General features: G+C 43.2%; 2 protein-coding genes and 2 pseudogenes across 4 annotated transcripts; 1 reads left to right on the forward strand and 3 right to left on the reverse strand.

Annotated features, from left to right (window-relative positions):
* Nucleotides 1-8223: 8223 nt before the first annotated feature.
* On the reverse strand, nucleotides 8224-10350 carry LOC307133514 (annotated as a pseudogene). Its single transcript has one exon. The product of its transcript is annotated as an uncharacterized misc_RNA (transcript).
* Nucleotides 10351-13879: 3529 nt separating this feature from the next.
* Nucleotides 13880-24168, reverse strand: LOC307133515 (zinc-alpha-2-glycoprotein-like; the record flags this gene model as incomplete). The annotated part of the gene is made up of 7 exons (XM_079828596.1): nucleotides 13880-15750; nucleotides 15926-15995; nucleotides 16240-16380; nucleotides 16569-16847; nucleotides 17297-17563; nucleotides 17647-17880; nucleotides 24138-24168. 7 exons carry the CDS (start codon nucleotides 24166-24168, stop codon nucleotides 15678-15680), a joined length of 1095 nt encoding a protein of 364 aa, XP_079684722.1. The 3' UTR covers nucleotides 13880-15677.
* Nucleotides 24169-42144: 17976 nt separating this feature from the next.
* LOC307133516 (H-2 class I histocompatibility antigen, L-D alpha chain-like) lies at nucleotides 42145-47469 on the forward strand (the record flags this gene model as incomplete). Its single annotated transcript, XM_079828597.1, has 4 exons — nucleotides 42145-42187; nucleotides 44908-45141; nucleotides 45225-45491; nucleotides 47108-47469. 4 exons carry the CDS (start codon nucleotides 42145-42147, stop codon nucleotides 47467-47469), a joined length of 906 nt encoding a protein of 301 aa, XP_079684723.1.
* Nucleotides 47470-68147: 20678 nt separating this feature from the next.
* LOC307133517 lies at nucleotides 68148-68997 on the reverse strand (annotated as a pseudogene). Its single transcript has one exon. The product of its transcript is annotated as an uncharacterized misc_RNA (transcript).
* Nucleotides 68998-72089: the final 3092 nt, after the last annotated feature.

Genomic DNA, 72089 nt, shown 5'->3' on the forward strand with positions numbered 1-72089 from the left:
GTTTTATTATAAATATATAAGATAATCAATGTAGGCCTAGCTACGTGTTGCCTGAACCACATTCGTGTGGCTATTATTATTATTATGTTTAATTTTAATTTTTTTATGAAATGAGGCAGTGGTGTTTTATGACATATTTCGTACGCGAACTTCTGACTTGCGTCCGTGACTTACCAAGTTTGACTCCGGAGAATGAACTCCCGAGGACGGGAGGAAACTAGTCCGCCTACTATGCTCTTGACAGTATCACTCAGTATATATTTGTATATGTAGTGCAGGCAATGCATGTTATCTTCAATGCATGTTTATAACAAAACGAAATATAAAAAACCCAGCCTCTTTTCGTTTACATTTAAAAAAAACACACACACATAATATAGGCTATGATTATCACTGTAATAAATTAAATATGACACAAAACACAACCCAGTCTCTTTTTGTTAAATGTCAGTTTATGTGTGATCATCAATAGCAAATATAAAAGTATAAGTAAAAGGTGTAAGAAGCTATACAATAAATAAAGCAATTCAGTCAAAGTCAGCGCTAGGAGACTACAACGGTAAGGTTTAATATCTTAAAAATATAAAGTTATGAAACTTCACTTTCCCCTCAGACAAAACGATCTGTCTAGGAACAAATTATAGATTAATGAGAGCAAAGATCAGCCGTTAGATCTACACAAGACGAGACGGTTTAACCACTACAGAGACATCAGAGCCAGCAGCAGACGGCAGAAGGACTGGCCGAGGAAAGGCGCCTCTCTGCGGGCTCAATGATCGATTGAGCGCCGCTGAACCACTGGAACTCACAACTCCGAAAACGGCAGATCAAATTAAAAAAAAAAGCGCTCTCTTTATAAATAAACCACAGATTTTAGCTTTAAACAACTTCATTCACTCCTGAAAAGGACTTAAAACTATATTTTGTAAAACATTAACACTACCAGAGGACTCTCGCTAAGGACCCATTCGTTTAGCCACCAAAGGGCCAAGCTGGTATCAGACTTTTGCCGAATCCAGTCGGTAAGACAGCGATAACATCTTTTTTAGATATAAAGGCTTCGAGTGTTGTTCTTTGCTCTGGTTTTAACGAAAAGGAAAAGTTTAAATCGCTTAAAACAGACGCGATAGCTGATTCGAACGAGTGATGCTCCACAGCAGCGGAAAATCTGCTTCAACGTGGCTGCGCTGTCGTCATCGTGTAAAGCCCGCCCCAACGTTTCTCATTGGTGCCGCGATTTCTAGGGTTTAGAAATGGGTTTGAATGGGGTCTTTGCCAGACTACTTGCAGAGCAAATCTAAATTTGCCGGAAGTTGTCTGGGTTTTCCCAGGCTAAGTCACACATGTTTACTCATAACAAAACGTGTAATTTTAGTGTCACGGAAACTGCAACTTATAATAACAGTGACAGTCAGAAATCAGGTTCCCTTTCAGTCGGTCACTACGACGTACGTCGGTAATTACCGACGAATTGGGATCACTTCAGAGAGCCCCTATCAGCTTCGAGAACTTAAGAACAGGCCAATGAACAATTGGCGTGCGAGATTTGCATCTCGCGCTCCGCCCCGCGCCGCGGGTATAAACAGGAAGCGAGAGCAACGCACTGACGTCATTCACTTCGGAGCCGAACGGCGTTTGAAGTAGCAGACTGCTTCCTGATTCATTCAGCGATTCAAGAGAATTCTAGAAGAGGAACGTTGTGTTGGTGTGACGGCATTCTCCAGCGGGACCGCAAACTCAGCTGCAAGTGAAACAACTGCTGTTATCACAGCAAACCTGTTGGTTTCGGTGGGCGTTTCCCGAATTGAGTGCAAACACAGGCTGCACTATTCCCTGTGTGTTGCCGCGGTTTCCCTGGGTGCTTCAGCACTCTCTTAAAAGAGCGTTTCCTCACAAAAAGAGCAACACGGGTGTGACACTGCGTCTTTTTCAAGATGTCATTCCACCCGTGCGTTTCTGGATGCGGTCGTTCCCTCTCGCCCGCTGACGGCCACACTCACTGCATCACGTGCCTGGGCTTACAGCACGCTGAGGCAGCGTTTGTGAATAGCTCGTGTTCTCACTGCGGGAACATGACTATTGCGGTGCTTAGGTCAAGACTCACCTACCTCCGGGAAGGCGGAGTCCCCCTCCCCATACCTCGATCTAGAGCTATCCCTAACCAGGATAGACCTACTTCGACGGATGACCGGGGTGACCTGAGGATTACGTTCAGGACAAACCCGCCTAGTGTCCCTACGCAGGTCCCTGAACCCTCACAAGCACCGCTGCCGGTGGCGCCACCGGAAGAGATCGCTGGTCCCGCCCACGGGCGCCCAGTCATCTCTTTCGGAGCGCCCGCGGACGAGCAGATGTCTATCGCAGCATCGGAGGGGGAGTTCCAGTCCTCAGAGGATGAGGATTCAGCTGTACTGCCTCCCTCTGGGAGAGTGGCAACGGCTGAGTCGGACCCTGAGTTGACGGCTATGCTTTCCCGGGCCGCCGAAAAGGTCGGGCTTGTGTGGAACCCTCCACCACGTCCCGAACCTTCTAGGTTGGATGATTGGTTCCTGGGGGGGGGGGGTCGCGCTGGTTCTCAGCGTCCCGCCCCAGTGCCATTCTTCCCGGAGGTGCATGAGGAGCTTTCCAGGTCGTGGACGACACCCTTCAGTGCCAGAAACAGACCTGGAGGCTCCTCCCTCCTCACTACCCTTGACGGTGGACAGGCCAAGGGTTACGAGAGGATCCCGCCAGTCGAACGCGCCGTTGCGATGCAGCTGCGTCCGGCGACCGCCTCCGAGTGGCGTGGTGATCCTCGTCTCCCGTCCAAAGCCTGTAGGTTTTCGTCCAGTCTGACTGCGAAGGCCTACAGGTCCTGCGGACAGGCCGCGTCTGCCTTGCATGCCATGGCGTTGCTCCAGGTGCACCAAGCCCAGGCACTCATGGACATGCACGAGGGTAGGTCTGACCCAGAGCTCCTCCGGGAGCTCCGGGCGGCGACGGACCTCGCCCTCCGGGCGACGAAAGTTACCGCCCGTTCCGTGGGTCAGGCGATGTCCACCTTAGTGGTCCAGGAACGGCATCTCTGGCTCAACCTGGCCGACATGAGGGAGACTGACAAGAACCGGTTCCTGGACTCCCCCATATCGTCGGCCGGGTTGTTCGGCGACGCGGTCGAGAATTTCGCCCAGCAATTCTCGGCCGCCCAGAAGCAGATGGAGGCCATCAAACATATCCTGCACCGGCGGCCCGCTGCTGCCTCCACCCAGCCGCCGGCTGCAGCACCTCCGCCTGCCCGTCGCCGAGGACGTCCCCCTGCGTTCCGCTGCGCTGCCCCGCTCCGGGTACGTCCGTGGTGCCGATGATCCCGCTTGCTCGGTCTCTGGGGGCCTGGCTAGCGCTCCCCAGCCCGTCTCGCTGGATCATCCACACCATCAGACTCGGCTATGCGATTCAGTTCGCCCGGCGTCCCCCGAAGTTCAGGGGTGTCCACTTCACATCTATACCGAAGGAGGGCGCCCCCGTGCTTCAGGCGGAGATCGCTGTCCTATTGGCGAAGGACGCGATAGAGCCGGTCCCTCCAGCCGATATGAAGTCCGGGTTCTACAGCCCGTACTTCATTGTACCCAAGAAAGGTGGCGGGTTACGACCGATCCTGGACCTGCGTTACCTGAACCGCTCCCTCCACAGGATGCCGTTCCGAATGTTAACCCAGAAACGCATCTTCAGATGCATCCGTCCCCAGGATTGGTTTGCAGCGATCGACCTGAAGGACGCGTACTTTCACGTCTCGATTCTCCCTCGACACAGACCGTTTCTACGCTTTGCTTTCGACGGACGGGCATACCAGTACAAAGTCCTGCCCTTCGGGCTGTCCCTGTCACCCCGTGTCTTCACGAAAGTCGCGGAGGCGGCCATTGCTCCCATGAGAGAGCGTGGTGTTCGCATCCTCAACTATCTCGACGACTGGCTGATTCTTGCCCAGTCGCGGGAGCAGTTGTGCGAACACAGGGACATGGTGCTCCGGCACCTCAGCCAGTTGGGTCTTCGGGTCAACTGGGAGAAGAGCAAACTCTGTCCCGTACAGAGGATCTCTTTTCTCGGGATGGAGATCGACTCGGTCGCCATGACTGCGCGCCTCACAGAGGAGCGCGTCCAGTCGGTGCTGAGCTGCTTGAGTACGCTCAAACGCAGTACAGCGGTTCCACTGAAACATTTTCAGAGGCTCCTGGGGCATATGGCAGCAGCAGCCGCAGTAACGCCGCTAGGGCTGCTCCATATGAGACCGCTTCAGCACTGGCTACACGACCGAGTCCCGAGATGGGCGTGGCACAGCGGGTCCCTCTGTGTCCAAGTGACGCCGAGATGCCGCCAAACCCTCACCCCGTGGTCGGACCCTTCGTTTCTACGGGCAGGAGTGACTCTAGAACAAGTGTCCAGGCATCATGTTGTCTCCACGGATGCCTCACCCACGGGTTGGGGTGCCACGTACAACGGGCTTGCAGTATCGGGTCTGTGGACGGGGCCCCAACTGCAATGGCATATCAATTGCCTAGAGTTGCTGGCGGTTCGTCTTGCTCTCAGCCGCCTCAAAGGGTCGCTCAAAGACAAGCACGTTCTGGTCCGGACGGACAGCAGGACGGCCGTTGCGTACATCAACAAACAAGGTGGTCTACGCTCCCGCCGTTTGTCCCAACTTGCCCGCCATCTCCTCCTGTGGAGTCAGAAGCATCTGAGGTCCCTTCGTGCTATTCACATTCCGGGCCTGCTCAACCGTGCGGCCGACGAGCTGTCGCGGTTGCCAGTGCTTCCCGGAGAGTGGCGACTCCACCCCCAGGTGGTCCAGCTGATTTGGAGTCGCTTTGGGGCCGCACAGATCGATCTGTTTGCCGCCCACGACACGACCCACTGCCAGTTGCTTATTCCCTGTCCGAGGGGACCCTCGGCACGGATGCACTGGCACACAGCTGGCCCCGGGCTCTGCGCAAATATGCGTTTCCCCCAGTGAGCCTTCTTGCACAGACACTGTGCAAGGTCAGGGAGGACGAGGAGCATCTCCTCTTGGTAGCTCCGTACTGGCCCAACAGGACGTGGTTCCCGGAACTAGTGCTCCTCGCGACAGCACCTCCTTGGCCCATTCCTCTGAGGCAGGACCTTCTGTCTCAGAGACGGGGCACCCTATGGCACCCGCGTCCAGACCTCTGGAAACTCCTTGTCTGGTCCCTGAACGGGACGCGGAGGTTCTAGGTGACCTACCGCAAGCGGTAGTCGACACCATCGCTTCCGCCAGAGCCCCCTCTACGAGACGGCTATATGCGTTGAAGTGGAACCTTTTCGTCGACTGGTGCTCTTCTCGCCGAGAAGACCCCCGGAAATGTTCGATCGGATCTGTGCTATCTTTTCTTCAAGACGGGTTGGAGCGAAGGCTGTCTCCCTCCACCCTCAAGGTATATGTTGCCGCTATCGCCGCAAGCCATGACCTCGTTAATGGTGAGTCCTTAGGCAAGCATGATCTGATCGTCAGGTTCCTGAGGGGAGCGAGGAGACTAAATCCTCCTCGCCCTTCCTCTATACCCTCTTGGGACTTGACTCTGGTGCTGACCGCACTGCAGAGGGCGCCCTTCGAGCCTTTACAGTCAGTAGAGCTTAAGATCTTGTCTCTAAAGACAATACTCCTGATTGCATTGGCCTCAGTTAAGAGGGTAGGGGACCTGCAGGCATTTTCGGTCGACGAATCGTGCCTGGAATTCGGGCCGGGTGATTCTCAGGTGACCCTGAGACCCCGGCCTGGATATGTGCCCAAGGTTCCCACTACTCCCTTCCGGGACCAAGTGGTGAGCCTGCAAGCGCTGCCTTCGGAGGAGGCAGACCCAGCCCTAGCTTTGCTCTGTCCCGTCCGTGCTCTCCGGACTTACGTGGACAGAACGCAAAGCTTCAGGACCTCAGAGCAGCTCTTCGTCTGTTACGGAGGACAGCAGAAGGGAAAGGCTGTCTCCAAGCAGAGGATGGCCCACTGGATAGTGGATGCCATCGTCTTGGCGTATGAATCCCAAGACGTGCCCTGCCCGCTCGGGGTTGGAGCTCACTCCACCAGGGGTGTAGCTTCTTCCTGGGCGCTGGCTCGTGGCGCCTCGCTGACAGACATTTGTAGAGCTGCGGGCTGGGCGACCCCCAACACGTTCGCTAGGTTTTATAGCCTGCGTGTAGAGCCGGTGGCTTCTTGTGTGCTCGCTTCCCATAGTCAGCTTCACTGAAGTGCCCGTTCTAGTGTCGGCTTGCTGCGCCATTCCCTTCCCCTGGAACGGATACGTGCGCTTATTTTCTCCAGTCGAGTTCCCCAGGATTGGCGAACCCTGTTGAGTCCTCCGCACCCCTCGGCAGTCGGATGTTGCGGAGCGTCCGACGCCAGGTCTGGCACTCGTATGCATTGGTGGAACTTGTGTCAGGCTGGGTTCCGTATGTCGTGACTCGGCGGTCCCATACGTGTATTCTCCACGGTACAGCTCCCTACGGCGAGCTTGTGTCTTTCCCTTGGCAGAATTCCTCTGCCGTCTCAGTACGGTGTCGTCCCCCGCCTGCATTAGGCCGGGGCCTCCCCTGGGACTTCGTATGTCGAGCTGCCCACGGCCAGCCCATACGTATTCTTTCCACATGGTAACTCCCTCTGGGCATGATGTGGCTCCCGCAGCGTCCTTCGGGCACGCTTTCCCAGCGTTATCCAATCAAGTCTGCTGAATGGGTCTTGCGGAACAGCAGTATGACTCTCCTGGCGTGAATCTCCCCGCCCGCTTCAGAACGGGGTCTGAGGGGCTCTCGCTGGGCGCTGGTAGTGGTAGTAACTGTGGCGCTTTCCATAGGGATCCCAATTCGTCGGTAATTACCGACGTACGTCGTAGTGACCGACTGAAAGGGAACGTCTCGGTTACGTATGGTAACCCTCGTTCCCTGAAGGAGGGAACGGAGACGTACGTCCCGTCGCCACAGTTCCTTCCATCACTGCAGGCCGAGTCACTGGTTCGGCTCCTCAGTGAAAAACGTCAGTGCGTTGCTCTCGCTTCCTGTTTATACCCGCTGCGCGGGGCGGAGCGCGAGATGCAAATCTCGCCCGCCAATTGTTCATTGGCCTGTTCTTAAGTTCTCGAAGCTGATAGGGGCTCTCTGAAGTGATCCCAATTCGTCGGTAATTACCGACGTACGTCTCCGTTCCCTCCTTCAGGGAACGAGGGTTACCATACGTAACCGAGACGTTTTCTCTCATGCATGGCTCAATGCTCCCGCTATGGAGTTCCCAGTATGGCCTGCCCTGGCAGAGAGATCTGCGGTAACTCCTACTTACTCCTCACGGACACTACTAAAATAATGATTTCAGAAAGATACAGAATAAATCAAGATTAACATTTATTTTGGCCAGACCGGAAAAGTAAATAAGTAAACCAGAATCCATGGTACACAACTGATCAGCGTAAAAACATAAAACACATTTGCAAAGCAATATGAAAATAATTTTAAAGAGTCATCATGTCTGGCACATCTACATGCAGTTTGGGTCAGTGTCTCAAAGACACAGACACAGCACCACACGGGGGGTTCTGACTACAGAATGTTCCCCCTGAGAGTTTGGTTACCCTCGCTTAAATACTCCAACTAGAACAAAAGGTTTGTAAATATTTGCAACACAAACACCTGGTTTTGGGGGAATGGATCAGATATCTTTGAAGAGACTCCTGAATTTAGTTTTCAATCTTTCTAATACTACTAGTGACTGCAGTGAAACTGAGACCATTTTACCATTCGCACTGAGACCTTTAAAAAGACATCAAACATGAAAGGGATAAAACAATAGATTTACAAGATACATCATCACTGGTATATCTGCATTTGGTGACTTGAAAACAGGGTGTAAAACCCCGCCCACTGGTCCAATTCTCGGCGTCCAATGGCAGGGAGAAGGTGCTTCTGCGTATCGCTGTCTTTCCTTTTACACAATAAAACAGTTCAATTTAAACACATTCTTTTGTATGTATTTACCTTGTTGTTTCATCTGACTCCATTAAATGAAAAGGTGTTAAATGATTTTGTTAACCATTAACTTTAGATTTATACTTTGTCTTTCAATTTAAATCGTTTATCTTATGTTATACTCAGCATTCAAGATTCCAGTAACGGTTTAGAGTTTCGCACCGGCCGGGTTTACGATCTCTGATACGGACTAGTCAGTCTTGGTCATCTAGGCAGAGGCGACACACTGATATTCTGGACGCCCGTGCAATACGTTGATCATTCCAGAATATTTTTATTCAGTTCCCTTAGATCTGAATTCACTTAATTAATGCAAAACTGTTTCTAATCAGAGGCCATGACCATTATCACAGAATCAAGCGACCAACTTGCTAATTCTGATGATAACTTTCTATAATCATGCCGTGGTTTCCCACGTATACGTTAATTAGAACAATATTGCAATAATCAGGAATTGAGGTTGCCCTATTTAGATTGGTCTAACAATTTACTATTGTTCTAAACGGAAAGACTTGTTTAGCCTATCAACCTCTACAGTCCAAGTATACGTTACCTAGTGCCAATGTGTTAGTCGGAGCTCTAAAGCATCGATCCGGTGTGCTCTTTAAGCTTCACCAAAACCGTGTCTTAGTCCGTGTTAAACTAACCTGAGCAGATATCCGTACTGTTATGGTTATAACATGAAATACTGAGTTAATAACACAAAATGCGTTGCAGTAAGTTTAAAGCATAACGATTTATTAACCAGGTAAGAAACATCAATCAAAAGTCAACTCAAAGAGTAAAAAAGCATCAATCAATCATATACAGAAACAATAATTCAAGAATCAAGGATTCTAGAAATCTTTACCTGGTCATGAAAAACTACACACAAGCAGTGTGGGAAATCTCAATACAGATTTCACGATTCTTGTATCACCTTCCCTTAAATACCCAGATAATTCAATAAGACCACAAATGGTGGTGTTTGAGGTTATAATTAGATTTTGGTCCCTCATCCAGGGGGGTCACAAATGGGCAATCAGGATCTGTGTTTGAATGGGTTCTAGACATCTGCAAAGGAGGGCATTTATTTACATACAGGAGGCACTTGAGTAGATCATCTGTGGGGGGTCACCTTTTGGTGAGACATAGTATTTTTATCAACTTACATAACTTCTTGGAGGTTTGCATTATGATTAGGAGAATGAGACCATTTTACCAGACGCACTGATACGTTTCAAATGATACTAAACATGCATAGTTACACATTGTATACATTTAACGTTGCATAGATTTTGAATGAGTTTTCAGTGTGGGTGAGAGTGAGTTATACAGAGGGTGCTGTGCAGGGTGTGAATGTGTGGTGTGTGTGTCTCAGTGTGATGTGTCTCGGGTGGGGCTGTTGTGTATTTGGGGAAGTGTTCGAATGGTAATTTTTGGGAAAGTCCTTTGTTTCCGGGAAATCATGGTTTCTCTGTTCAGACTGAATGGCATCTCTCGGCCCAGACCGATCGGCACCACCTTACAGTTTGTCCCTCTTGGCACCGTGAGCCATTCACAAGGTTTCGACGGTGTCATTTCAGTCTTTGCAAGGTGGGTAGCTGCAGTGGGCTGAGGGCTAAGATCGTGTTGGTGGATGTTTTCACAGATTTGATGAGGTGTCTGAAGTAGCAGCATTGGAATACCGTGAAGATGAAGATGAGTGTGCTTCCAACAGCACATCCTCGAAGTATCCAGACCCACCAGGAATACGCACTCTGTGCCGATCTGGTGGATGCGCTAGACAGAATCTGTGCAGTCTTTCGCGCCAAGTTTGTTTCCACTTGCGCTTGAGAGAGGTGATACTCGGTTTGAAGAATAACTTTCTGTACCAAGTCCATCGTTTCGATCAATGCCTTTGTTCCATGTTCATAAAAGGTGTCATCCCACCACAGGGCGACCTCTGCGTCCTGTGGCATCCTGGATGTTGATCTGACCCATAGAAAAGTCCTCTGTCACTTCCAAGCAAAAGGAATGATTGGCAGGGCAGGTTAGTCCCCCATATGTGAAGGAGTTCATCTCGCTGATGATGCACCACTGAGTATGGGACACTTGAACAGCATTCGAATGACCATGTAACGACTGAACATTTACAAGCTTGTTATCATTGGGAGAGAAAGGTTGTAATGTGTTACATGTACAGACAACATAATTGTGAGTTTCTTGACAACAAGTGTGGCTGGTAAATAAGGTCTCGGTACCCTTCAAAGTCATATAACCAGTGAGGTGGTCCCATTTAATTACCCGATCTTTAACGACCATACCGATGGAGCGAATGGTAGTGGAATTTGGATAAACTTGGTCTGGGTGGATCAAAGGAAAGGTAGCAAAATTCAGTGCAATTGATACATAAAAAAAATGGTACGCATCAATAAATCATAAAAGAAAAACAACAAATCAATCACATTTATGAAGGCATATATATAATAACCACTGTGTTTGTTCAGGAATCTTCCAATGTAATTAATGTAGATCTAAATATGTGTAGTCATACAATAATTGGTTTTCCTGGTAACAGTGTGTGTGTGTGTGTGTGTGTGTGTGTGTGTGTGTGTGTGTGTGTGTGTGTGTGTGTGTGTGTGTGTGTGTGTGTGTGTGTGTGTGTGTGTGTTTGTGTGTGAGTGTGTATGTGTGTGTGCGTGTGTGTGTGCGTGTGTGTGTGTGTGTGAGTGCGTGTGTGTACATGTTTTTCTAGCCTGGTGGGGACTTCAACCTGACTGTAGACAGACTCATGGGGACTCGTGTCACCTAAATTGAGGTCCCCATGGGCACAAAAGCTTATAAATCATTCAGAATGAGTTTTTATGAAAATGTAAAAATGCAGAATGTCTCCTGTGAGGGTTAGGTTTAGGGGCAGGGGCAGTGTAAGGGGATAGAAAATACGGTTTGTACAGTATAAAAACCATTACGCCTATGGTGAGTCCCCAGAAGGATAGCGCACCAGACTGTGTGTGCGTGTGTGTGTGTGTGTGAGTGTGATTGTGTGTGAGTGTGTGTGTGTGTGAGTGTGTGTGTGTGTGTGAGTGTGTGTGTGTGTGTGTGTGTAGCTATCTGGATCTGTTAGTGTGAAAAGATGAGCAATAGATCTTTAGTGAAGTAACACTTTTAGACTCTGTCATCTTTGTCGTTTATGATGTGTAGTGTTCAGCCTGAATAGATTTAGTCTATTCCAGGTGATGTTGTCGTGAGTGTAGGGTGTGTTCTGTGTTAATGTTTTGGAGATGGGTGGAATCTAATCAATATTAATCTGTGTTGCATAATTTAATTCCAGTTTTTTCACTGGGAGGTCATGTAGACATATTGTGAGGTGTGATTGACCCCATCAAATATATATAAAGATATTCGCACCCATCTCTCACATCTCAAGTTTTGAGATGCAGGGGGGAGGAGGGCCTTTTGGCCGTCCGTCCTCCAAGGAATTGCAATTGTCATCCTGAGATAGAAACAAATTACAAATTTAAAGAGAAACAAATTTAGAGAGAAACACAGTTAATTGCTGCTGTAGTTTCTGTGTATTAACAATTAAGACTGTTCTGCCAGTCGAGCCTTCACAATCTGAGACTTCATTACAGTCATTTTGAGTGAAGGATGAATTGGTTATGAATTGGTTTTCTATTATCTGTGCCACATTTAACTATGAATTGGTTTTCTATTATCTGTGCCACATTTAACAGCACAATTCCCCTCCTTTTTGGCACTGGGAATTGAACCAATGAAGAGTATTAGAACTTGCTCAAATTAGAAATAGCAAAGGTCAGAGTTATTGAGTCCTGTTGTGATGAAGACATTTTCATGGTTAATGCAATTGTAATTCACACTGTAGCCACATGGCAATTCTATGTTCCTGTTTATGGTTTACTACAGCTATATTGTAAATAGCAGAGCTTCCACTATAGGAGACAAACAAATTCAGCATCGACACATGCAACTTGAAATTGCTGTACAATTCCAGTATTAAAGTTATTCCAATTTACACAAGATACATGGCCTAGAATGCGCTGCATCTACAGCCTTTATCCTAAGTGTTTCATCACTTACAGTAAAGCAATCATGTGTTTTAAAGAATAAACTTGACTAGTCTATGTGTATCTTGTAGCACAAACAACCATAATGTGTAATCAATGCGCACAATGTGTTATACAATTACAAATTTGAAAATACAAACAGGATCATTGCAATCTGGATGTTTTACTATTAAACTCCTTGCTGAGAGGCTGCTAGCCAGCTCGCAAGTGAAGTTAATAGCTGAAGCCCTTGCATGAACACTGCAGTTAGCTCAAAAGTTTCATCCAGTGCTGCTTGTTTTACTGCGGCCACTGGAAATCCTGCATTATCACAACAATCTTCGAGAGCAGATATGTGATTACTGCCGGTTTGAAGTTTTCTTTGTAACTGATCGATTTTTGTCGCCATTTCGTCACGCTGTCTAGCCCAGTCTAGTTGCTCATATGAGACCGCTTCGACTTTTGATCTTAACTTTTGTAATTCGTCAGATCGCAATCTTTCAATTTCTTTGATATTTGCTATCGTTCGTTCGTTCTCGACCATTGTCTTGAGATCGTTACGACGAAGCAAATAAACAATTGCAGCGGGGATTTTCTTGTATTTTGATTCAGATTTTAGTTGTGCGCCTTTAGCAGAATACCAGGATATCATTTCGTTGTTACTCCATTTCAGGTTCAATCCTTTATCGCTTAATCGAATGAGGAGTAATTGTACGCCTAAGATTGCCATTATTTCCTCATCTGCACTGCTGCTGTTATTTCCCTGAAAAGTCATGTTTCACGTCTAATTCTTACACAATATCGGATTTCCGTTCTAGAAATGTGTCTATATGTGTGAGTTGTAAATAACTTTCCCTCAACAATTCTAAAAGGCAAATAAAGTTTACTTACCACAGCATTTGAAGAGAGAGGAGAAGTTCAAACCTCATGGTCCGTATAGGCTACATGTAAACTGAATTTCGCGCTGGAAAGACGTTCCTTGTCTCAATGTTGACAAGATCACGTCGGGGTCACCACCTGTAAAACCCCGCCCACTGGTCCAATTCTCGGCGTCCAATGGCAGGGAGAAGGTGTTTCTGCGTATCGCTGTCTTTCCTTTTACACAATAAAACAGTTCAATTTAAACACATTCTTTTGTATGTATTTACCTTGTTGTTTCATCTGACTCCATTAAATGAAAAGGTGTTAAATGATTTTGTTAACCATTAACTTTAGATTTATACTTTGTCTTTCAATTTAAATCGTTTATCTTATGTTATACTCAGCATTCAAGATTCCAGTAACGGTTTAGAGTTTCGCACCGGCCGGGTTTACGATCTCTGATACGGACTAGTCAGTCTTGGTCATCAAGGCAGAGGCGACACACTGATATTCTGGACGCCCGTGCAATACGTTGATCATTCCAGAATATTTTTATTCAGTTCCCTTAGATCTGAATTCACTTAATTAATGCAAAACTGTTTCTAATCAGAGGCCATGACCATTATCACAGAATCAAGCGACCAACTTGCTAATTCTGATGATAACTTTCTATAATCATGCCGTGGTTTCCCACGTATACGTTAATTAGAACAATATTGCAATAATCAGGAATTGAGGTTGCCCTATTTAGATTGGTCTAACAATTTACTATTGTTCTAAACGGAAAGACTTGTTTAGCCTATCAACCTCTACAGTCCAAGTATACGTTACCTAGTGCCAATGTGTTAGTCGGAGCTCTAAAGCATCGATCCGGTGTGCTCTTTAAGCTTCACCAAAACCGTGTCTTAGTCCGTGTTAAACTAACCTGAGCAGATATCCGTACTGTTATGGTTATAACATGAAATACTGAGTTAATAACACAAAATGCGTTGCAGTAAGTTTAAAGCATAACGATTTATTAACCAGGTAAGAAACATCAATCAAAAGTCAACTCAAAGAGTAAAAAAGCATCAATCAATCATATACAGAAACAATAATTCAAGAATCAAGGATTCTAGAAATCTTTACCTGGTCATGAAAAACTACACACAAGCAGTGTGGGAAATCTCAATACAGATTTCACGATTCTTGTATCACCTTCCCTTAAATACCCAGATAATTCAATAAGACCACAAATGGTGGTGTTTGAGGTTATAATTAGATTTTGGTCCCTCATCCAGGGGGGTCACAAATGGGCAATCAGGATCTGTGTTTGAATGGGTTCTAGACATCTGCAAAGGAGGGCATTTATTTACATACAGGAGGCACTTGAGTAGATCATCTGTGGGGGGTCACCTTTTGGTGAGACATAGTATTTTTATCAACTTACATAACTTCTTGGAGGTTTGCATTATGATTAGGAGAATGAGACCATTTTACCAGACGCACTGATACGTTTCAAATGATACTAAACATGCATAGTTACACATTGTATACATTTAACGTTGCATAGATTTTGAATGAGTTTTCAGTGTGGGTGAGAGTGAGTTATACAGAGGGTGCTGTGCAGGGTGTGAATGTGTGGTGTGTGTGTCTCAGTGTGATGTGTCTCGGGTGGGGCTGTTGTGTATTTGGGGAAGTGTTCGAATGGTAATCTTTGGGAAAGTCCTTTGTTTCCGGGAAATCACGGTTTCTCTGTTCAGACTGAACGGCATCTCTCGGCCCAGACCGATCGGCACCACCTTACAAGGGCAAGGAAAGGGCAAAATGGGGAGGGGGGAGAAGTGTTTGTCAGGGTGTTGTCACACAGTTTCTGTGAGATCTTCTCTCAAGATTAGTGACTTTTATTGTTCAATTGCTGGGGTGTGTATCTCAGCTTTTGTCTTAGCACCAAAACCGATCCTTACACTGCTTTGAAACAATCTGCATTGTTAAAAGCGCTATATAAATAAAGTTGACTTGACTTGACTTAAGTAGACAAGTGGTCAAGTGCAAACACCAAAATAGTGTGTATTTGGACAGGGCATTGGAATTGAACTTCTTCCTGATAAATTAAACCAGTTAAATTGCATTTGTAGCCATCACCTATAAACCACTTAAACCAAACTGTTCCCATGTCAGTCCAGTGTGTAACTCCATCATCACTGAGCTCTTGATCAAAACACTGACTATAGAGGTGGGTCATGTGACTGATGTGGAGATATCTGTGTGAGGAGATGATGGTTTATTCTCCTACAGTCTGTAACAATTGTGGCGGGAGGAGCAAACAACAGTTTGCCACAGTGACGCCACAGTGGGTGTGGCTTCAGGCCTCGAGGAGGGGTTTATAATTAATATTAATATTCAAAAAGGGGAATAAAGTGCCCAACAAAACAGGGGATCTGGTGTCCTCGGTGTGCCAGGGAATCGTGAAGGAAGGGCCGTGATCAGATAGGATGGGTCCAGGTAAGGACTGGGGTCTGACGGCCACACACACTTCTCTCTTCGGTCTGAGGCGTGAGGGGCGGCGGCTTCAACACGGCGGCTCGTCCTCTTTAGACCACGGTAACTGAGGGGAATAACGGCACGGCATCCTAGCCTGTCAACCCCTCATGGGACTGCCGCAAAAAAACCCATAACAACATTAATGTCCCAGGCCTGTTCCTCTCCCATCCTTCACAGTCGTCGCTCCTCCGTGAGAAACTCGAGGCATTAGCACTCACTCCACCGCCCTCGCTCCGTTCCCCGCGGCTCTCGCCCTCGTCCTGCTCAGTCTCACACAGTCATAACTGCATATGTTTCCTCTCTCAGAGAAAGGTCTGATCGTCTGCATTTCTGCTCATCTGACCTAGACAAAAATACAGCAGATAATATAAAACTTAACATCAGAAAGCAATATCATGTTCTTGAAATAATGCTTAAGCTGTAAAAAACAAATAACATCAAAATTCAGATCAAAACACACCACTAAACACTAGACGGCTGTCTGTACCTGCAGTTTGGACTGAACTATGATTTGATACCTGCAAGGATGATGCTCGGTTCTCGTCATCAGCTTCTTTCTATTTTTTACGGCATTACTGCTCCTCTTACCTAGAGGAGAGATTATATAAAAACTTTGAGTACCAACAGATTTCACGTCGCAATTCTCATTTATTGTAGATCTTGTTGTTTATGTCCTTCAATCTCATCATCATCAAACTCTTTACTAGTTTATATTTTTACTGTCATACAGTATATACACTGTCAAAACATCATACATTTTGAACTGTCTTTAAAGCTATGATGTTCAAAATCAAGACATTTAAAGCAACAGTGTTCAATATTTAGAACTCACCTCTTGAACTTATCAATAGGCAAAGACACACAATGAGAACTGGAGGTAGAGCTAGAACCAGAGGTAGCGCTAGAATTAAACCTACGACTGATATTAAAGAGACATTCTGAGATTCTGTTTCACAGTCGATGCAATTTCCAACTGCAAAAAATAAAACATATCAATTAATAAATAAAATAAAAACACAAATATTGTAAATGAGTGTTATCATGATCTATTTCTGCATACTGAGTGACTTGTATGAAGTTTCATATGTTAATAATGCAGAAGCAGTGTTACTGTATAAAGTCAGATCTTCACATATTCACTCAATATATGATCATATTTACCCCATTTAGCTAAAGCTGGTTTTCTCAGACTGCTGTGAATGACCCGACAGTCAAAAGATCCTCTATGGTTTCTGTTGATCTTCACACTAGTTCTCATCTGAAAGGATCCGTCAGCATTTGGTCTGATTCCAGAAGATGTTTGATCCTTTAGTTTAGTTCTGCTCCTTCTAATGTACATCTGAACATCTCTGGGGTAGAAACCAGTGGCCAGACACGTCAGAACCAGCTTATTCTGATCACCAGGAGCTTTACTCGCAAACATGTGAACATCTGGAGAACCTGGAGATGAAAATAATAATGCAATTAACAAACATTTACAAATAATTTGGTTCTTTGTGTAAAAAAAAATTCATCATATTTATTAAAAATGTGCATACATGAACACAACCTTCAAATATACACTCTATTGCCAAAAGTATTGTGCCGCCCCTCCAAATCACTGAGTTCAGGTGTTCAATCACTTCATGGCCACAGGTGTATAAATCAAGCTCTCGGCCTGCAGACGCTTCAACACACATTAGTGAGAGAATGGGCCGCTCTCAGGAGTGTGTGTGTGTGTGTGTTCGCTTCTACACACATTAGTGAGAGAATGGGCCGCTCTCAGGAGCTCAGAGAACTCAAGCGTGGGGCCGTGATTTTTCAGTGAATGATGACCTGCTGAACTTATGTCACACACACACACACACAGAGAGACTGGAGATAATTAAAGTCATCTGATCACAACTTACTCTTTTTTGTGTTGATAAACGTTGAGATCCAGTTCCTGCAGGTCTTGAGGAAATATTTGATGACGTGGTTTCGTCCAGTTTGACGATCCCATTTCTCTTTGGTTCTTTTGGCTTTGGGGCTTTTCTCAATCCACTGCATAGTGTCAGAATTAAAGGATATAAGATCCTCTCCATCAAATCCATATTCATCAAAGACAGTCAGATCCACTGATCCATCAGGAAGTTTCTCAAGTTCACAGCCAATTATTCTCTGAAGAACATGAAGCTCTACAATCACAGAACAACACTCATGAGAAACTTACAGTAAATATAATGTGTGATCATTAATAAGAGTAAAGCATGAATCTCACCAGAACACTGTGAGTCTGTGCAGTTTGACAGAGTCCTGATCTGACGAGTGAACCACTTTCTAGGATCAGGAGGATCTGCAGGAGCTTCAGTCCAGTCTTCAGTCCCAATCCAGACTCTTTCTTCATCACTGAAGTGTGAGATCCGTCTGTCATCATAAACAACCTCAGCACTGAACTCTGGGAATGTGTCTGCTTTAGTCTGGACTGTAAACTTGTAGTGCAGAAAGTGTTTCTCTGAGGAACATATGAAACACAAACCACAATGAAAACACTTCATGTTATTCGGTCAAGGAATCCATTACACCAGTGATCAGATGTTTTAAAGCCACCATGAAATCAACAAGGACACACAACTATTTTAAATGTTCATTATTGACCTTACAATGGTATCATGAGTTTGACAAGGGCCAACAAAACTCACTACATTGCAAAGCATAATATCAGACTTTCCCCTGCAATTAAAGGAAAAAATGTGGTTCCTCTTTATTTTAAAATGAAGAAATGGAGATCTTGTCAGAGACCCGACAGTGACGTTCAGATTGTATCTGAAAATCTCAGAGTCCCCGAGATCAAATCTTGTGATTCACTTTATGAAGCAGGCTATATTAAATCTCTGTGTGTGAAATCACCCCCTATACCCTTAAATTACTTTACTTGAGGGGACAGCCATTTGTAGTGGTGTCTGAAACCATAGTGGGCGTTATTGAGTGCACACTGTAAAACCCAACAAGTTCAGCTAACTCATTTCATTTGAGGACACCGATTACCTCAAACCATTTAGGTTTATAAAAAACAATAGTTATGAGTACTCTGCACTTATTTTAATCAAGTCCACTAAAAAAGGATATTTCTTTATATACAATTAAACTTTACACTGCATTCAAATACTTGATATAGCTGAACCTTCCCTATATTGAGTAAAACAACTGAAATTACAAACTTTAAATGAACTCAGAGTGCTTGCAGTTACTGCTAGCTCACAATAGCACACACAAAGACAAATCTAGTAAGTTAAGCTAACTCATTAACTTTGAGGACACTGATTACCCTAATTCTTTTATTTTTTAGAAAACAATAGTTATGAGTACTTTGAACTTATTTCAATTGAGTTCACTAACATAAGACACTCATTGCAATCCAGAAATAAAGTGATTAATTAAGTGATGATTGGGCATTAGTGATGAACACCTGATGGTAATGAGCAGAATCACAGAAGGAAAGAGAAACACAAGAACTACAACTGACTTAAGCCACAGCTTTAGATGAAATAACAGAAGATAAAATAAGACATTACATCTCTGAAGATCTCAGCAGAGGGGGATTAAACAACTCCACTAACAACACTACCAGATTCACACATTACTAACCAGATTGACTTTATTTCTGTCATGTATGTTTTAATGAAAATAATAGTTTAATTGAAGTCACCATGATGGTGATGAGTGTTTGCTTTAGTTGGGCTCTTGACCCTTAAATCTTTAATATTAGATTTTTCTCTGGCTGCTTTAACTGTGTGTTTAGAAAGTACATTCGTTATGGTAAGGAATGCCAAAAGGAATGCCAAGAGAAAATGTGATTAGGTGATGTTGGCTACAATGATGGTTGGTATAATCATCATGTAGTGGCTTAAGTCACTGATTTCACTTTTGCTTGGTTATAGCAGTATTGTGTTGTTAATTTTTGTATTGTTCATAATGGTGGCTACATGAGTCAATAGCACGAGATCCAGCACTGTTGTGGTAATTGAATAATATGCAAGATTTTAAAATCATGTAGTGTTCAAAATGTTTTAATCTATGGTTTTACTTAAAAACACACAGACATCAAGAATCTGCATATGAATCTCAACAATGGTGACAATCAATGAAAAGCTTCATGCTGCAGTGCATGCTGGGTACCACCGATCAAAACTCCCTCATGGGTCCCAGCATGCATTGCGGCATGAATAAATTATGCATCTGAATTGTGACAAATAGATTCTTACTATTTGCTTTTACTTTTGCTGTTTGTTGTGATGTTTTTGTAGCTTGTTTTATGTTCAGGGGGACCCCGAGAGCAAAACCTACCTAGTGCTGCTTTAAAGCAGCACTAGGTAACTTTTGCTCTCGGGCTCCCCCTACAGTTGTGAAACAGTATTGTCCTCTACTACTGTCGTAAACTGTCATTCTACATCAGTGGATGCATCGCACGTGCATTTGTTGACATGACAACCATGACAGTCCTGAACACTGCAGGAGTTCACATGCAGGTGTTCTGCTTGCGTCGCGTGTGAAATGTCTTCATCCCAGGTACAGTGGCATATGTTTCAGCATGTCATATGAATATAATTTCATGGGTTTTATTTTTTTCAAACGCCAAATGATCGCGATGCTCACGTTTACAAGCCAGCGTCATTATAGTAGCCTAGTCTATTGGTTCCCGTTTTACAGAATCTATATGATACTTCAAATATGAAATAAATATTAGGCTATTTTCAGTAAATTCAATAATTTATATCATTATTTGTTGTCGTATTTTATTTATTTACTCAAATGTAAGGCCCAAAACCCAGAAAAACACGTACTGTGGATTATCTGTTTTCATAAGCAAAAAAAAAAGTGTTTAAAGTCGTTGTCAAAATTATTAGGGGCCAAGCACCGAAGGTGCGAAGGCACCTATTGAAACCGTTCCCGTTCTTATTATTATTATTCATCTTCTTCTTCTTCTTCTTCTTCTTCCGCCACGAAGTCTATGGCAGCCCATAGAACCGTATGGTAAAAAGTTGTGAAATTTGGCACACTAATAGAGGACAGTCTGAAAAGTCACCATAGCAAATTTGGAGTCTCTAACTCAATCTCTCTAGCGCCACCATCAGTTCAAAAAGGCTAGAAACAATATTCTTTTTTCCTCTGATTCCTTGGCTCAAGACGATTCGATTGCACCCTATGACGTCATTTTCCGTCATAAAAATTTCCCGCCATTTTGAATTTACCGAAAAACCTACTTTTGCAAACTCGTCCTAGACGGTTCATCCAATTTGCACAAAAATTGAACCAGATCATCTTCAGACCATGTTGACAAAAAATCTTGCAAATCAAGTTGATTCGTCAAATCGTTTTCGATAAACGCGCAAACAAATTTGACGTAGCGGTTGCAAAAACACACTTAAGGCAATATCTCCGCAACGCTTTATCGTATTCAAACCAAACTTGGTACATGTCATCACAAGCATGACTTGAGGCAACATGCAGCGTTTCGGCGCAGCGCCACCTACTGGTCCGGAGATACAAAAAAAAACTATTTTTGCTTATAACTTCTGAACTGTTTGTCCAAAAATCATAAGTTGTCTTGTTAGATTCAGGACGTCATGCCGAGTCGTCTGATATCCAATTTTACCATATCGGCCATTTTGGCTGTCGGCCATTTGGAATTATGTGCTAAAATGCTGTATTTTATCAACGCATGAACGGATTGTTACAAAACTCGGTACACTCTAAAAAATGCTGGGTTAAAAATAACCCAAGTTGGGTTGAAAATGGACTAACCCAACAATTGGGTTGTTTTAAGCAAACATTTAACCCAACCGCTGGGTTAAAACAACTCATCATCATTATGTTTTGAACTGTGCGGTTTAGCTGTGTGTAGCAATGTGTTCAAAAATCAGTAGATTTTTAATGATTAAAAAATGCCATTCTTTTATTTTAAAAAGTTAATAATCGTATTTTATTGACAGAATATTTTAGTTTGTCTTGGATATTTATTTGATTATATCAGGAAACATTTTAAGCTGTCATGTGGTCATGTTATTCCACCACATTTCACTTCCATTCTTTCAGGGTAAATCAAGAGAAAAGTAAACTCTGTATGAATGAAACAAAACCACATAATTATACTAGACGTGTGGGGAATTAATGTGGGAAAAATAAATAAAAAAAAAGCAGTGTGTAGCGAATCACGCTCCCCCTCGTGAAGACTGGGGGCCGGCTCGTCACCCTCAGCAACCTTCCAGGGCGGACCTCAGGACATCAATAAAAATAAGAAGTCCTTTTACATAGCGGAAGTGGACCTCTTTGCCTCTTCTCAGACAGCGCAATGTCCCCTATGCTTCTCTCTCAGTCACCCAGCCCCACTGGGTCTGGATGCGATGGTTCATACATGGCCCAAAATGCGTCTGTATGCCTTCCTTCAGTCGCTCTGCTCCCGGGAGTTCTAGCCAGAATTCGCCAACAAGGGTCTTGCCTCTTATCGATAGCGCTGCGTTGGTCGAACAGGGTTTGGTTCTGGGAGATAGTGTCTCTCCTCAATGGCTCGCAGTGGGTGATTCCGGCAAGGACGGACCTTCGGTCTCAGGCAAAGGGCACGATATGCCATCCTAGGCCCGACCTGTGGAACCTTCATGTTTGGTCCCTGATGGGCACCAACTGAGGGACACTGGGCTTTCACTGTGCTAGGGCTTCATCCACTTGGAAAGTTTATGCCAATAAATGGGGCGTCTTTAAGATGGTGTACGACACATAATGCAGACTCAGTCAACTGCCAGGTTGCTTCAGTTCTGGACTTTCTGCAAGAGAAATTGTCATCAGGCATTTGCCCCTCCACTCTCAGGGTTTATGTGGCCGCTTTTTCGGCTTGCCACACCCTGGTGGATGGGCTGCCGCTCGGGAGGCATCCTCTGCTCGCTCGCTTCATTCGTTGTGCCAGGTGGTTGAGGCCTCCCGTAAGAACCAAGTTCCCTTCATGGGACTTAGCTATTGTCCTCGAGGGTCTGGTTGAGACCCCCTTTGAACCTCGAGTCAGTGTCTGACAAACTTCTGACCCTAAAGATGGGTTTTCTTATGGCTATAACTTCTCTGAAAATAATTTGGGACATGCAGGCTCTGTCAATATCGCCATTCTGCTTAGACTTTGCCCCAGGAATGGTGAAAGTGATTTTGCATCCTCATCCTGACTACCTGCCTAAGGTTCCTTTCTCGACTGTACATCTTGTCACTCTTATAACCTTCTGCCCTCCACCATTGACAATGCCGGATCAGGAGAAACTTCATAGACTGTGTCCAGTCCATGCTCTTCAGCCCTACATCCACCGCACTAGCCAGTGGTGTAAGTCAAAGCAACTGTTTGTTTGTCATGGGGGCCGTAACAGAGGTTCTGCTGCCACCAAACAAACAATGTCACATTGGGTCAGGGATGCTATTGCTCTTGACGCGCGGTCAAGCTTCGCCTATAGGGTTAAGGGCTCACTCCACCAGGGGAGTCGCCTCTTCTACTGCGTTAACAAGGGGTTCTCCCTTACAAAGTGTTTGTGATGCGGCAGGTTGGTCCTCTCCACACACATTCATAAGATTTTATAGCTTGAATGCTCATGCCACTCCGGGCTCTCATGTCCTTGAGTCGACATCACAAGCTAATGCCTGAGGCTTCTTGCGTTCTTAAGCAGACCTACACAACCGTAAGGGGTCCAGACACCATCAAGCACCGCGGCGTGGGTATTCTCGTTCCCAAAGCACTAAAAGATGGTGCAACATTGAGTGAAGCTTTTGAAAGGGAACAGTTTGGGTTACTTGACTGTAACCCTGTTCCCTGATAAAGCGGAACAAGATGCTGTGCTTTGCTGCCGTGCTGATGATGTCCCAGGACTGCTCTTCAAATAAAAAGACCTGAAGGCTTGCAGCTGGGGCTCATCTATTTATAGCCTTGTGCAGCAGGTGCACGGGTGACGCCACCGCCTGAGGCTATTATACCTCGGGTAAATTTCATTGACGTGTTATACATACTATTTCACAGCTGGTCGTTCTAAAGACACTTCCCAAAGCGCTAAAAGCTAGAACACAGCACTGAGTGAAGCGTTATCAAGGAACAGGGTTACAGTCAAGTAACCCGAACCATTTCACAGTATATGCTGTGTGACAAGAAATTTGGGAACTAGCAGAGATTTTAAGTATTTGGATTTTATTTGATGGGCACAGACTACAAGGCAAGATTAGCTATAATGAACGAATGAGAAGTGTGACATCAGTGCAGCTTGACAAACATATTTACAAGAATTTAACTATCTGTATGTACTCAAGATGAAGTTCTTACTTTATTTTTAATGTAAGAGTGGATTGGTCATTTGTAACTTGAATGTGCGAGGCTTCCGGTGTCAGTCGCTTCCAGTTATTGAAGCTGGATAAAAACAGTCCCTTCTGCTGCTTGAAATGGCAAAAGTTACTTTCATTATAATAATCATAAACTCACTGGTTTGTAGTGCAAATAGTTTTACCGTTTACAGCATTTTGTTATTCTTCCAGTTATTTACATATAGATGCTAATGAATGGACGTCTCGCACATTCACAGAAAATGGCTTACATCCACATTGTGAAATAAAATGGATACTGTATAATCTGCTGTAACTTTTTTTTAGGTCCGATGACAAGTCGGTACTCTTATGGCACAGTGACAGTGGCTCCGCAGTGATGGACTGATGTGAAGCGGTACGGATGACAGATTATTACATATGGGTCATTCTAACCAGACACAGGATTCTTACATTCTGGCGCCATTCTTGGAAAATATGTAGATTTTGTTCTTTTAGCTGTTTCTAATCTGTATCATCTCTACTTAATCATAGCAGCTTTCTGACGACACTGACCACTGTACGACTGAATTCATAAAGATGATCTTTCCAAAACAAATGATGAAGAGAATCACACTCAACCCCTTCTGGCAGCTGTTGTTAGTTCTTTAAGCTGTTCTTAAAGGGGAAGTGTACATGTAAACCACATTAAGACATTGAGTCATTACTCATTTCATATAAAAACTGATGCCGACTCAGTCTCCTGAAATGACTGTTCAATCTTAACTAAAATTACTGAAACTGACGAAACTTGTTGTCTTTTACTCTGTTGTCAATTTTAACTGACGTAGACGAGTCTGTAACATTTATTGTATGACACATTTCTGTATTTCTGCTGCTACTGACAAGAAGTTTGAGGAGGAAAATTATGCAGATACTCACACATGGATGTTAAAATAAATAAAAACACCTTTCAGGTCATCACTGATGAATAGACATTGAAAAATAAGCGTGTTCCAGCCAGGTTTGACACGTGTTTGGTCCCCATGTGTTATCACATCTATAACTGATGAAGATGTTTTCTTCAGTTGCAGCACATTGAGCACGTCATCACGTCATCCTTTCAAATGACGTTTTTAAACCATGTCTATATATTTTCTTTTTAGGTTTTGAGTCTGTGTAAAACAGTTTTGACAGCTTTATTGTCTCTGTTTTTAAATGGTATTGATTGTATGTTTTAATCTGTAATGTTACATTGATACCTGTGTGTCCCTACAGTGTTCCTGTAGTTCAGCTGATCATGATCACAGTGTGAGCAACGCCAATGTTTGATTCACAGAGTAAACACTGATCAAATGTACAGCTTGAATACTTTGTAAGTTTCTTTGAAAAGTGTCTGACAAATGCATTAATGTGCCTCCTCTGAAAATATGCTGTGCTGTCAATGTGTAATAAAAGAAATGAATGTCTTAAAGGGACAGTTCATCTGAAATTAACATTGTCATTTACTCACCGAAAAAAAAGGAATAAAGGAATTATTATCATGCAAGTCAGTGGTTGTCGTGTATTTAAAAAAAGTTTAGAGGAGTTAAGTTAAAGTCCCACTGAAGTGCCTTGAAACGCGCCGCATTATTCAATGTGTTGACGTAATTTCCCCATAAACCGCTCCAGCTGTTAGCAGCTCCTCCCCTTTTTTGAAACAGCCAATAGCGTTTCGTTAATACCACAGTTTGACTAGAGCCTTTCTGTTTGGTAAAGCCAGAGTTTCCTCCTAATCTCTAACCGTTTCTCATCATAATCTCCTCCATATCGCTTTGAAATACAGCACTCTGTGCAGAATATAAATGGGTCTGATATGTTTTGTTGTCTGCGCTTTTTGTTGTGCCAGCATTTTGTAAAACTTTCACGGCCCCCAGAATATTTTGTTGTACGAATATCTGTAAACCCTAACGCTTAAAATTACTTGACTCAAATTAGTTCAAACAAACTAACTTTTGAGAGTATGACTGTTTAGGAATTACATCTGAGTTCACGAAACAGACACGTTTGAATGAATCTGAGGCCCTGTCCACACGAACACGGGCATTTTCAAAACCGCAGCTTTTTCTACGCTGGCTGTTCGTCCACACGCAAACGCAGTATCCGATTACTGAAACCGGACTTCTTTGAAAACTCCGGCCAGGGTGAAGATTTTTAGAAACTCTGGTTACAGCGTTGTTGTGTAGACGGTGAAACCAGAGACTTCGGCTTGTTAAGTGGAAGTGTGCGCCGTTCTCTCCTTTGTTTGACGTCAGATTTTGAGCCATTATCTCTTTTGTTTACATGAGTGGAGTCTACGCAATGGCGGACGTAGCTTTTAATAACTCTGCTAACAGCGCTTATCACATGTTTACAGATAGATGTGCAGTTTTCTCATTGTATTGCAGAACAGAGGCGCAAGCTAATGCAATAATACAAAATAGTAAGGCAAGTGTGTGAAGCTATTACACAAAAATCCTGGAATGTTTTCCCCAAAAAAATTCATTTTGTCCCGGGTGTGTGCAGGCAGGAGGGTGAAGACAGGTAAAGATCCTTCTCAAATGTATAATAGAAGTTTTCTCAATGAAGGCAGACGGGTAATAGCACAACACATGTAACATAACTGAGATCAGACAGAGACTGAAGGAACGGGAGGAACTTATATCGTGAACACAATGAGGATAATGATGACACACAGCTGACACAGATGATGAACTAATAATGATGGAAACCGGGGAGACAGACAAGTGGCGGGAAACAGAACAAAGGAACATGTGAAAAGAGGTAAAAACAAGAACAATTTGATAAATAAACTGTGACTGCAAAAGTAGGTGGCGATATGCACATAGGATGCAATGCGCCAGGAAACAGAAGAAGAAAGGAACATGCGAACAAACTGAAAGTCCAATCAAACTGAAACTAATGTGACTGACACATTTCTTTTCCACTAAAGAAAGAAAGACATGAACATCCTGTATGAGATGGGGTGAGGAAATCATCAGGAAATGTTCATTTTGAAGTGAACGGATCCTTTAACACACATTAAAGGGTTAGTTCAACCAAAAATGAAAATTCTGTCATTAATTACTCACCCTCATGTCGTTGGACACCCGTAAGACCTCCGTTCATATTCAGAACACAAATGAAGATATTTTAGTTGAAAGCTGATGCTGAGAATGGCTTCAGATAGGCCTCCATTGGCATTCAGTACATTGACACTTCCAAGACCCATGAAAGGCACTTAAAACGTCGTTACAAAGTCTATCTCACCACAGTGGCTCTACAATAATTTTACAATGCGACGACAATAGTTTTTGTGCGAAAAAAAAAATCAAAATAACACCTTTATCCAGCTTGTTCTCGACTTCCGTGTGTGCCTCCACGACGCATGCGCGAGAATATGACGTAGCGCCGGCGTTCGGGAATCCATGAAATCCACACTTAAGCCCCATTTTGAGCACTACGCCGAGACCTAAAGCACGATCAATGTAGAATCCAACAGCTGAGACACGCGCGTCTTCCTCTGCTCGTAAACAAATCGCTTCTGGGTCATGTGTCTGAACGCCGGATCTGCGTCATATTCTCGCGCATGCGTCGTGGAGGCACACACGGAAGACAAGAACAAGTTGGATAAAGGTGTTATTTTGATTTTTTTTGGCGCACAAAAACTATTGTCGTCGCATCGTAAAATTATTGTAGAGCCACTGTGGTGAGATGGACTTTGTAACGACGTTTTTAGTGCCTTTTATGGGTCTTGTGAGTGTAAATGTACTGAATGCCAATGGAGGCCTGTCTGAAGCCTTTCTCAGCCATCAGCTTTCAACTAAAATATCTTCATTTGTGTTCCGAATATGAACGGAGGTCTTACGGGTGTCGAACGACATGAGGGTGAGTAATTAATGACAGAATTTTCATTTTTGGGTGAACTAACCCTTTAACACTCTTTACACGGGCCAGACAAATGAAAGTTCTGCGTGTCCTTAAACTCTAATGATCTGAGTTCAAGAGGATAAACATGAAACATGTGCAACCTGTTATAATTTGTTATGAAAGCCACAAATATCATTTTACTCTTTAGATCATTATGATATGAAATATGAGTTTTTGACTTGCAAGTTTATTTGTAAAGCACATTTCAACAACAAGCCAATTCAAAAGTGCTTTACATAAAACATAACAGAAACATAGGCAATATAAAAAGACATGTAAAACACTTTAAAAGAGTTAAATAAAAAATAAAACAGGAGAGTAAAAGTTATAGTGCAGTGTAAGAAGTTAATCATTATTGCTTTCCAATTAATAAAAGGCAGCGTTAAAGTCTCTAACCTTGATTTAACAGATATAAGAGTAACAACCAGCAGAAGTATTTTGACATCAATTCTTTGACCGACAGGAAGCCGGTGTACAAACCTCAGAACTGGAGTGATGTGATCCACTTTCTTGGATTTAAAGACACTTGTTGCAAATGATCCAGTAATCAGTCAAAGCACAACAATGAATATACAGAACACTTGCATTCACAGCACATTGCACACACAAAGGAATAAAATCAGCTTTCACATTGTCCATCTTGTTGTGCTAATGCAACACGGTGGCTAAAACATGACATGTTTAAAGAGACAGTTCACCCAAAAATTAACATTCTGTCATTATTTACTCACACTCAAGTTGTTCCAAAGTTGTTTCTTTCGTCTGTTGAACACAAAAGATGATATTTTGAAGAACCAAACAGTTTGTGGACCCCATTGACTTCCATAGTATTTATTTTCCTACTGTGAAAGTCAATCCATCAAACGTCTGGTTACCAACAATCTTCAAAATATCATCTTTTTTCTTTCTTTTTCTTTTTGTGTTCAACAGAAGGAAGAAATAAAATGGAAATAAAGCCAACAATTAAGCATATTGTTTTATAAACCAACAAAAGGGTTAATCTTGTTTTATTTCACTTTTTTATTTTGTCATTCGTTATATTTTTTATTATATTAAGTATATTAAATATTCAATTTTGTATCTACATGTTTTATAATTTAATTGCATTTTTAATATTTTATTGTGTATTTTTTATGTTTTTATCTTTTGTATGTTCTTAAGTTGTTCTTTATGTCGTCAGTTCATTTCAATTATCATACAGTGACAGTGTGGGCTTTAGATCAGTAATTTAGTTTATATGGTTAATTTAGTTTAATAATTAGATTTATTTGGATATTTAGTTGAAAAAAATTAAGAAAAATGTAGTGAAATTTAGTGTCCCCAACTGAGCACGCCAAGTCAGAGGCAACAGTGGCAAGGAAACGTCTCGGTTACGTATGGTAACCCTTGTTCCCTGAAGGAGGGAACGGAGACGTACGTCGGACGTACCGACGAATTGGGATCACTTCAGGGAGCCCCTATCAGCTTCGAGATATAGAGAACAGGCCAATGGGCCATTGGCGTGCGAGATTTGCATCTCGCGCTCCGCCCCGCGCCGCGGGTATAAACAGGAAGCGAGAGCGAATGCACGCTGTTTTTCACTGAGGAGCCGAACTTAGTGACTTGGCCCTGCAGTGATGGTACAGCAACTGTGGCGATGGGACGTACGTCTCCGTTCCCTCCTTCAGGGAACGAGGGTTACCATACGTAACCGAGACGTTCCCATTCAGTCGGTCACGTTTGACGTAAGTCAGACGTACCGACGAATTGGGATCCCTTTGGAAAACGCCATAGTTACTACCACTTCCAGCGCCCAGCGATGAGTCCCTCAGACCCCGATCTGATGCGGGCGGGGAAATTCAAGCAGGGAGAGTCAAAGCTGCTGTTCCGCAAGACCCTCTCAGCTGACTGTATTGGATAACGCTGGGAAAGGGTGCCTGTGAAGGCCGCTGCGGAAGCCACATCATGCCCAGAGGGAGTTACCATGTGGAGAATACACGTATGGGCTGGCCGTGAGCAGCACAACATACGGAAGTCCCAGGGGTGGCCCCGGCCAATTAGTGGAGGGGGACAACACGTACCTGGGACGGCAGAGGAGACTCTGCCGAGGGAAAGACACGGGCTCGCCGTAAGGAGCCGCACCGTGGAAGAATACACATATGGGACCGCCGTGGGGGTCACAACATATGGAACCCAGCCTAACACAAGTTCCGCCAATGCATACGAATGTTAGACCTGGCGTCGAACGCTCCGCCACGTCCGACTGCCGTGGGTTGCGGAGGACTCAACAGGGTTCGCCGTTCTGGGGAACTCGACTGGAGCAGATAAGCGCACGTATCCGTACCATAGGGGAGGGAATGGCGCAGCAAGCCGACACTGGAACGGGCACTTCGGTGTTACTGACTATGGGAAGTGAGCACACAGGAAGATACCGGCCCTACACGGAGGCTATAGAATCTAGCGAACGTGTTAGGTGTCTTCCAGCCCGCAGCTCTACAAATATCTGTCAGCGAGGCGCCACGAGCCAGCGCCCAGGAAGAAGCAACACCCCTAGTGGAGTGGGCTCTTAACCCGAGTGGGAAGGGCACGTCTTGGGACTCATAAGCCAAGACGATGGCATCCACTATCCAGTGGGCCATCCTCTGCTTGGAGACAGCCTTTCCCTTCTGCTGTCCTCCGTAACAGACGAAGAGCTGCTCTGAGTTCTGTCCACATAAGTCTGGAGAGCACGGACAGGACAGAGAAAAGCTAGGGCTGGGTCTGCCTCTTCCGAAGGCAGCGCTTGCAGGCTCACCACTTGGTCCCGGAAGGGAGTAGTGGGAACCTTGGGCACATATCCAGACCGGGGTCTCATGATCACATGAGAGTTACAAGGCACGAATTCCAGGCACGATTCGTCGACCGAAAATTCATAGAGGCGCCTCATAGAGGGGGCTCTAGCGGAAGTGATGGTGTCAACTACCGCTTACGGTAGGTCACCTAGAACCTCTGCGTCCCGTCAGGGACCAGACATGGAGTTCCCAGATGTACGGACGTGGGTGCCATAGGGTGCCCCGTCTCTGAGTCAGGAGGTCCTTCCTCAGAGGAATGGGCCAAGGAGGTGCTGTCGCGAGGAGCACTAGTTCCGGGAACCAAGTCCGGTTTGCCAACACAGAGCGACCAACAGGACTTGCTCCTCGTTCTCCCTGACCAACCTTCGTAAAGACGCGGGGCGACAGGGACAGGCCGAAGGGCAAGACGCGGCACTGATATGCCAGTCCCTCGAACGCGAAGCGCAGAAAGGGCCGGTGTCGAGGGGAATCGAGACATGAAAGTACGCGTCCTTCAGGTCGATCGCTGCAAACCAACCTTGGGAACGGACGCACCTGAAGATGTGCTTCTGCGTTAGCAATCTGAACGGCAGCCTGTGAAGGGACCGGTTCAGGAATCGCAGGTCCAAGATCGGCTGTAACCCGCCGCCTTTCTTTGGTACAATGAAGTACGGGCTGTAGAACCCGGACCTCATATCGGCTGGAGGGACCGGTTCTATCGCATCCTTCACCAGTAGGACTGCGATCTCCGCCCGGAGCACGGGGGCGTTCTCCTTCACTACTGTCGTGAAGTGAATGCCCCCGAACTTAGGGGGACGCCGGGCGAACTGAATCGTATAGCCGAGTCTGATGGTACGGCCCCGAGTCGGGCTGGGAGGCGCTAGCCAGGCTCCCAGACACCGAGCAAGGGGATTAACCACAGACGTACCCGCAGCGGGGCAGCGACGCGGAATGCAGGGACCCGACTTGGACGGCATGGGAACGGCCCGAAGTGGGATCTGAATGTGCTGTGCAACACCTACCTGCGTCCGCGGAGGGGGCGTGCGAGTGTGGGGAGGCCGCTTGAGTGCGTTCCCACAGCCGGCGCCCCCTGCTGGCGAAGGGAGAGGCGTCTGAGGGTGGCGAGGCATGGGAGCGTCGACCACCGCCAAGCGCGCTCTCCAAATGAAGGAGGGGCTGAGCGTGGCAAGGCTTTGTGGCGTTGCGCACGGTCTGCCTCACCTCCTTCCTCAGCGGGGAACAAGAGTGGCGAGGCATAGTGTCGCGCACTGTTGTCCACGCACCGCTTAGAAGAGGGGAATGAGAGTGGCGAGGCTTTGTAGCGTCACACACTGCCATTCTCGCCCTCTCGTGTGGACATCGTCTAGCCAAGGGCCAGCGCTGTGCGCAGCTCAACCTCGGCTCAGAACTACCCTCGTGCACTAAGCAGGGCGGAGGTGGCCTGCCAGTGGCACTGCCACCTCACCAATGAGGGTAGTGAGAAAGAGAAAAACTTTATACAGATTATGGCCCTATTGGTTTTCCATATTTTGGCACCAATAGTTCCACAATGCCAAAGCCTTCCAATTCACATCCTAGAAAAGGCAAGGGGCAGGCAAAGCGATTTATGCGTTGCACTATGCCTCAGCCACCCGGGAAAGCATGGCTGTCAAGTATGAATCTGATTCAGCACGAGCGCCCACTATTACGGTGGGAATCTCAGCATCATCTTCATTTTCAACACATAACAGCCCTCTCTCCAATGCAGCGATTGACATCTGTCCCGTGCTAGAGCCCCAAATGAAACGCTAGGTCCCCTTTTAAGGACCAGCAATCCCATCTGTAAGCTACCAGCAGACATGTGAGATAGTGAGCATGGCCGTGAGACGGCACACGGTGCGCTGAACACTTAAGCCCTTATGAAAAAGGCAAGATGAACAACGCGCTGACGTGGCTATGCTCTCATGAGAGAGCATAGACCATCCACAAACACAGTCTCAACATGCTTGCGATGCGATAGAGGAGTGAGGGGCCCACAGAGGTGTACGCGGCAGGGAAGCCTCACTGTAATCCTCAAGTCACCCAGGCTTATCTGCCAAAATAGTCCCCCCTCTGGTGCACTAGAAAAGAGACTAGATCGGGGTATAAGCGAAGGGACTCAACCCCGTTTGAGGCATCATAGTCTTGACCGCGCATCGGAGGCGCCGAGTGACGCGCGCTGAGTTGCCGTGGCAACCCGCGCTGTCACCCGGCAGCAAGACGGCACATGGCACGCTGAACACTCAAACCCTCACGCGGAAGGTGAGATGACCAGCGCGTCGACGTGATCCCGTTCCCCTGAGAGAACACGGATCACCCACGAACACAGTCTCAACATGTTTATGCGAGAGGGATCGTGGCCGTCAGGACAGGAAACAACCGCATCCAGAAACGCACGAGTGGAATGACGTCTTGAAAAAGACGCAGTGTCACACCCATGTTGCTCTTTTGTGAGGAAACGCTCTTTCAACAGTGCTGAAGCACCCAGGGGAAGACCGCGGCAACACACAGGTGGTAAGTGCAGTCCTGTGTTTGCACTCACTGAAACAAACGCCCTCACCAAACCGACAGTTGCTGTGAGAACAGCAGTTTGTTATGCTGATGCAGCGGTGAACATGCGGTCGCGCTGATTGTACCTTTTCGCCAACACAGAGCGTCCTTCTCGTTCTCTGGAGCATCTCTCTTGCAGATAGGCTCTCTTTTAGAAAAGCAGTCTTGCTTCATCAACGCCGTTCGGCTCCAAAGTGAATGACAGCGTGCATTTGCTCTCGCTTCCTGTTTATGTGGAGCGCGAGATGCAAATCGCGCACGCCAATGGCCCATTGGCCTGTTCTCTATATCTCAAAGCTGATAGGGGCTCCCTGAAGTGATCCCAATTCGTCGGTACGTCCGACGTATGTAGAACGTGATCGACTGAAAGGGAACCAAAACCCCATCAGGTGACCTAATGGAGAAAAATACACCTTGGTTTATGTATTTAATGTACATAAACTGTTGTGCATAAATAACAGTTAGAATAGGCTATATATCATTTAACGCTGAAACTAGGGCTGAAACGATTCATTGAGTTACTCGATTAACTCGATTACAAAAATTCCTCGAGGCAAAAATTCTGCCTCGAAGCCTCGTTAAATTCCTATGATGCGCACTATACGCACAGGGATCTGATTCACACGGACCGCTGTTCAATATTCAGGAAGAACACCATAGCGCGTGATACATTTGGAATTTAGTTTAGATTCTAGATGCCCAGAATCACTATAGTAACTGCATGTTTTACACAGTTTATACAGGTAAGTTGATTGCCGTTCTTATAGCTGCCACACACACACGGCGTGCGCAAGCCCCGAAGCCAGATCGCTTTCACGTTTCGTCCTCATAAAGTTTGTCAAGTAAATGCGTTTAAAGGCTTGCCAGTTTGAACATTGAAGCGATTGTGCACTATTCAAAAACAACAATACGGAAAACTCCGTTCAGTGCTCAGCTTTTTTTATGTGACACACAGAGCCGAGCCGTGTCGTGTATCTGACAACGAGCGCGCCCTGAAGGCAGACCTCTTTTCACATGAAGATCGCGCGCAGAGAGGAGCGCAGAAACGCAGTGTCAACGCCGTCCTGTGACTAAAGTAAAGTCACTAAAGTAGCTTAGAAACTCAACTCAACCGTTTTAGGCATACATTTGAATACCTTTGAAGTACAAACCCCAGCTTCATAATGAATAGAGACGGTATGAGTGATTCACACACACAATCACTCTCTCATTAATGCATTCAAATAAATGTAATGTAGGCCTACTGTGTTAATTTATCTGTAGCCTATCTGATGTAAAACAAACATATATCTGCCCCATAGACAATAACTGCTGAAAGTGAACCGTTTCCTTCAAGTATTTTAAAATCACAAAGAAATGCACTTTTTGCATTTGTTGGAAAAATTCCAAATGTAATAGTAGATGAATGAATGTATGTATTTCTGCGCGCACACATACACACACACACACACACACACAGGTTGCTAGGTTACCATAGCAAATAGGCTCACCCCAGAAATGATATATTATTTGTTAGTAGCCTAATGGTCAATGCTGCAGGTGTAGAAATCTATATAAAAGATATTTACTTTGATGTCAGGGCTAGATTACAGCATGAAACCTGTTGTGCATAATTAATAAATGAAATTGCTTTTCGTTATGCATTATTTGTTTTGGTTGTTTAAAAACACGCAATTTTTAATCCGATTAATCGATCGATTAAGTGCTAGATTAATAGATTACAAAAAGAATCGATAGCTGCAGCCCTATAGCTGAAACACAGGCTAATTACCTTTATGAAAGCCGAGGAGTGTGCACTAATATCATCAGTGGCGCTTTAACACAAAACAGGAAACATGAAATACTCATACAGGCTGCAGCATCGCCCACAGAAACTCACAGAAACTCTCAGACTCTGATTATTTCCGACCAGTGACCACAAAGGGTCACTTGAAGTAGCTCGAGCTCATCCACACTTTCAGTATTGATTTGGAAGTACAGGGCAAACATGTTTCACACACTCTCGTTTAAAAACCTTTTCTTTATAGGGAAAATAATGTTGAGTCTGTTTCTCTCTCGTCTAAGCGATGCGCTGAAAGGTAAGCACAGAGTTCACTTGTTTCTGCACTGTAAAAAAAATGTAAGGTTGGACAACAACAAAAAAGTCTTAGTACCAATTTCCCCTAGCTTTTTTTTGTTGTTGTTGTTGACTCAACTTTTGTAAATAACAGTTATACGAACTGAAAATAAGTTGTCTGTGACATAGAACTGTTTAGTTGAGTCAACTTGATATTATTTGTTTTCTGGAGAGATGCAACTATTCTGTAACAAATCTTTTGTAGTTGAGCCAATTCAAGAAATGTTGTCCATTGGAAACAGAAGTTTTTTAAGAATTTACAGGTTGAGATGTTGAATAAATTTTTTTTTTAAATCATGTTTCCTTTGTTTGGGCAGTTTGACTCGTTGTGTGAGTGTATGGCCTTTGCAACAGTGTTTAGCAAAACACATAATTTGTTGCTAAGAAAGAAACCAAGATGATCAAATTTTCAGCCTCATAAATTTTAATAAATCAATAATCTTATTTCTGACCAATATTTTACAATATTTAGTATTTTACCAGCAAAACTTTGTTGCAGCAGATCAGACATTCTGAATTTAAAATACATTACGGGGGAAGAAAGTATTTTGCCGCACACAGACATCAAGAATCAGCATATGAATCTCAACAATGGTGATATGCTTCATGCAGCAATGCATGCTGGAAGCCAACAAAGTATTAAAATTATGGCTCCCAGTATGCATTGTGGCATGAAACATGTCACCATGGTTGAGATTCATATGCTGATTCTTGATGTATGTGTCTAAAAAAAGTTCCCACAATGTATTTAAAAATCAAAATTCAGAATGACTGTTCTGCTGTATAAAACTTAAGTCTGTAAATATAATATATTATTCATAAATAATCACTTTTGATCAGGAATAAAGTAGTAAACTACTCCACTTTATAATGCTGTTATCTAGAACAGTGGTTCTCAAATGGGGGTACGCGAAGGCACTCCAGGGGGTACGTGAGATTTTAAAATATAGCCTACATATATTTAAAAAGAAAATAATCTACATATATTATTTTCTCTAATAAATATTTCAGGAAAATATAAGTATAAGTTCACAAAATGAATTTTATATTCAGTAGGCTATTCAATTTCATTATCCTAAAAACCCAGAGTCTCCCCCATACCAGGATGGTTTGACCCAACCTGTCATATGCCGCCTGGCATCACCTGTCAATCACTTGGATCAACGATAGGGTGACCAGACGTTTTTTGTGACCAGACGTGACCAGACGGGGACAGTCCCGGTTTTTAATGTTCTGTCCCCGACTGGAGTTGGAAATGTCCCCGTTTTACAGCTCGTTCCAAACAACCTGCAGATATATTGGAAAAAAGCACCAACCAACACACAGCTGCTACGCTGACTCTACTTGGTCGCGCGCGCGCCGCTACTACTTCATGAAGAACGTACCGAGTCGAAAGCAGACAGAGCGCTATTATCGTCAAATATCAAAAGAAACCTCGTTGTCGCTTTCAAGGTAGTAACATACTAACTATTCGTTTTTAATTTAAAGGGGCTATATGCGTTTTTCTGAAATTTTAACTCGCGACTGACACCTGTGGCCAAAAAACAGAACTGCTCTTATTTTCTGCTCGCTCTCGCAGCGGTGGTGACGTCACATCCGCAGACAGCGCGGGAAAAACCTACCCGCCAGAAAATAGGAAAAATAGGATACAGGCTTATAGGTGCACCCACTGTGAGCGGACAAGGTGTCAGTATGCTCATCAGGAGATGTTTGAGTCATAAATGGTCAAATAAAAAGGCTATTGTTACGTTTATTTTGGGGGAAAAGTTGAATATAGCCCCTTTAAAGTAATATTGTATGTGCTTTTTAACAGAGCCTCAACAAGGTGCAGGATTGTTTTGTCCCCAAAAGTTCCGCAGTCACAACGCAGTGATTACCACACATCTGAACTATAACTTAAAATAACTATATATAAAAACCTTAACCCCCCTAACCCCAAACAATTACACTTGCAACCAATACATGTGCAGAATACATATACTTTCTGCTTAAAATAATCCTAAAATGCTAAATAACAAGACCAATTAAGGACAGTAATATATTTTCAAGCATAAACGTAAAACTTTTAAAGTAAAAAAAGTAATTTATATAGTATAAACTTAAATACAATTATAAAATGTTACAATATTTGTTGAATTGTTTTATTTATCATATTTATGTTTTATTTTTGTAATGTGTTTTTGTTAAGTCATGTTACAATATTGTTTTGAACTGCTTATTTACAATGGTTAGCTTAGCAATAACTGTTTTCATTGTTTGTTTGTTTTTTGTGTTTTTTTTATTGTATTAAATCCAGACCAAAAATCCTAATAATCAAACTAAATCATAAAACTTAATGTTAATAATAATAATAATAATAATAATATACTAATATAATAGGACTCCACAACAACAACAAAAACATTCAAAAATGTATTGTCCCTGTTTTTTATTTAAAATATAATAACAAATGAGATTTGAGTGATATTTTGACCACTCAAATAGGAAATGTCCCCGGTTTCCATTTCAGAAATATGGTCATTGTTTTCACTACATTAGTTTGAATCACTACATTTTAGTGATGAGAAATATTTGCAATAAATTTCATGGATCATTTAAAATGTTAAAAATAGTTTATTTTTTTCAAATGTTTGAATTTTGTATGTGTTTATCTGTTCCAAAGTTTAATAAATCAGACACTGATGGCACAGTGCTCTGTTTTAAGTCTTTTTTTTTCCGAACCAAAAATGCTTTGCGCTGGTTAGGGGGTACTTGGCTGAAAAAAATATTTCACAGGGGGTACATCACTGAAAAAAGTTTGAGAACCACTGATCTAGATCACCTGATCATTGGTTATGTCTTTCTTTACAACAAATTAAATGTTTTGTTAAACACTGTTACAAAAACCACAAACTCACATGAAACACCAGGAGTCAAACTGCCCAACTCTAGGAAACACAGATCTCCATAATGGTGACCAAACATTTCCAATAAAAAATTCTACATCTGAACCTGTTAATTCTTAATAAGAGCTTATGTTTCCAATGGACACATATTGTTAAATTGGCTCAACTACAAAAGATTTGTTAAAGAATAGTTGCATCTCTCCAGAAAACAAATAATGTCAAGTTTACTCTAATAAAAAATTATTTTGTGTCACAGACGACTTATTTTCAGTTTCGTATAACTGTTATTTACAAAAGTTGAGTCAACAAGAAAAAGCTAGGGGAAATTAGCACTAAGGTTTTTTTGTTGTACGAGATTTTTACAGTGTGGATTTTTGCTGAACCAACAAAACAAAATCAGTCTGCTTTCAGGTTTTATATTATATAGTTTCAGGCAATCATATTTCCGACTATTGTTCCACATACAGGGGCCGGATGTTTCCCTCTATATTGTGACATTCAGGCAGTTTCTGTTCGGGTTTCATGAAAGGTGAAGTGGTTGAAGAGCTCATTATCAGCCGAAGAAAATGCTCGATCTGCTTATAGTTTCCGACATGAATGAGGAAGTTAAGATACAGAGTCATGTTAAAAAGTTGAGCTGTAGTATTGTTTTTATAGCAGTATTTATCAAGCAGTTAATTATGTAAACAATGATTAAATAAATATTTATTTCAACAACACTTCATTTCCGAGATGATGCATGGCAAACTTTGAATCGTAATACAATATAGTGCAATCTTCCGTTCCTTTCATCTTCAGAGCACAAATGAAGATATTTTTGTTGAAAGCTGATGGCTGAGAAAGGCTTCAGATAGGCCTCCATTGGCATTCAGTACATTTACACTCACAAGACCCATAAAAAGCACTTAAAACGTTGTTACAAAGTCCATCTCACCACAGTGGCTTTACAATAATTTTACGATGCGACGACAATAGATTTTTGTGCGCAAAAAAAAATCTAAATAACGCTTTTATCCAACTTGTTCTTGTCTTCCGTGTGTGTCTCCACGACGCATGCGCGAGAATATGACGCAGATCCGGCGTTCGGACACATAGAAGAGATTTGTTTACCAGCAGAGGAAGACGCGCGTATCTAAGCTGTTGGATTCTACATTGATCGTGCTTTAGGTCTCGGCGTAGTGCTCAAATGGGGCTAAAGTGTGCATTCCATGGATTCCCGAACGCCGGCGCTACGTCATATTCTCACGCATGCGTCGTGGAGGCACACACGGAAGACAAGAAGAGGTTGAATAAAGTCGTTATTTTGATTTTTTTTCCGCACAAAAACTATTGTCGTCGCTTCGTAAAATTATTGTAGAGCCACTGTGGTGAGATGGACTTTGTAACGACGTTTTAAGTGCCTTTTATGGGTCTTGGGAGTGTAAATGTACTGAATGCCAATGGAGGCCTATCTGAAGCCTTTCTCAGCATCAGCTTTACACTAAAATATCTTCATTTGTGTCCGAATATGAACGGAGGTCTTACGGGTGTCGAACGACATGAGGGTGAGTAATTAATGACAGAATTTTCATTTTTGGGTGAACTAACCCTTTAATGTTTAATATTTCCTCCATAATTACATACATAAAGAAATATGTTTGAGTTAGTTCAGTTATATTACAGGTGTCAGCAGTGTAGACACACCCACATTAGCGATTTCCAGTGTTGGGGGTAACGCATTACAAGTAACTTGAGTTACGTAATAATATTACTTTTTCCAAGTAACTAGTAAAGTAACGCATTACTTTTCAAATTTACAACAAAATATCGGAGTTACTTTTTCAAAAAAGTAACGCAAGTTACTTTTTCACATTAATTTGACTGACAGCTCTCCTGCCCCCATGTTGAGAAAAATAAGTGCAGAGGCGTTGTGTGTAAACATGATGGTTATTGTAGTTTCAGACTAAATGTGAGCATTTATTCAACTCACTTGCACAATAAAGATTCTGTATTCCTCAAAATGAATAAATCAGTCAAATGCAAAATCAGAGTACTATGCAAACCTCCAATAATTAAATGTTAAATAAAACAACTATTTTTACGCATAATCTACCTTTATATTTAATTTACCAATGTCTTGCTGCTGACTTTTGATGATGAAAATTACTCGATTTTTTGTTTTTATTGGTAAAACGTTTTTCTCCTGCATCCTATTCTCCCATTATCCAGAATGGCAGCACAGCAAAGCTGCGCCCTCTACTGTTCATGCGTGAATTTGCATTTTTACCTCAGGCTTATTATTTCAATTTTGGTATGAAGAGGTCTTTACCGTTGCACAAAAATATAACTTTTTTGTTATAAACAAAAACAAAAACAAAAACAAGCCCAGCCCAGCCCAGGTGAGAAAAAGTAACGCAAAAGTAACGTAACGCATTACTTTTCTTAAAAAGTAACTAAGTAACTCAATTAGTTTCATTTAAGGGAGTAACGCAATATTGTAATGCTTTACTTTTCAAAGTAACTTTCCCCAACACTGGCGATTTCAATATATGACTCATCCTCTCCGAAAAGACCATAAACAGTACATATAACTTCTGAAGTAACTATTCATTTACATACATATACCGTAAAGCTAATCCTGTGAGACTGAGACGCTGCAAATCGTGTGATTTTTAGCTCAATGTTTTGGCTGTAAGTCACTGATGCCCTCTGCTGGTAGGGAATAGTAAGATGGCCGCTCAAGCACTTCCGGTGGCTTCACTGCGTGATGGCAGTTTAGAAGGCGATGAGCTATCCAGTCATTTATATAGATCAGTGGTGAAAACACATCAATGAAATTGACCCGGAGGTATTTATAGCCTCGGCCGGTGACGTCATATGCGCACCTGCTGCACGAGGCTATAAATAGATGAGCTCCAGCAGTAGCCATCAGATCTCTTTATTTAAAGACCAGTCCTGGAGCATCATCAGCACGGCCTAGCGATGCAGCATCTCGTTCCGCTTTATCAGGGAACAGGGTTACAGTCTAGAAAACCCAAGTGTTCCCTTTCAAAAGCTACACTCAATGCTGCATAAGCTTAAGCAAATGGGAACGAGAATACCCACGCCGCCATGCTTGATGGTGTCTGGACCCCTTACAGTTGTGTAGGTGTGCACAAGAACGCAAGAAGCCTCAGGCATTAGCTTGTGATGTCGACTCAAGGACATGAGAGCCCGGAGTGGCATGAGCATTCAAGCTATAAAATCTTATGAATGTGTGCGGAGAGGACCAACCTGCCGCATCACAAACACTTTGTAAGGGAGAACCCCTAGCTAACACAGTAGAAGAGGCGACTCCCCTGGTGGAGTGAGCCCTTAACCCTATAGGCGAAGCTTGACCGTGCGTCAAGAGCAGTCGCATCCCTGACCCAATGTGACATTGTTTGTTTGGTGGCAGCAAAACCTCTGTTACGGCCCCCATGACAAACAAACAGTTGCTCTGACTTAAGCCACTGGCTATTGCTGTGGATGTAGGCCTGAAGAGCATGAACTGGACACAGTCTATGAAGTTTCTCCTGATCCGGTGTTGTGAACGGCGGAGGGCAGAAGGTTTCAAGAGTAACAGGATGTATAGTCGAGAAAGGAACCTTAGGCAGGCAGTCAGGATGAGGATGCAAAATCACTTTCACCATTCCTGGGGCAAAGTCTAAGCAGAATGGCGATATTGACAGAGCCTGCATGTCCCCAATTCTTTTCAGAGAAGTTATAGCCATAAGAAAAACCATCTTTAGAGTCAGAAGTTTGTCAGACGCTGATTCTAGAGGTTCAAAGGGGGTCTCAACCAGACCCTCGAAGGCTAAAACTAAGTCCCATGAAGGAGGCCACAACTGCCTGGCACAACGAAGCGAGTGAGCAGAGGATGCCTCCCGAGTGGCAGCCCATCCACCATGGCGTGGCAAGCCGATAGAGCGGCCACATAAACTCAAGATGAAGGGGCAAATGCCTGATGACAATTTCTCTTGCAGAAAATCCAGAACTGAAGCAACCTGGCAGTTGACTGGGTCTGCCTTATGTGTCATACAAACATCTTTCAAAGACGCCCCATTTATTGCGTAAACTCTCAGAGTGGAGGACACCCTAGCACTTAGGATGGTCTCAATAACTGCAGGCAAAAGCCCAGTGTCCCTCAATTGGTAAACATGAAGGTCCCCAAACATAAAGGTTCCACCGGTCGGGCCTGGGGTGAGATATCATGCCCTCTGCCTGAGACAGAAGGTCCCTCCTCGCCGGAATCGCCATGGCCAGCGGTTGAGGAGAGACACTATCTCCGAGAACCAAACCCTGTTCGATCAACGCAGCGCAATCGATAAGAGGCAAGACCCTTGTTGGCGAACCCCGGCTAGAACTCCCGGGAGCAGAGCGACTGGAGTGAAGGCATACGGACGCATTTTGGGCCATGTATGAACCATCACATCCAGACCCAGCAGGGCTGGTTTCATGAAACAAGAAATAAACAGACGGCAGGCAGAGAAGTAGGATCCAAATGCAGGGGATTTTAATGAAAATAAACAATCAAAAACCAGGAACAAAATAACACTGAGCAAACACAAAGAAAACACGGGAACAGAGAACTGAGAATACCTGCATAACAGCAAACAACGACCGACCGAGAACAACTGAATCACAGGGGTATGTATACACAAGGGAACAAGGCTAACAAGATAACAAGGGGAGTGGTGAATGTTGTAAAGTGGACATGAGCCCATTATAGTAGAGATACTCCTCTAACGAAATCCATATTTTAAGTACTTTTAAGCACACAACAATTAAAGATATTATATATTAGAAGACATCTTTTCATCCTGAAATGCAAGGCATCAGAATAATTAGGAACCACAGTTTCCACAAATCCCTTCACACTTTTATTCTGGACGGCAAGGGCAGTGACTGTAACATTGAGCGTGTTTTGAAAATGAAACACGTATTTATACCGATGTCATCAGGCTCAGAAAATTATTAAGAAAGAACACAAAGAATGGCCTTCTCAGCTGCCATTGTTGCAACTCCTGCGTCAGAACAGGGTGTTCAACGCACCACCGTTTCCGTTTAAAAAATGTTTTGTCGGGGCTAAACGCAGTCCAGTTGTAGGCCTACACTCGTTATTGTGGTGCATTGTGGGATTGGATGAGTGCACTAACGTCCACTATGGTATCGGACACCACTACAAATGGCTGTCCCCGAGTAATGCCCTATTTAAGGGTATTGGGGGCGATTTCGGACACAGAGATTTAATATAAAGCCTGCTTCATAAAGTGAGTCACAAGATTTGACCGCGGGGGCTCTGAGATTTTCAGATACAATCTGAACGTCACTGTCGGGTCTCTGACTAGATCTCAATTTCTTCATTTTAAAATAACGAGGAACCACATTTTTTTTCCTTTAATGAAGTGGAGGGGAAAGTCTGATATTATGCTTTGCAATGTAGTGAAAAAAAGAAATTTTGTTTTGGCCCTTGTCAAATGCTTGATACTATTGTAAGGTCAATAATGAACATTTCAAATAGTTGCGTCCATGTTGATTTCATGGTGGCTTTAAAACATCAGGGCCTGTATTTATCAAGTTTCACAAAGTGCCATTTTAGTCTTAAGTGCTGAGAATTCATGAAATTTACTCCTACTTTCAAACTTAAGTATAAAAGCAAGTTATCAGATTTCTTAAAGCTAAGAATCACTCTTACTCCCCCAGTTATTTAAGACAGCTCGAGAGGTCTCTCAAGTGGTTAGGAGTTACCAGTAGGGGCTTGTGATGGCACTGAGGAGACAGAGATGTGCGCAAATCTTTTTAGAAGAGGAAGAATGTTTTTGAAATGTTTGACAATGAGCAGTTAATCAAACGGTATCGTTTGGACAGAGCAGGCATCATCTTTGTCAGCGCTGGATAATGTTGAGCTGAAATGGAAGCTTCAGCTTAAGTTCTGCCAGGAAGACTTAATCACTTCGTCACTTATTAATTTCATCTCTATCCAATCACGTCTTCATATTTTCTGTATAAAGGTCGTACTTACACATGTTTGAGTTCGCAGATGCCGATGCGACAACAACCTCCACCCTCCCCACCACCACCAGGATGGTTCCGTCCATACCTCTAAAGGGGGGTCGGCTGCGCCCCTGCCTTCATCTTCAGGCAGGGATATGCTGATCCGCTACCCTCGGATTACAAACTATGGACGGGGCCTATGCCAAAACTTTATTATGCTTGCTGGGCTGTTAAAAAATTTATGCTTCATTCATCATCCTATCTCTGAGTCTTTCTGGTAGAACTTGCCTTTTATAACGTTTCCGCTGTTCGACTAATTCAGCAAGCAGTAGCACTTCTTCCTCCCACCAGTTCAGTTTTCTTTTGGAATCCATGGTGGCTGATTATATCAAAAAATCTAGGCCATATATAGGTAGGTCAGTTAACAGCACACCAGTTTAAAAAATGTAATTCAGACATGGTGGAAAACATGTTTATCTTTCATTTCAAATGTGTATATTATAATGTATTGTCTTCAAAATTCTTTATTGTCAAATGTGTGTTGAATGTAAACTCCTCTTAGGAATATCACCATTCAATGTGAATTTATCTGAGAATATAATATAAGGAAATCTATTCAGTGATTGGTCCTATGACATCATCCAAAATCCTGTTTGTGGCACAACAAAGTGTCGTGAATCATCTCTAAGACTGACGCTTAAGATTTAGTCCTACTACACTTCACTTAAAGTATGACTGAGATGCTTGATAACTAACTTTGAAGCGCAGCTTTTAGCCAAGAATTCTTTTACTCTTAAGTCAATGCTTAGCAGCGTTCTTGTGAGTAATTCTCAGATGCTTGATAAATACGGGCCCTGATCACTGGTGTAATGGATTCCTTGACCGAATAACATGAATGGTTTTTATTTGTTGTTTGTTTTCCTCAGAGAGACACTTCCTCCACTACAAGTTTACAGTCCTGACCAGAGCAGACACATTCCCAGAGTTCAGTGCTGAGGTTGTTTATGATGACAGACGGATCTCACACTTCAGTGATGAAGAAAGAGTCTGGATTGGGACTGAAGACTGGACTGAAGTTCCAGGAGAACCATCTGATCGTAAAGACTGGTACATGCATCAGATCAGGACTCTGTCAAACTGCACAGACTCACAGTGTTCTGGTGAGATTCATGCTTTACTCTTATTAATGATCACACATTATATTTACTGTAAGTTTCTCATGAGTGTTGTTCTGTGATTGTAGAGCTTCATGTTCTTCAGAGAATAATTGGCTGTGAACTGGAGAAACTTCCTGATGGATCAGTGGATCTGACTGTCTTTGATGAATATGGATTTGATGGAGAGGATCTTATATCCTTTAATTCTGACACTATGCAGTGGATTGAGAAAAGCCCCAAAGCCAAAAGAACCAAAGAGCAATGGGATCGTCAAACAGGACGAAACCATTTCATCAAACATTTCCTTGTGAACTGCACCGACTGGATCTCAACGTTTATCAACAATAAAAAGAGTAAGTTCTGTGAAACATCACTCCTGTCAGTGAAACATCAGCAGCACCTTCACAATATGAAACACTTTTAATTCAGTCTAAAATATAAATGTATAGAAAATCTTTCATGTTGTGTTCATATATGCAAAGGTTTTTACTTTCTATAATTATAACCCATTTCACCCTGTTAGTGGGTGGGATACACTCGCCTAAAGGATTATTAGGAACACCTGTTCAATTTCTCATTAATGCAATTATCTAATCAACCAATCAAATGGCCGTTGATTCAATGCATTTAGGGGTGTGGTCCTGGTCAAGACAATCTCCTGAACTCCAAACTGAATGTCAGAATGGGAAAGAAAGGTGATTTAAGCAATTTTGAGCGTGGCATGGTTGTTGGTGCCAGACGGGCCGGTCTGAGTATTTCACAATCTGCTCAGTTACTGGGATTTTCACGCACAACCATTTCTAGGGTTTACAACGAATGGTGTGAAAAGGGAAAAACATCCAGTATGCGGCAGTCCTGTGGGCGAAAATGCCTTGTTGATGCTAGAGGTCAGAGGAGAATGGGCCGACTGAGTCAAGCTGATAGAAGAGCAACTTTGACTGAAATAACCACTCGTTACAACCGAGGTCTGCAGCAAAGCATTTGTGAAGCCACAACACACACAACCTTGAGGCGGATGGGCCACAACAGCAGAAGACCCCCCCGGGGACCACTCATCTCCACTACAAATAGGAAAAAGAGGCGACAATTTGCACAAGCTCACCAAAATTGGACAGTTGAAGACTGGAAAAATGTTGCCTGGTCTGATGAGTCTCGATTTCTGTTGAGACATTCAGATGGTAGAGTCAGAATTTGGCGTAAACAGAATGAGAACATGGATCCATCATGCCTTGTTACCACTGTGCAGGCTGGTGGTGGTGGTGTAATGGTGTGGGGGATGTTTTCTTGGCACACTTTAGGCCCCTTAGTGCCAATTCGGCATTGTTTAAATGCCACGGCCTACCTGAGCATTGTTTCTGACCATGTCCATCCCTTTATGACCACCATGTGTCCATCCTCTGATGGCTACTTCCAGCAGGATAATGCTCCGTCACAAAGCTCCAATCATTTCAAATTGGTTTCTTGAACATGACAATGAGTTCACTGAACTAAAATGGCCCCCACAGTCACCAGATCTCAACCCAATAGAGCATCTTTGGGATGTGGTGGAACGGGAGCTTTGTGCCCTGGATGTGCATCCCACAAATCTCCATCAACTGCAAGATGCTCTCCTATCAATCGATTGTGACGGCTAGACGACTGGGTCAGAGCATCTCCAAAACTGCAGCTCTTGTGGGCTGTTCCCGGTCTGCAGTGGTCAGTCTCTATCAAAAGTGCTCCAAGGAAGGGCCAGTGGAGAACCGGCCACAGGGTGCATCAGAGTCCATCAGATGACGGGTCAGGGCTGAGCAGGGCAGCAAAAGGGGGACCAACACAATATTAGGATGTTATGCCTGATCGGTGTATATACAGTATATACATAAATACAAATTTTAACACAAATTCTACAATACAATACAAATCTACAAATTACAATACAAATTCTTTGTAAATGTTTATTTGTTAATTGCATTATTATTTTCCTTTCCAGGTTCTCCAGATGTTCATGTCTCTGCGAGTGAAGCTCCTGATGATCAGAATAAGCTGGTTCTGACGTGTCTGGCCACTGGTTTCTACCCCAGAGATGTTCAGATGGACATCAGATTGGATAGATCTAAACTTAAGGATCAAACATCTTCTGAAATCAGACCAAACCATGATCAAACCTTTCAGATGAGAACCAGTGTGAAGATCAACAGAAACCATGAAGGATCTTATGACTGTCTGCTCATTCACAGCCGTTTGACAGAACCAGTTTCAGTAGAATGGGGTAAATGTGGCCAAAAATTCAGTCTTGACTTGAGTGTATATGTGAAGAATGGCCTTCCTACAGTAACGGTGTTTCTGCAATAACGGATGAAACATAATACAAGTCTCTCAACATGTAGAAAGAGAACACGACAAATGTTGCTGATCACGCACTATTACAGTTAAAGTGCCTCCACTCAAGTCATCTTTATTTATATAGCGCTTTTTACAATGCAGATTGTTTCAAAGCAGCTTCACAGTGTTAAACAGGAAAATAATGCAACAGAATTTTATTCGGCTGTACAGCCGCTCTGGAGAAAACGGTGATGTCATCAGCTCATTTAAATTATCATACAGTGACAATGTGAGCTTTAGATCAGTAATTAGATCAGTAATTTAGTTGATAAAGTTAATTTAGTTTAGTAATTACATTTATTTGGATATTTAGTTGAAAATGTAGTGTCCCCAACTGAGCAAGCCAAGCCAAAGGCGAACTCACTGTTCAACAGTTTAAAACTAGCTATAATGTGTGTTTTTACTTTAATTATTTATGTATTTTTGCAGTGGGAAATTGTGCTGAGTGTGAAACTGAACCCCGATGGCCCTTTATATCAGTAGTAGCAGCAACCTTTGCTGTTCTAGTTTTAACTGGGATGCTTTACTACATCTACATGCAGCAATGTTTAAACGGTGAGTTTGAAATATATTTTATGCAGCACTTTCTTGTTTTTTAAATATCCTTGTTTTAAAGACGTTTCAAAATATGAATATGTTTTGACAGTATTTACTGTATGACAATAGAAATATGAGCTAGTAGAGATTTTGTTAATGAGGAATTAAGTATTTTTGTTATTTAAATTTTATTTGAAGGACACAAGGTAGGATCCATAACAAATGAGAATTGCATGACATCTGTTTGTACTCGACCTCAAATAGTTCAAAAAAACATTTTTTTTAAATTTAATCTACTGTATTTTTTCTAGGCACGATGAACAGAAATATCGTCCCTCACATCAGACCTCAATAGTCCAGTGTTTTCCATCCACCCCGTCGCAGCAAGGGCTGTAGCAGAGTAATCTATGCATTTAACTCCCACAAAACTAAAATGAATAGTTTATATAATCATTTTGTTATCTTCCAATTGGTTCCAGAGTTCCCGTTGATTTGTTTTGGGTGGGCCTCCCCGTGTGATTTCTTCCGCATAAGCATCCGCTCATGGGTTCAGCTGTTAAGGATGTTTTGAATTTCTACTGGAAAACAAAAATCCTGAGGAAGAACATTTTTTGCAGTGTGTGCAGTCAAATTTAGGGTCGTATGAAGTCGATTTGATTTATTTGTTTTAAAGTTTATTCTGTTTTAATTTTGGCTTTGATTGTTAATTTAAATTTTACTGACTTTAAATTTTATTATCGTTCATCTTCGGAACACAAATGAAGATATTTTTAATGAAATCTGAGAGATTTCTGTCCCTCCATTGACAGTCTAAGCAAGAGCTTTTCTGAAGCTTTTCTGAAGAGACTCGATGGCTTTATATAATGAACAAAAGTCTTACGGGTTTGGAACCACATTAGGGAAAGTACATTTACATTTTTAATTATTGGGTGAACTGTCCCTTTAAGTGACTGACCTACTTATGATTTATTCATCCAAAATGTGACAAATGGCATGACATTCTGCATTATACAGTAAACTACATTTTTATGAATGCAATTCTGCAATTCTGTCCACATTTTCAGCATTGCAGAAATCATAGGGCCCTGATTTAATGCCATGATAGTGAATTTAAGACTTTCTGCTCCAATTTAAGATGTTTTCCAGGCCTTAAATTGTGAAAGATCAAATTAAAACTTTTTAAAGACCCGCGGAAACCGTTTTAATCAAAATTACGAACAGTTAAAAATGAGTTGAGACACTTTAATTGTAATTGGGTTTCCTATAAGCCAGGGCACGTTGGTAAGATGCTCTTCACTCATAGTTTTGAAATAAACAATGTCCACATAGTGATGTCTGTTTCAATGCTTTGTTCTTCATTTAATGAAAAAAACTCAGTGAACACCACCATCTAGTGGTTAAAGAATCATTATTTTTTGCTCCTGCAGTAATTGTTTGTTTTATGTTCCCTTGCTACAACTTTGTGAGTGACTGTATTTATGGCCATATTTCCCCCATTTAGCTGAAGCTGGTTCTGTCAGACGGCTGTGAATGACCAGACAGTCATAAGATCCTCTATGGTTTCTGTTGATCTTCACACTGGTTCTCATCTGAAAGGTTTGATCATGATTTGGTCTGATTCCAGAAGATGTTTGATCCTCAAAGATGTTTCTGTTCAATCTGATGTCCATCTGAACATCTCTGGGGTAGAAACCAGTGGCCAGACACGTCAGAACCAGCTTATTCTGATCATCAGGAGCTTCACTCACAGAGACATGAACATCTGGAGAACCTGAAGATGAAAATAATGCAAACAAACATTTTACAAAGAATTTGGTTCGGTCTCTGTGGATTCTGTGCTGTGGAAAATTTTATTATTATTTTTTTTATATTATTATTATTATTATTATTATTATTTGTACACATTTTATGTTTCACAGAAGAAAAGTCAATTTCTAATTTATATTTCTGAGTGATTATTTCTTTAATAATTTCATCTTCATAATTCATAATCTAATAATCGATGCCATGCAATCCAATGTGACAGTCTTAACTTTAACTGGTGAAAAGGTCGCTCTCCAAACTTCCTCCTCAAGTTTAGTTTAGACCAAAGTAAGAGTTTTTCACAATGCAAAGAATGCAAACAGATACAATCCCCAGAAAGTTCAATGAAACACTCAAATGAGAATATCACTAATATTTCTGAACCTGTCCTCACCGGTGATGATAATGATAATAAATCACCTCTGGTACTAACAGAGAAACAGTATAGGCTATATAAATGAAAACATCAGGGCCCGTATTCATAAAGATTCTAAGAGTCCTCTGAGAAAACTCCTAATTTAGCTTAAAAACTTTTACGTAGGAGTCGTAGCTTAACTTAGCTTAAGAGCTATTCGGGGCCGATCTGAGAGCAACTCTGAGCAAGGAAAATACAAAAACTTTTATCTCAGTGAAGAGGCGGGGCTGACCCCGTTGCTACGTATGACACAGTCTTTTGACGACTGTGATTGGTTGGTTGTTCAAAAAGGGGAAAAAGGAGCGCTTTTAAGTAAAGGGTCTATTCTAAGCCTTCACTTTGAATTTACAAGCGCAAATTGTCCTATTTTACCGTTCTCTCTCACTCACACACACACACACATACACACACACACATTATATATATGTACAATGAAAATTTTAATTAAGCATAATTAATTTGTGCTCGTTTAAATAATTTAAATTTAGTTTTTTATTTTAATTTAAAAAAAAATATTGGTTTAATGGGAATTGCATGTGTTTTTGTTTAAATTGAGATCAAATAAATTGATTGCGACCACTTACGATAAAATTCTTTAGTAAATTCAACAAATCATTTTTTTCAGTTTATATAAATCCTTTTATTATTTACCATGCTGTTAATTTCATATAAGGTATTTGATTGGCTTAGAATTATAAACATTGTTCCACTCTTTCCAATTGCACTGATTGCTGGCATGTCTATTTAAATGGCGGTTTGAAAGTTGGATTTAATACAACAAACATGATCCCTGCACGATCTAATCTATAGCGTCTTATTAAGTCACTGTCCTCCATTGTCTGCAACACATTTCTTCTCCCTCTTCGTCTTTCTGCCATTTTCTCCACTGCTAAAGAAACTCTTAAGCCTCTTAAAAGTCCTCGTCCGTGCTCCTAACAAATCTGACCTTAAGACCTCTTTTAAGGGTTAAGACGCTTTCTGAATTACTTTTTTCTTTACTAGGATTTTTTAGTTAATTTTAACAGTAAACGCCCACATTTCTAAGAATTTTCTTAGAATTTTGTCACTAGGAGCTACTCTTTGCATTAAGATTCTTTATGAATAAGGGCCCAGGGCCCGTATTCATAAAGATTCTAAGAGTCCTCTCAGAAAATCCTAATTTAGCTTAAAAACTTTTACGTAGGAGTCTTAGCTTAAGAGCTATTCGGGACCGATCTGAGAGCAACTCTGAGCAAGGCAAATACAAAAACTTTTATCTTAGTGAAGAGGCGGGGCTGACCTCCGTTGCCACGTATGACACAGTCTTTTGACGACTGTAATTGGTTGGTTGTCCAAAAAGGGGAAAAAAGGAGCGCTTTTAAGTAAAGGGTCTATTCTAAGCCTTCACTTTGAATTTACAAGCGCAAATTGTCCTATTTTACCGTTCTCTCTCACTCACTCACTCACACACACACACACACACACACACACACACACACACACACACACACACACACACACACACACACACACACACACACACACACACACACACACACACACACACACACACACACAATATATATAAATGTACACTGAAAAATTAAATTAAGCATAATTAATTTGTGCTCGTTTAAATAATTTAAATTTATTTTTTTTATTTTAATTTAAAAAAAATTATTGGTTTAATGGGAATTGCATGTGTTTTTGTTTAAATTGAGATCAAATAAATTGATTGCGACCACTTACGATAAAATTCTTTAGTAAATTCAACAAATCATTTTTTTTCAGTGTATATAAATCCTTTTATTATTTACCATGCTGTTAATTTCCTATAAGGTATTTGATTGGCTTAGAATTATAAACATTGTTCCACTCTTTCCAATTGCACTGATTGCTGGCATGTCTATTTAAATGGTGGTTTGTAGGGATGGGCGATATGGACTTAAAAATGTATCCCGATATTTTCTAGTATTTATTGCGATAACGATATCAATGACGATAAATGTAGTATCATTCCCCATTTTTTTGGATACAAGTGAGAGCTCAGAAAAACAAATGATCTTACTTAAAACGTACCTGTCATCAAATAGGCTCCTATAATACATCATATATATAAATTTTTTTTTTATGTAAAATTCCACACCAGCCTTTTCAGAAATGGAAAAGTTGCAGATATAATTGTCTTCTGTAAAAGTGCAGGTAATGTTTAAATAGTGCAACTGTGCTGAAAAACATCACACAATACAAACAATAATAATTCAAATCAATGACAAGTTTTAAATGTAAACCGATTCTGTATTCATACACTCATGGTGCAAACAGTGGTAAAAATAGCAGAAACAGCAAAAGTAATTATCCCAACCATGTCTTCAGATTACAAAAAAGTTACAAATAAGGATTTAATTATAGAACTTCAGTCATTTGAGTTGATAAAATAATACCACGAATTCTTCAACTAATAAAAATAAACTGCACTAAGGAATAATGAGCTTCTGGGTTCATGAATATTAATCACGTTGTCAGCGCTCATTCGAACTGATTTGCTGAAATCAAAACAGGCACAGCCTATGAGATTCCCGTTTGGTTTGTGCATTCGTCTCTTCCTGTTCACGAAAGGCTGAATAATTCCAAATAAACACCTTTATTTTACAGGAAAATACAACAAAGGATATTGTTTACATGTAGCACGTCAATTCTGTGTTGTATAAGACTCTCTCGCTCTCTCTTTGAGTGTGTGTGAAACACTGAGCGCTCTCAGTCGCGCGCCTCACACTAGTGTTTATTGTGCGTCAAATACACTACGCATTCATTGAGATGAACTGAAATAGTGTGCTTTACCGATCGATTGAGACGGAGCGAATCTCTTAAGCGGTCAGTCCAAGTGCTCAGCGAGTGAAAATACATCTGTATGTACAGGTTCAGATTTCCCTCAGGTAGCCCCTCGTTTAGCTGTGAACTCTTCCGCAGCTCTGCACGTGAGATGCGGATTCAGTGCCGCCGCTCCCATCACGCGCTCCGCGTAGGACACCAAGTGCTGCGGGGAGCACCACAAGAAAAGTTCATATATACTAAGTGACGAACGCAGCCACCACGGCCATCATAAAGTAATAACGCTTAGGGCATCAACACGGCCAGCGACGGCACTGTGCGGATGGGTCGCGCCATCAACTAGGCTTTATCGTTATTATCGCGGGAAGACAAATTCTTATCGTGGGGAGAATTTTTACCGGTATATCGCAAACGATAAGATATCGCCCATCCCTAGTGGTTTGAAAGTTGGATTTAATACAACAAACATGATCCCTGCACGATCTAATCTATAGCGTCTTATTAAGTCACTGTCATCCATTGTCTGCAACACATTTCTTCTCCTCTCTTCAACTTTCTGCCATTTTCTCCGCTGCTAAAGAAACTCTTAAGCCTCTTAAAAGTCCTCGTCCGTGCTCCTAACAAATTTGACCTTAAGACCTCTTTTAAGGGTTAAGATGCTTTCTGAATTACTTTTTTCTTTACTAGGATTTTTTAGTTAATTTTAAGAGTAAACGCCCACATTTCTAAGAATTTTCTCAGAATTTTGTCACTAGGAGCTACTCTTTGCATTAAGATTCTTTATGAATAAGGGCCCAGATGTGTTCAGAAAGACAAACTTAATTCAAATACCGTAGGTTTATTTTTCTGACTCCATTGGCATAGGCGATTCTGGTTTTAAGCACAATTTTTTAAATGTTTAGTTTTGATACATTCAGAAAACAACATGTATTTTTGCTTCTTAGGTTTGTACATGAAAACACAAAGAAAATCTTTTTTTTTAAAAGAACACACAAAGACATGAGCTAATTAAAGTGATCTGACCAGAACGTACTCTTAGATCCAATCAGTGCATTTCTTGAGGTAAAGTTTGAAGACCAGGGGCACGTTCAAAGCGTTCAAACGTCATGTTTCCTGGAAACGGTGTGCAACAGGTTTGAGATGCGTTTTTTCTCGTTTGGTGGGTGTGTCAAAAATGTCAGCCCAATCAGCAGCAACATGTATATAAACCACGCGGTATTAAAGAGACAGCTCGAGCTCACACAATGGGTCCAAGTAAAGATGTTTACAAATGTGTCCGCTCAGCTCAGTATACATAACAACTGAAGATATTAGAAGACAAGATTGTCGTAAAAAAAAAAAAAAAAAAAAAAAAAAAAAATATATATATATATATATATATATATATATATATATATATATATATATATATATATATATATATATATATATATATATATATATATATATATATATATATATATATATATATATACAGTATATATATCTATTTATTTATATTTTTAACTTCATTGCAAGGCAAATTTCATATATGGTAATTAAGTGCTTTACATAAAAATGAGAAAGAAAATACAAGCTATTAAAAAAGTAAGAACTAGAAATAAAATAAAATGAAATTAGAATTGGTTACCAGGAGATAAAAAAGGTTCATTAAATGGGATTGGGATGTTGTCTTTTATTCTGGACAGCAAGGGCAGTGATTGAGTGTATTTTGCAGTATTAAACACGTATTTATATCGATTTCATCAGGCTCCGAAAATTCCTCAAAAAGAACACAAAGATCTTCTCAGCTGCCATAGTTACAACTCTTGTGTCATCAGAACAGGGTGTTCAACGCTGCACCGTTTCCGTTTAAAAAACGTTTTGTTGGGGCTGAACGCAGCCCTGGTTTCGTCCTGAATGAAGATTCCATTTCTCTTTGGTTTCTTTGGCTTTGGGGCTTTTCTCAATCCACTGCATAGTGTCAGAATTAAAGGATATAAGATCCTCTCCATCAAATCCATATTCATCAAAGACAGTCAGATCCACTGATCCATCAGGAAGATTCTCCAGTTCACAGCCAATTATTCTCTGAAGAACATGAAGCTCTACAATCACAGAACAACACTCATGAGAAACACAACACACACTGGCCAGCTCCTGCTTGTGCCCACGTGAACAGCATCGGCCAATAGTGAGCCAGCGTTCTGACGTAGAACTCGGAACCACTGTAGTCACATGGACTATTTTAATGATGTCTGTGTCTGAAATCGCCCCCTGGCTCGGACTAGAGGAGTTTTAGGCTGATTTATGCCCTCCCGAGAATCGGAGAAAAAACTCTTGTCGAGGACCTCGATCGGTTCCGATGTTTGGCGGAGATTATCTGGTAATGTGAGGCGTTCACAGATCGAATCTTGCACCTCCTGATCTGCTCTCACACAAATCTGGGCCGCCCCCATCATATCAAACATGTTTGATATTTAGGATTTTAAATCGGGATGATTACCTCAGTTCTTTTACAATAGCCAATGAGAGAATTGCACTTTTGATATTGCGTTGAACAGCGGAGATGGCGACGGCTGAGTGTTGCAACAACACATCAATTTGTATAACGTGTCTTCGAAAACATGACACAACCATACGGACAAATAGAAGAGCTGAGGAGAAAACCTCAGGTGTAGAAACCTGTGAGCAAATGTAAACATGTAGAGACCTCAATGACGATCTGCTTCCTACATGTTTACATCAATAGTGGACGAGTGCACTCATTCAATCCCACAATGCAATAACAAGTGTACAACGGTTCAATGGCTTGATAATACCCATAATTCACTGTGAGAGTCGCACTTCTGACCACAAGATGGCGCCTGCGGCTTTTCCAAACCTGCAGTGTACAGTGTAATGTCATTGCAAGTTTCAAATGATTATTAAACAGCACAAGCTAGGCAAAAGCGCACTCAGGCCCCGTTTACACTTGTGTTTTCATTTTAAAACGTAGAACTTTTGCTACAGTTACGCCTGTCGTCTACACTACTCCGGCATTTCCGAACCTCGAAAACGGTGCAGACCCCACTTTAGTTTCAGTGTAAATGGACCAAAATGGAGACTTAACAAAAACGTGTGAACCATTTTTAGACTTGTGTCTTTTTTCTTTTTTTCCAAAGATATAAATGTAACATTTCAGAAAGATACAAAGGTTTCATATATAATTCTTTGAAAATGTCCATAATATCATGAAACATAACAAAAAAAACATAACATAACAAAAAACATTTAAAAAAATAAATAAAAAAAGGGTATAGGCCTACATGTGTATTCAAATTAAAGAAGAGGAGTTTAATCTTTGTAAATGTCCATAGTTCTTATTGCTTCGCGGTTTGAGAGTCCTTTGAGAGTTTAAAATAAATCTTCATGTCAGCCTTGAAATGGGTGATGTTAGGAATCCTATCAGACCATTTACATTTGTGAGTAATATTATAATATTTAATATAAAAACATGGCTCTTTTCTATATCCTTATAGAAAATAGCATCTCATTTCTCTATGTTCATTTTGGTTCCACTTAGCATATTAAATAAATATTCTATATCAATCAAAATAATTTAACATTAGAATACATTACAAAAAAGATGCAAAATAGTTTAAATATCCGTTTTACAAAATGCGCAACATTCAGAAAGATAATTTTTATATCTTTTTAAAAAATGGTTTGTTGGATATATTTTAAAATCATAGACTCTAAAAAATGCTGGGTTAAAAATAACCCAAGTTGGGTTGAAAATGGACTAACCCAGCAATTGGGTTGTTTTAACCCAGCATTTGGGTTGTTTTAACCCAGCCGTTGGGTTAAATGTTTGCTTAAAACAACCCAATCGCTGGGTTAAAACAACCCAATTGCTGGGCTAATTTCTATGATCGCGCCGGTATTTTGACCTTACTCGCAGGAAGTTATGACTATACTAAGTTGTTAAGTCATACCCATGTCATTATACACATTGGTGTCCTGATATTTCACAAAAACATGCCCACACACACACAGTCAAAGGTTTGGAAACTACTATTTTGATTGTTTTTGAAAAAAGTCTCTTCTGCTCACCAAGGCTGCATTTACGTTATTAAAAATCTGTAATATTGTGAAATATTATTAAAATGTAAAATAACTGGTTTAATTAATTAATTTAATTATTTATGAATTACTTATTGAAAATAAAATATAGCTCTGTAAACAATTGTGACACTATAAGTGTGTCCCATTGGGTAATCAACAGTTCTACACACACTTGCAGTCTTCAGACCCATGAACATTTGGGCCAAATGGAAATACGATGTGTAAGTAAAGATGCCTCCGATCCTTCGAATATTACGATCTATTATGACCTCTGACCTGTAAAGTTTCCAGAATAATAATCATACGCTGTTTGTTAATTTGCCAGAGGAGAACTGGCACCCCGACTGAGCCTGGTTTCTCCCAAGGTTTATTTTTCTCCATTAGGTCACCTGATGGGGTTTTGGTTTCCTTGCCACTGTTGCCTCTGGCTTGCTCAGTTGGGGACACTACATTTTTCAACTAAATATTGAAATAAATCTAATTATTAAACTAAATTAACCATATAAACTAAATTACTGCTCTAATTACTGATCTTAAGCCCACACTGTCACTGTATGATAATTGAAATGAACTGATGACATTTTTTCTCCAGAATGGCTAGACGGCTGAAAAAAACTATGCTGCATTATTTTCCTGTTTAACACTGTAAAGCTGCTGTAAATTTCCATCCATTTAGCCCAAAAACCGGACGCTAATGGCTTGGTCAAAAGGAATTCTGCGTGTAAGCCTTTTCAGCATTTTGGTGAAGTTCTCTTAATTTATTGATATCTCATTTTAAATCTGACTCCATTAATAATTTTATCTACATTTACATTTATGCATTTGGCAGACGCTTTTATCCAAAGCGACTTACATTGCATTCAAGATACACATTTTACATTTTGTCAGTTCTTGCTTTCCCTGGGAATCGAACCCATGACCTTGGCGTTGCTAGCGCCATGCTCTACTGTTTGAGCTACAGGAAAGCGCCTGTAGCTCCTGTAGCTAATATTATCTGACTCCAATTCTATGTGACTCCATAAAGTGTGTTATGTTTAGAGTTTATCAGCTGATTTTAAGATTTTTAAGATTTCGCTTGCTCTAACGGACACAGATTGGTCAGTTCTGATATTACAGAGGATTGCAGGGTGAACTATCTTACCTCTAAGTTGTCCGCAGACCATAGTAGTAACTGAGTTATGGTCTGGCAAAGCTTCATAGACAAATCATTTCCAAAGGGGCGTCACCAACGGGCGTCGCTCAAATGCCTCTCGGCGCAATTGGATAGACCTAAAACCAATCAGAGCGATGAGGGAGATGACGTATGCAGAGCGACGGAGAAACATCTGACTCTGGCCGTTTCTCAATATGCGTTCTTGTCTGTACTTGTGTTCTGAAATAGGAAATGTCCCCGGTTTCCATTTCAGCAATCTGGTCACCTTACCTAAACCACATATTAATGTTTAATATATAATTTTTTAAATGTAAACGAAAAGAGGCAGGGTGTTTTATACTTCGTTTTATTATAAATATATAAGATAATCAATGTAGGCCTAGCTACGTGTTGCCTGAACCACATTCGTGTGGCTATTATTATTATTATGTTTAATTTTAATTTTTTTATGAAATGAGGCAGTGGTGTTTTATGACATATTTCGTACGCGAACTTCTGACTTGCGTCCGTGACTTACCAAGTTTGACTCCGGAGAATGAACTCCCGAGGACGGGAGGAAACTAGTCCGCCTACTATGCTCTTGACAGTATCACTCAGTATATATTTGTATATGTAGTGCAGGCAATGCATGTTATCTTCAATGCATGTTTATAACAAAACGAAATATAAAAAACCCAGCCTCTTTTCGTTTACATTTAAAAAAAACACACACACATAATATAGGCTATGATTATCACTGTAATAAATTAAATATGACACAAAACACAACCCAGTCTCTTTTTGTTAAATGTCAGTTTATGTGTGATCATCAATAGCAAATATAAAAGTATAAGTAAAAGGTGTAAGAAGCTATACAATAAATAAAGCAATTCAGTCAAAGTCAGCGCTAGGAGACTACAACGGTAAGGTTTAATATCTTAAAAATATAAAGTTATGAAACTTCACTTTCCCCTCAGACAAAACGATCTGTCTAGGAACAAATTATAGATTAATGAGAGCAAAGATCAGCCGTTAGATCTACACAAGACGAGACGGTTTAACCACTACAGAGACATCAGAGCCAGCAGCAGACGGCAGAAGGACTGGCCGAGGAAAGGCGCCTCTCTGCGGGCTCAATGATCGATTGAGCGCCGCTGAACCACTGGAACTCACAACTCCGAAAACGGCAGATCAAATTAAAAAAAAAAGCGCTCTCTTTATAAATAAACCACAGATTTTAGCTTTAAACAACTTCATTCACTCCTGAAAAGGACTTAAAACTATATTTTGTAAAACATTAACACTACCAGAGGACTCTCGCTAAGGACCCATTCGTTTAGCCACCAAAGGGCCAAGCTGGTATCAGACTTTTGCCGAATCCAGTCGGTAAGACAGCGATAACATCTTTTTTAGATATAAAGGCTTCGAGTGTTGTTCTTTGCTCTGGTTTTAACGAAAAGGAAAAGTTTAAATCGCTTAAAACAGACGCGATAGCTGATTCGAACGAGTGATGCTCCACAGCAGCGGAAAATCTGCTTCAACGTGGCTGCGCTGTCGTCATCGTGTAAAGCCCGCCCCAACGTTTCTCATTGGTGCCGCGATTTCTAGGGTTTAGAAATGGGTTTGAATGGGGTCTTTGCCAGACTACTTGCAGAGCAAATCTAAATTTGCCGGAAGTTGTCTGGGTTTTCCCAGGCTAAGTCACACATGTTTACTCATAACAAAACGTGTAATTTTAGTGTCACGGAAACTGCAACTTATAATAACAGTGACAGTCAGAAATCAGGTTCCCTTTCAGTCGGTCACTACGACGTACGTCGGTAATTACCGACGAATTGGGATCACTTCAGAGAGCCCCTATCAGCTTCGAGAACTTAAGAACAGGCCAATGAACAATTGGCGTGCGAGATTTGCATCTCGCGCTCCGCCCCGCGCCGCGGGTATAAACAGGAAGCGAGAGCAACGCACTGACGTCATTCACTTCGGAGCCGAACGGCGTTTGAAGTAGCAGACTGCTTCCTGATTCATTCAGCGATTCAAGAGAATTCTAGAAGAGGAACGTTGTGTTGGTGTGACGGCATTCTCCAGCGGGACCGCAAACTCAGCTGCAAGTGAAACAACTGCTGTTATCACAGCAAACCTGTTGGTTTCGGTGGGCGTTTCCCGAATTGAGTGCAAACACAGGCTGCACTATTCCCTGTGTGTTGCCGCGGTTTCCCTGGGTGCTTCAGCACTCTCTTAAAAGAGCGTTTCCTCACAAAAAGAGCAACACGGGTGTGACACTGCGTCTTTTTCAAGATGTCATTCCACCCGTGCGTTTCTGGATGCGGTCGTTCCCTCTCGCCCGCTGACGGCCACACTCACTGCATCACGTGCCTGGGCTTACAGCACGCTGAGGCAGCGTTTGTGAATAGCTCGTGTTCTCACTGCGGGAACATGACTATTGCGGTGCTTAGGTCAAGACTCACCTACCTCCGGGAAGGCGGAGTCCCCCTCCCCATACCTCGATCTAGAGCTATCCCTAACCAGGATAGACCTACTTCGACGGATGACCGGGGTGACCTGAGGATTACGTTCAGGACAAACCCGCCTAGTGTCCCTACGCAGGTCCCTGAACCCTCACAAGCACCGCTGCCGGTGGCGCCACCGGAAGAGATCGCTGGTCCCGCCCACGGGCGCCCAGTCATCTCTTTCGGAGCGCCCGCGGACGAGCAGATGTCTATCGCAGCATCGGAGGGGGAGTTCCAGTCCTCAGAGGATGAGGATTCAGCTGTACTGCCTCCCTCTGGGAGAGTGGCAACGGCTGAGTCGGACCCTGAGTTGACGGCTATGCTTTCCCGGGCCGCCGAAAAGGTCGGGCTTGTGTGGAACCCTCCACCACGTCCCGAACCTTCTAGGTTGGATGATTGGTTCCTGGGGGGGGGGGGTCGCGCTGGTTCTCAGCGTCCCGCCCCAGTGCCATTCTTCCCGGAGGTGCATGAGGAGCTTTCCAGGTCGTGGACGACACCCTTCAGTGCCAGAAACAGACCTGGAGGCTCCTCCCTCCTCACTACCCTTGACGGTGGACAGGCCAAGGGTTACGAGAGGATCCCGCCAGTCGAACGCGCCGTTGCGATGCAGCTGCGTCCGGCGACCGCCTCCGAGTGGCGTGGTGATCCTCGTCTCCCGTCCAAAGCCTGTAGGTTTTCGTCCAGTCTGACTGCGAAGGCCTACAGGTCCTGCGGACAGGCCGCGTCTGCCTTGCATGCCATGGCGTTGCTCCAGGTGCACCAAGCCCAGGCACTCATGGACATGCACGAGGGTAGGTCTGACCCAGAGCTCCTCCGGGAGCTCCGGGCGGCGACGGACCTCGCCCTCCGGGCGACGAAAGTTACCGCCCGTTCCGTGGGTCAGGCGATGTCCACCTTAGTGGTCCAGGAACGGCATCTCTGGCTCAACCTGGCCGACATGAGGGAGACTGACAAGAACCGGTTCCTGGACTCCCCCATATCGTCGGCCGGGTTGTTCGGCGACGCGGTCGAGAATTTCGCCCAGCAATTCTCGGCCGCCCAGAAGCAGATGGAGGCCATCAAACATATCCTGCACCGGCGGCCCGCTGCTGCCTCCACCCAGCCGCCGGCTGCAGCACCTCCGCCTGCCCGTCGCCGAGGACGTCCCCCTGCGTTCCGCTGCGCTGCCCCGCTCCGGGTACGTCCGTGGTGCCGATGATCCCGCTTGCTCGGTCTCTGGGGGCCTGGCTAGCGCTCCCCAGCCCGTCTCGCTGGATCATCCACACCATCAGACTCGGCTATGCGATTCAGTTCGCCCGGCGTCCCCCGAAGTTCAGGGGTGTCCACTTCACATCTATACCGAAGGAGGGCGCCCCCGTGCTTCAGGCGGAGATCGCTGTCCTATTGGCGAAGGACGCGATAGAGCCGGTCCCTCCAGCCGATATGAAGTCCGGGTTCTACAGCCCGTACTTCATTGTACCCAAGAAAGGTGGCGGGTTACGACCGATCCTGGACCTGCGTTACCTGAACCGCTCCCTCCACAGGATGCCGTTCCGAATGTTAACCCAGAAACGCATCTTCAGATGCATCCGTCCCCAGGATTGGTTTGCAGCGATCGACCTGAAGGACGCGTACTTTCACGTCTCGATTCTCCCTCGACACAGACCGTTTCTACGCTTTGCTTTCGACGGACGGGCATACCAGTACAAAGTCCTGCCCTTCGGGCTGTCCCTGTCACCCCGTGTCTTCACGAAAGTCGCGGAGGCGGCCATTGCTCCCATGAGAGAGCGTGGTGTTCGCATCCTCAACTATCTCGACGACTGGCTGATTCTTGCCCAGTCGCGGGAGCAGTTGTGCGAACACAGGGACATGGTGCTCCGGCACCTCAGCCAGTTGGGTCTTCGGGTCAACTGGGAGAAGAGCAAACTCTGTCCCGTACAGAGGATCTCTTTTCTCGGGATGGAGATCGACTCGGTCGCCATGACTGCGCGCCTCACAGAGGAGCGCGTCCAGTCGGTGCTGAGCTGCTTGAGTACGCTCAAACGCAGTACAGCGGTTCCACTGAAACATTTTCAGAGGCTCCTGGGGCATATGGCAGCAGCAGCCGCAGTAACGCCGCTAGGGCTGCTCCATATGAGACCGCTTCAGCACTGGCTACACGACCGAGTCCCGAGATGGGCGTGGCACAGCGGGTCCCTCTGTGTCCAAGTGACGCCGAGATGCCGCCAAACCCTCACCCCGTGGTCGGACCCTTCGTTTCTACGGGCAGGAGTGACTCTAGAACAAGTGTCCAGGCATCATGTTGTCTCCACGGATGCCTCACCCACGGGTTGGGGTGCCACGTACAACGGGCTTGCAGTATCGGGTCTGTGGACGGGGCCCCAACTGCAATGGCATATCAATTGCCTAGAGTTGCTGGCGGTTCGTCTTGCTCTCAGCCGCCTCAAAGGGTCGCTCAAAGACAAGCACGTTCTGGTCCGGACGGACAGCAGGACGGCCGTTGCGTACATCAACAAACAAGGTGGTCTACGCTCCCGCCGTTTGTCCCAACTTGCCCGCCATCTCCTCCTGTGGAGTCAGAAGCATCTGAGGTCCCTTCGTGCTATTCACATTCCGGGCCTGCTCAACCGTGCGGCCGACGAGCTGTCGCGGTTGCCAGTGCTTCCCGGAGAGTGGCGACTCCACCCCCAGGTGGTCCAGCTGATTTGGAGTCGCTTTGGGGCCGCACAGATCGATCTGTTTGCCGCCCACGACACGACCCACTGCCAGTTGCTTATTCCCTGTCCGAGGGGACCCTCGGCACGGATGCACTGGCACACAGCTGGCCCCGGGCTCTGCGCAAATATGCGTTTCCCCCAGTGAGCCTTCTTGCACAGACACTGTGCAAGGTCAGGGAGGACGAGGAGCATCTCCTCTTGGTAGCTCCGTACTGGCCCAACAGGACGTGGTTCCCGGAACTAGTGCTCCTCGCGACAGCACCTCCTTGGCCCATTCCTCTGAGGCAGGACCTTCTGTCTCAGAGACGGGGCACCCTATGGCACCCGCGTCCAGACCTCTGGAAACTCCTTGTCTGGTCCCTGAACGGGACGCGGAGGTTCTAGGTGACCTACCGCAAGCGGTAGTCGACACCATCGCTTCCGCCAGAGCCCCCTCTACGAGACGGCTATATGCGTTGAAGTGGAACCTTTTCGTCGACTGGTGCTCTTCTCGCCGAGAAGACCCCCGGAAATGTTCGATCGGATCTGTGCTATCTTTTCTTCAAGACGGGTTGGAGCGAAGGCTGTCTCCCTCCACCCTCAAGGTATATGTTGCCGCTATCGCCGCAAGCCATGACCTCGTTAATGGTGAGTCCTTAGGCAAGCATGATCTGATCGTCAGGTTCCTGAGGGGAGCGAGGAGACTAAATCCTCCTCGCCCTTCCTCTATACCCTCTTGGGACTTGACTCTGGTGCTGACCGCACTGCAGAGGGCGCCCTTCGAGCCTTTACAGTCAGTAGAGCTTAAGATCTTGTCTCTAAAGACAATACTCCTGATTGCATTGGCCTCAGTTAAGAGGGTAGGGGACCTGCAGGCATTTTCGGTCGACGAATCGTGCCTGGAATTCGGGCCGGGTGATTCTCAGGTGACCCTGAGACCCCGGCCTGGATATGTGCCCAAGGTTCCCACTACTCCCTTCCGGGACCAAGTGGTGAGCCTGCAAGCGCTGCCTTCGGAGGAGGCAGACCCAGCCCTAGCTTTGCTCTGTCCCGTCCGTGCTCTCCGGACTTACGTGGACAGAACGCAAAGCTTCAGGACCTCAGAGCAGCTCTTCGTCTGTTACGGAGGACAGCAGAAGGGAAAGGCTGTCTCCAAGCAGAGGATGGCCCACTGGATAGTGGATGCCATCGTCTTGGCGTATGAATCCCAAGACGTGCCCTGCCCGCTCGGGGTTGGAGCTCACTCCACCAGGGGTGTAGCTTCTTCCTGGGCGCTGGCTCGTGGCGCCTCGCTGACAGACATTTGTAGAGCTGCGGGCTGGGCGACCCCCAACACGTTCGCTAGGTTTTATAGCCTGCGTGTAGAGCCGGTGGCTTCTTGTGTGCTCGCTTCCCATAGTCAGCTTCACTGAAGTGCCCGTTCTAGTGTCGGCTTGCTGCGCCATTCCCTTCCCCTGGAACGGATACGTGCGCTTATTTTCTCCAGTCGAGTTCCCCAGGATTGGCGAACCCTGTTGAGTCCTCCGCACCCCTCGGCAGTCGGATGTTGCGGAGCGTCCGACGCCAGGTCTGGCACTCGTATGCATTGGTGGAACTTGTGTCAGGCTGGGTTCCGTATGTCGTGACTCGGCGGTCCCATACGTGTATTCTCCACGGTACAGCTCCCTACGGCGAGCTTGTGTCTTTCCCTTGGCAGAATTCCTCTGCCGTCTCAGTACGGTGTCGTCCCCCGCCTGCATTAGGCCGGGGCCTCCCCTGGGACTTCGTATGTCGAGCTGCCCACGGCCAGCCCATACGTATTCTTTCCACATGGTAACTCCCTCTGGGCATGATGTGGCTCCCGCAGCGTCCTTCGGGCACGCTTTCCCAGCGTTATCCAATCAAGTCTGCTGAATGGGTCTTGCGGAACAGCAGTATGACTCTCCTGGCGTGAATCTCCCCGCCCGCTTCAGAACGGGGTCTGAGGGGCTCTCGCTGGGCGCTGGTAGTGGTAGTAACTGTGGCGCTTTCCATAGGGATCCCAATTCGTCGGTAATTACCGACGTACGTCGTAGTGACCGACTGAAAGGGAACGTCTCGGTTACGTATGGTAACCCTCGTTCCCTGAAGGAGGGAACGGAGACGTACGTCCCGTCGCCACAGTTCCTTCCATCACTGCAGGCCGAGTCACTGGTTCGGCTCCTCAGTGAAAAACGTCAGTGCGTTGCTCTCGCTTCCTGTTTATACCCGCTGCGCGGGGCGGAGCGCGAGATGCAAATCTCGCCCGCCAATTGTTCATTGGCCTGTTCTTAAGTTCTCGAAGCTGATAGGGGCTCTCTGAAGTGATCCCAATTCGTCGGTAATTACCGACGTACGTCTCCGTTCCCTCCTTCAGGGAACGAGGGTTACCATACGTAACCGAGACGTTTTCTCTCATGCATGGCTCAATGCTCCCGCTATGGAGTTCCCAGTATGGCCTGCCCTGGCAGAGAGATCTGCGGTAACTCCTACTTACTCCTCACGGACACTACTAAAATAATGATTTCAGAAAGATACAGAATAAATCAAGATTAACATTTATTTTGGCCAGACCGGAAAAGTAAATAAGTAAACCAGAATCCATGGTACACAACTGATCAGCGTAAAAACATAAAACACATTTGCAAAGCAATATGAAAATAATTTTAAAGAGTCATCATGTCTGGCACATCTACATGCAGTTTGGGTCAGTGTCTCAAAGACACAGACACAGCACCACACGGGGGGTTCTGACTACAGAATGTTCCCCCTGAGAGTTTGGTTACCCTCGCTTAAATACTCCAACTAGAACAAAAGGTTTGTAAATATTTGCAACACAAACACCTGGTTTTGGGGGAATGGATCAGATATCTTTGAAGAGACTCCTGAATTTAGTTTTCAATCTTTCTAATACTACTAGTGACTGCAGTGAAACTGAGACCATTTTACCATTCGCACTGAGACCTTTAAAAAGACATCAAACATGAAAGGGATAAAACAATAGATTTACAAGATACATCATCACTGGTATATCTGCATTTGGTGACTTGAAAACAGGGTGTAAAACCCCGCCCACTGGTCCAATTCTCGGCGTCCAATGGCAGGGAGAAGGTGCTTCTGCGTATCGCTGTCTTTCCTTTTACACAATAAAACAGTTCAATTTAAACACATTCTTTTGTATGTATTTACCTTGTTGTTTCATCTGACTCCATTAAATGAAAAGGTGTTAAATGATTTTGTTAACCATTAACTTTAGATTTATACTTTGTCTTTCAATTTAAATCGTTTATCTTATGTTATACTCAGCATTCAAGATTCCAGTAACGGTTTAGAGTTTCGCACCGGCCGGGTTTACGATCTCTGATACGGACTAGTCAGTCTTGGTCATCTAGGCAGAGGCGACACACTGATATTCTGGACGCCCGTGCAATACGTTGATCATTCCAGAATATTTTTATTCAGTTCCCTTAGATCTGAATTCACTTAATTAATGCAAAACTGTTTCTAATCAGAGGCCATGACCATTATCACAGAATCAAGCGACCAACTTGCTAATTCTGATGATAACTTTCTATAATCATGCCGTGGTTTCCCACGTATACGTTAATTAGAACAATATTGCAATAATCAGGAATTGAGGTTGCCCTATTTAGATTGGTCTAACAATTTACTATTGTTCTAAACGGAAAGACTTGTTTAGCCTATCAACCTCTACAGTCCAAGTATACGTTACCTAGTGCCAATGTGTTAGTCGGAGCTCTAAAGCATCGATCCGGTGTGCTCTTTAAGCTTCACCAAAACCGTGTCTTAGTCCGTGTTAAACTAACCTGAGCAGATATCCGTACTGTTATGGTTATAACATGAAATACTGAGTTAATAACACAAAATGCGTTGCAGTAAGTTTAAAGCATAACGATTTATTAACCAGGTAAGAAACATCAATCAAAAGTCAACTCAAAGAGTAAAAAAGCATCAATCAATCATATACAGAAACAATAATTCAAGAATCAAGGATTCTAGAAATCTTTACCTGGTCATGAAAAACTACACACAAGCAGTGTGGGAAATCTCAATACAGATTTCACGATTCTTGTATCACCTTCCCTTAAATACCCAGATAATTCAATAAGACCACAAATGGTGGTGTTTGAGGTTATAATTAGATTTTGGTCCCTCATCCAGGGGGGTCACAAATGGGCAATCAGGATCTGTGTTTGAATGGGTTCTAGACATCTGCAAAGGAGGGCATTTATTTACATACAGGAGGCACTTGAGTAGATCATCTGTGGGGGGTCACCTTTTGGTGAGACATAGTATTTTTATCAACTTACATAACTTCTTGGAGGTTTGCATTATGATTAGGAGAATGAGACCATTTTACCAGACGCACTGATACGTTTCAAATGATACTAAACATGCATAGTTACACATTGTATACATTTAACGTTGCATAGATTTTGAATGAGTTTTCAGTGTGGGTGAGAGTGAGTTATACAGAGGGTGCTGTGCAGGGTGTGAATGTGTGGTGTGTGTGTCTCAGTGTGATGTGTCTCGGGTGGGGCTGTTGTGTATTTGGGGAAGTGTTCGAATGGTAATTTTTGGGAAAGTCCTTTGTTTCCGGGAAATCATGGTTTCTCTGTTCAGACTGAATGGCATCTCTCGGCCCAGACCGATCGGCACCACCTTACAGTTTGTCCCTCTTGGCACCGTGAGCCATTCACAAGGTTTCGACGGTGTCATTTCAGTCTTTGCAAGGTGGGTAGCTGCAGTGGGCTGAGGGCTAAGATCGTGTTGGTGGATGTTTTCACAGATTTGATGAGGTGTCTGAAGTAGCAGCATTGGAATACCGTGAAGATGAAGATGAGTGTGCTTCCAACAGCACATCCTCGAAGTATCCAGACCCACCAGGAATACGCACTCTGTGCCGATCTGGTGGATGCGCTAGACAGAATCTGTGCAGTCTTTCGCGCCAAGTTTGTTTCCACTTGCGCTTGAGAGAGGTGATACTCGGTTTGAAGAATAACTTTCTGTACCAAGTCCATCGTTTCGATCAATGCCTTTGTTCCATGTTCATAAAAGGTGTCATCCCACCACAGGGCGACCTCTGCGTCCTGTGGCATCCTGGATGTTGATCTGACCCATAGAAAAGTCCTCTGTCACTTCCAAGCAAAAGGAATGATTGGCAGGGCAGGTTAGTCCCCCATATGTGAAGGAGTTCATCTCGCTGATGATGCACCACTGAGTATGGGACACTTGAACAGCATTCGAATGACCATGTAACGACTGAACATTTACAAGCTTGTTATCATTGGGAGAGAAAGGTTGTAATGTGTTACATGTACAGACAACATAATTGTGAGTTTCTTGACAACAAGTGTGGCTGGTAAATAAGGTCTCGGTACCCTTCAAAGTCATATAACCAGTGAGGTGGTCCCATTTAATTACCCGATCTTTAACGACCATACCGATGGAGCGAATGGTAGTGGAATTTGGATAAACTTGGTCTGGGTGGATCAAAGGAAAGGTAGCAAAATTCAGTGCAATTGATACATAAAAAAAATGGTACGCATCAATAAATCATAAAAGAAAAACAACAAATCAATCACATTTATGAAGGCATATATATAATAACCACTGTGTTTGTTCAGGAATCTTCCAATGTAATTAATGTAGATCTAAATATGTGTAGTCATACAATAATTGGTTTTCCTGGTAACAGTGTGTGTGTGTGTGTGTGTGTGTGTGTGTGTGTGTGTGTGTGTGTGTGTGTGTGTGTGTGTGTGTGTGTGTGTGTGTGTGTGTGTGTGTGTGTGTGTGTGTGAGTGTGTATGTGTGTGTGCGTGTGTGTGTGCGTGTGTGTGTGTGTGTGAGTGCGTGTGTGTACATGTTTTTCTAGCCTGGTGGGGACTTCAACCTGACTGTAGACAGACTCATGGGGACTCGTGTCACCTAAATTGAGGTCCCCATGGGCACAAAAGCTTATAAATCATTCAGAATGAGTTTTTATGAAAATGTAAAAATGCAGAATGTCTCCTGTGAGGGTTAGGTTTAGGGGCAGGGGCAGTGTAAGGGGATAGAAAATACGGTTTGTACAGTATAAAAACCATTACGCCTATGGTGAGTCCCCAGAAGGATAGCGCACCAGACTGTGTGTGCGTGTGTGTGTGTGTGTGAGTGTGATTGTGTGTGAGTGTGTGTGTGTGTGAGTGTGTGTGTGTGTGTGAGTGTGTGTGTGTGTGTGTGTGTAGCTATCTGGATCTGTTAGTGTGAAAAGATGAGCAATAGATCTTTAGTGAAGTAACACTTTTAGACTCTGTCATCTTTGTCGTTTATGATGTGTAGTGTTCAGCCTGAATAGATTTAGTCTATTCCAGGTGATGTTGTCGTGAGTGTAGGGTGTGTTCTGTGTTAATGTTTTGGAGATGGGTGGAATCTAATCAATATTAATCTGTGTTGCATAATTTAATTCCAGTTTTTTCACTGGGAGGTCATGTAGACATATTGTGAGGTGTGATTGACCCCATCAAATATATATAAAGATATTCGCACCCATCTCTCACATCTCAAGTTTTGAGATGCAGGGGGGAGGAGGGCCTTTTGGCCGTCCGTCCTCCAAGGAATTGCAATTGTCATCCTGAGATAGAAACAAATTACAAATTTAAAGAGAAACAAATTTAGAGAGAAACACAGTTAATTGCTGCTGTAGTTTCTGTGTATTAACAATTAAGACTGTTCTGCCAGTCGAGCCTTCACAATCTGAGACTTCATTACAGTCATTTTGAGTGAAGGATGAATTGGTTATGAATTGGTTTTCTATTATCTGTGCCACATTTAACTATGAATTGGTTTTCTATTATCTGTGCCACATTTAACAGCACAATTCCCCTCCTTTTTGGCACTGGGAATTGAACCAATGAAGAGTATTAGAACTTGCTCAAATTAGAAATAGCAAAGGTCAGAGTTATTGAGTCCTGTTGTGATGAAGACATTTTCATGGTTAATGCAATTGTAATTCACACTGTAGCCACATGGCAATTCTATGTTCCTGTTTATGGTTTACTACAGCTATATTGTAAATAGCAGAGCTTCCACTATAGGAGACAAACAAATTCAGCATCGACACATGCAACTTGAAATTGCTGTACAATTCCAGTATTAAAGTTATTCCAATTTACACAAGATACATGGCCTAGAATGCGCTGCATCTACAGCCTTTATCCTAAGTGTTTCATCACTTACAGTAAAGCAATCATGTGTTTTAAAGAATAAACTTGACTAGTCTATGTGTATCTTGTAGCACAAACAACCATAATGTGTAATCAATGCGCACAATGTGTTATACAATTACAAATTTGAAAATACAAACAGGATCATTGCAATCTGGATGTTTTACTATTAAACTCCTTGCTGAGAGGCTGCTAGCCAGCTCGCAAGTGAAGTTAATAGCTGAAGCCCTTGCATGAACACTGCAGTTAGCTCAAAAGTTTCATCCAGTGCTGCTTGTTTTACTGCGGCCACTGGAAATCCTGCATTATCACAACAATCTTCGAGAGCAGATATGTGATTACTGCCGGTTTGAAGTTTTCTTTGTAACTGATCGATTTTTGTCGCCATTTCGTCACGCTGTCTAGCCCAGTCTAGTTGCTCATATGAGACCGCTTCGACTTTTGATCTTAACTTTTGTAATTCGTCAGATCGCAATCTTTCAATTTCTTTGATATTTGCTATCGTTCGTTCGTTCTCGACCATTGTCTTGAGATCGTTACGACGAAGCAAATAAACAATTGCAGCGGGGATTTTCTTGTATTTTGATTCAGATTTTAGTTGTGCGCCTTTAGCAGAATACCAGGATATCATTTCGTTGTTACTCCATTTCAGGTTCAATCCTTTATCGCTTAATCGAATGAGGAGTAATTGTACGCCTAAGATTGCCATTATTTCCTCATCTGCACTGCTGCTGTTATTTCCCTGAAAAGTCATGTTTCACGTCTAATTCTTACACAATATCGGATTTCCGTTCTAGAAATGTGTCTATATGTGTGAGTTGTAAATAACTTTCCCTCAACAATTCTAAAAGGCAAATAAAGTTTACTTACCACAGCATTTGAAGAGAGAGGAGAAGTTCAAACCTCATGGTCCGTATAGGCTACATGTAAACTGAATTTCGCGCTGGAAAGACGTTCCTTGTCTCAATGTTGACAAGATCACGTCGGGGTCACCACCTGTAAAACCCCGCCCACTGGTCCAATTCTCGGCGTCCAATGGCAGGGAGAAGGTGTTTCTGCGTATCGCTGTCTTTCCTTTTACACAATAAAACAGTTCAATTTAAACACATTCTTTTGTATGTATTTACCTTGTTGTTTCATCTGACTCCATTAAATGAAAAGGTGTTAAATGATTTTGTTAACCATTAACTTTAGATTTATACTTTGTCTTTCAATTTAAATCGTTTATCTTATGTTATACTCAGCATTCAAGATTCCAGTAACGGTTTAGAGTTTCGCACCGGCCGGGTTTACGATCTCTGATACGGACTAGTCAGTCTTGGTCATCAAGGCAGAGGCGACACACTGATATTCTGGACGCCCGTGCAATACGTTGATCATTCCAGAATATTTTTATTC

The sequence above is a fragment of the Gobio gobio genome, assembly GCF_949357685.1.
Source record: "Gobio gobio genome assembly, chromosome: 11".
Classification (NCBI taxonomy): Eukaryota; Metazoa; Chordata; class Actinopteri; order Cypriniformes; family Gobionidae; genus Gobio; species Gobio gobio.